This window comes from Pelodiscus sinensis, chromosome 12 (assembly GCF_049634645.1).
Source record: "Pelodiscus sinensis isolate JC-2024 chromosome 12, ASM4963464v1, whole genome shotgun sequence".
NCBI classification, from domain to species: Eukaryota; Metazoa; Chordata; order Testudines; family Trionychidae; genus Pelodiscus; species Pelodiscus sinensis.
This window is the reverse complement of record NC_134722.1, coordinates 32,157,855-32,229,943: the sequence shown is the minus strand read 5'-3', so window position 1 is coordinate 32,229,943 and position 72,089 is coordinate 32,157,855. Positions and strand designations below refer to the sequence as shown.

At 40.5% G+C, this 72,089-nt stretch overlaps 1 long non-coding RNA gene across 3 annotated transcripts; it reads left to right on the top strand.

Annotated features, from left to right (window-relative positions):
- Positions 1 to 23,960: 23,960 nt before the first annotated feature.
- LOC142831158 (uncharacterized) lies at positions 23,961 to 65,877 on the top strand. Of its 3 annotated transcripts, none has more exons than XR_012906829.1 (6): positions 23,961 to 24,085; positions 25,261 to 25,384; positions 26,878 to 27,019; positions 28,257 to 28,398; positions 51,492 to 51,610; positions 64,306 to 65,877. It is a non-coding gene; the product is annotated as an uncharacterized LOC142831158 (long non-coding RNA). The 3 variants fall into 3 exon arrangements; XR_012906828.1 differs by having other exon boundaries at positions 51,487 to 51,610; XR_012906827.1 differs by lacking the exon at positions 51,492 to 51,610.
- Positions 65,878 to 72,089: the final 6,212 nt, after the last annotated feature.

The following is a 72,089-nucleotide window of genomic DNA, read 5'->3' as shown; positions in this document are numbered from 1 at the left end:
GTAATTTAGAATGGTTAATTTGTCACAGATACACAGGAGGCTGACAGGAGCACATGCTCCTGTCAGTCTCTCTCACTTCTTGTGAGGAGCAAGAGTACCAGCACTGATGAGGGTGCCCTCTGAGTTCAATTTAGTGGGTCTTCACTAGACCCACTAAATTGATCCCCAGAAGATTGACCATGGCAGCATTAATCTTCCATGTAGTGTAGACGTGCCCAAGAAGAGTAACTGTATTGTAGTAGAAGCAAAATACAGCTACACCAGGCTAACACAGTTACATTTCTATCACTGTATTGTAGTAGAAATGTGTATCTGTGGCAAATTAACCATTCTAAATTACCTGTAACACTTTGTACTCTGACACAGACATTGTAGTAGGAAGAGAGTTTGAGCATTGCACAGTGGTTAGTGTGTTTCAGTGCTCAGCCAGATCAATAAGAGCAAAGATAAGGCAGTAGGGAGTGAAGGACTATTGAGTTTCAATAGTAGGGTCAGGTCAGCAGTTACAATAACGCCTTTTTGGTCACATAGCGCAGCCCTAAGGCTGGTATAAATGGCCAGGTAGGAATGTTATTGTAGGGAAATCTCTGGATGGCAGAGATTACAGCTTTACTCTTCTCCTTTCAGCCTTCAGCACGGTGGCTATGTTGGGACTATGTCATAGAGGATGAGGAGAGACACACAACATGGCTCTGTAGAGATTCTTGGATGCCATAACGGTGCTTTTGAGTCACCATCAGAATCTGTATGATACAGTTTCCTTGAAGCTTCTCTAACTCACATTGGGAGCTGAATATATAGTACCTTGACAGTTCTCTTTGGGTGAAAAATCACATCTATTGTAAACACATGAACTGCTGACCTCAGCTTGCACTAAGGCCAAATTTGCCTATTTAATTAATTAATACACTAGGGCAGACATTTTCACCTTAGATTATGAGAAAATTGACACCTAAATATGCAACAGATGCAAAAATCACATCATGATATAGGTACCATATGTTATACATACAGATTTACATCAGACTTCTTCAAATTCATTTTCCACTTCCTCGATGAGCTACATCTGTGACTTTTTGGCAGAAGAGTTGGTCATAGTACTAGCCACAGCTAACAAGCTAACTTTCCACTTTGTTCCCTAAAGTGTGTTTATTAATTTAATCTTCTAAAGTGCCATTTAAATAATGAGGGAAAACACTTGGAAGTGTTGATTCCTTTTGGGTGGATGGTTTATGCCGACTTTTAAGATTTGCAAAATACATATTCAGAAATAAATGTATATAGTACATAAGAGGCACAACTGCACTTGTAGGCATCACACAATTTAAACAAAACATCATTGTATCTTTGAATGAATGTATCTATGTATTTTAGTCCAGTCTGCCATGGGACAAGTATTTCCTTCCAGATACAAATTTCCTTCCAAATACAAATTTAGAACTAATTTTCACAATGGGAAAATGAAAGTTATTAAGCACAGGTGTTTCTGGAGTGGTGTTGTAGGGGGAGACTATATAATCCTAAAACTTGTACTTCTACCTATGTTCTGTGGGGCTGTAGGATACTATATATATAAAAGTCTGGCTCGAGGCATTCTAAAATTTTTCCCCCTTATGTTATCTGTGCTCCCTTGTTTAATGTAGGTATGTTTCTCTGTTGTATTTATGGAACAGGTGAACATCTTTTCTGCTCAAAGTCTGTGAAACAAAAGAAGGCTGCTGACATGCCCAGACCATGACCTATTAGCATGTATAGATATTTATTTCATTCGTATTAGCATGTACAGATATTTTCCAAAAGGTACTTGCATGCATATGTCATTTTTTTCAGGATTCTATTTTTACCTTTTAACAGCAGGTGCCTAAGTGTTCAGGAAGCTTTATTTTAGGTATTTGTGTTGAGGTTGTCAGTTGTCCTGAATTTCATGGAAATATCCCATATGCTGACTTGGTCATCTTTGAATGCCAGACTGTCCCTATTTCATTGCAAAGTCATTTTCTCCATTAAACTAGTGACAAAATAATGATCGGTTATCTCATGTCTTTGAACAGGGTAAGCTCTGCTCCATAGGTAGATATGACAATCCTGCAAGGAATTCCATATCATCGTCCATATCATAAACACAGAGCTCTAATGACTTTAGTAGGGTTCCACATAGACATCCACCATCAGAGATGTCCTTGCAGGATTGGGGTCTTAAAGCGCCAAGCTTCTCCCAGTGGTTTCCTCCTTTCAGCTGAGCAGCATTGCAAAGTCTTGTGATACCTGCTCAAAGCACCAGCTCTTGGACTTATGTGATTCCAAAAGAATATCAGCTTTTATTTTTTGTAAGTAAGTTTTTTATGTTTAAGTGTACGATTGCAGGGGAAATTTGGAAACATGATCTGAGTGCAGTGTGAAGGTTCAGAAGACAAAATATATAAAAAGAATGCATATTTTACACTCTCCTGATTTCAAATGATTGGGTTGCCAGTTTTTTTTATCCCTCCTGCTGGAGTTTTCTTTCCCTCTTGAGACAGTAATTGTGGAGGATCCCTCTCCCACATTCTCTTTCAACTTACTTCCCAATGAATTCCCCTCCCTTGGTCATCAGTGTGCAGGGATAAAAGTGAGCCAAGTTCCATTCCTGGTTCTACAGTGTGCTCATCAGCAAGCACTTGCCATTCTGAAGGGGAGATACTCCACGCATATGCAGAGCATCACGGGTTACCTTTCAAAGCCTACACAGGAAGCAAGCAAAGCAGGAGATGCTTGTCTGAGGCAGAAGCAAATTTTCTGGAATAAAGCTACTTCAAATCTCAGTAGTGCAAGACAGATAGCAGAAAAGCACCAGACAACTAACTCTCAATTCTTACAGGGTTTTAAATTAAAAGTGAAGACTCCTGCAAAAAAAAGGTGAGGGTGAAATAGGGAGAGAGAAACCCTGCATACCAACATGGGGAAGAAAGGAGGAATTGAAATTGGGTGATCAGTCACTAGTCTTAAGTATAATGATTCAAATATTTAGGATTTTTATGTATTTTATTTATCAGTTCATTTGATTATTTTCTGCCGCTGTTGAGTACATTATTTAAAAAAAATTATTGTAACTCTTTTAATGTGACTCAGCTCATCCCCATGTTTGACCAGCCTGATCCAACAACTCAGCTTGAGAACAGCAAAGAGGAAGTGCCAGAGTTAGACACTGATGCATCTCAAATCAAAGTTGATGAGGGTTACACAAGCTAAAAATAACAAGGCACCAGGGCTAGATGGCATTCATCCTGAAATGCTCAAATATGAGGGTAAAGAGTATGTTCATTATGCAATGAAATATGGAAAGAAGAAAAAGTTCCAGAAGAATGGACACTTGGTACTATTGTCATGCTTTTGAAAATGGGAGACTTAAGTAACTGCTTGTATTGGAGAGGAGTGACACTTCTTTCTGTCCCAGAAAAAGTCTTAGCTACGATTGTGTTAAACAGAATGAAAGGAAAAGTGAATACCATTCTTCGTGAGGAACAGTCTGGTTTTAGGCAAGGTTATTCTTGCACAGATGCCATTTTCTCCTTAAGAAAGGTTATTGACCATATGAATGAATTTCGAGGAACCCTCGATAGACTTTTAAAAAGCATCTGATAGTGTAAATAGGGATAAAATGTGGAAAATTATTAGTAGAATGTAATTCAGATGAAACTTATCAATATAATCAAGCATTTTACATTCACTCCAAATATTGTATTAAAATGGACAGAGAATTAAGTAAGTAATTTGAAATTAGGACAGGGGTAAGTGCAATGTGTATCCTATCTTAATTTTTGTTTTTGTTCATCTTTGGTTATGGCCCCAAGGAATATAAGAATAATCAATATGGCTTAAGGTAGAATCATGCGAGATCATTCAATCTAGATTTTGGTGATAATATTGCTCTTCTACATGAAAATACTGAAGGACTTCAAGCATGTGCACATGAAGATAAAGAAATGACGGAGAAGGTAGGACTGTGATTTGATGTAGATAAATGTAAAACAATGGTAATTGGAGATATGGATTTAAACATCAAAATCAACAGAGAGGGTGGATCGATTCAAATATCTTGGAAGCACAATAAGCCAAGATGATACATGCTCTTAGGAAATAAGAATAAGGATCAGCAAAGTGAATGCAGCCTTCAGTAAACTTAGGAACATTTGGAAACTTAATACCATATAGCCTTACATACAAAACGAAGTGTCTACTCCGCTGGCATTGTAGTCATAGCAACCTGCAACAGTGAAACCTGGCTGCTTAAGAAAATATATGCTCAGAAGTTAAATTCGTTTAATCATAAGTGCTTGTGGAGAATATTAGGAGTAAGCAATGAGAAAACAAAAACCAACAATGAGGTCAGAAAAACGGCAAAGTGAGGTCTCCGTCACAGATAATTTGTAAGGGAAGACATCAATGGCTAGGGCATGTGTTATGAACTGGCTACCAATTATGGCTCTCATTTGGAAGGTAGAAAATCCAACAAGAAAGAGGGGGTAGACCTAAGATGACTTGAAACTGTATGAATATCAATGACATAAAAAAATTATTTGAAATGGGAAGACTTTGGTCACATGGCAGCTGATAAGCAAGGAAGATGTGGGTAGTCCAATGTGCTGAAAAGCACAGGATGCACTAAGATCTAAGGTCAACTCAGTATATGTCTTTTCTAGTCTCATTGAAGCACAGTCCAACTGTACAAATGGTTTCTTATCTTCAACAAACTTTAAAACAAATTACATTTTGTTCTTTTTTCTTGAATTATTTCACTTCCTTCTCCTTTAGCCTGAGGATTGACAAAGCTAGTCCACAGCATGGGAGAAGCATGATCTTGAGCTCAGGTTTTGGCAGGCATTTTTGTTTCTGCTTTGAGATCTTAAATGATTTTAATAGATGTTGTTTTTGTGCAGAAAACATTAATGCTTATGTTGTTCTATCACAAAGCCGGAAACTTGCCTATACCAAGCTGGGGCTTCCAACACGGACCATGCTCTTTCCTAGATACCAGGAGATTCAAATTATTCCTAGATCTTGATGATACTTCAGCTGTCTCGGTTGATAGGATATGACAATCCTGGCCTGTCCTTAGCCTGCTCTTAGACAACAAACTAAAGGGAAACCATATTGCATTTTCTCCTCTTGATGTATACGTGTAACCTCTATTAATGCTAATGGGAATTACATATGTGAATCTAAAGGCAAATATATTTCCACATTTCCAGTTTCAAACAAGGTACCTGGCTTTTCACAGGACATCATATCAGAAAACAGCTGCTTATGACGAGCAACACTCTAGAGACGTCATTTCCTATGGCACACTTGGTTGTTCTTTTGGATTAGAAGTGGATTCTGGCCGCAGCTTAGCTCCAGTTTATTTCCGTTGCGAAAAGTGGATTTCCTGATCTCAGCTAGATTGTGTGGTTTGTGACGCAGCAGGATTACACATGGGCTGCTGTGAAATGTGAAATCAGAGCAGAGTTAGACCTCCCCTGAGAAACACAGGCTATAAATTGTGAAACCTTTAAATGAAGGGCTAGGGGAAAAAAGGGTTGCCTTAGGTTAGGGTTAATTGGTTTGGATAGAAAGAGTTTTATATCCATAACTTACTGTCTATCTGTCTATCCTCTTCCTGATTTTCCTAATGTTATTTTGCTTCAGGGCAAATTTGTATTTGTTTCTGCTGACAATGATAGGGTTGAAGTTGAACTGTTTGCAGCTGCTGTGAACTTGAACTTACTCATATCTACCAGATTTCTCTTATCCTTGAATGTTTCCATTTCAGCTACTTCTAAATACTATGCCTTTCTGTAGACTGTTCGTTTCCCCATTTCTCTGCCTTATTTGTTAATATTTTCCATTTCAAAGAGAATTGCTTTTGTTTTCATTATGATAAAGTGAGCTAGTTAGTGTTTTTGAAACAAAGAGCAAGCCATCCATTTTTTTTTTCTAGTGAAGGGATATTTGAATAGCAGAAAAGAGCCTGGAATCTTTAACAAATCACTATACCAAATTTGTGTTGATCACAAATAAGATTTAGAGCCAGATCCTCCTTCGCTCTGTCATTTTCCGTGGGTTGATGCTAATTACACCAGTGAAGGTTCTGGTCACATAGAAGATGATGTAATAGTTGTAGATGATTTTCATAGTGTTTTTTCAAACAATTGAACTGAATCTTTTTTTATTTTCGCAGAATTATATTCTTTTTCGGAAGAAAAACTATGGCCTCTGACTGGTCAGTTCAGGCTATTCAGGCTTTCTCAGAAACTTGAGCTCATCTGTGTAAATTAGCAGGATATCCCACAGCATTTAAGTCAAATGGTGCCCAAAGGGGTCAGATGATCCCATTCAGCATTTTAACTGCAGTGTAATAATTTGCTCAGATCAATGCACCAAAAAATTCTGACAGTTGGAAAATGTTACCTTAGGGACAGAAGCCACTTAAGACATCATCACCTTATACAGCGGTCGTATTCATCCCTGACATAACTGTATTTGAAGTCACAGTCCATTGGCATTACACCAAGGATGACATTGGCCCAACAGTCCTGTTAAAATGATAAAACATTGCTAAAGACAGAATCCCATAAAATTGAAGCATATTTTATATTCTTGATCGAATATTCCTATTTTATTACAATTTGGGCCTTCATCTGATCCCACTTATGCCCACATAATTCACAAGTATCACATGTGCTTCAAACTGATGGGAGTGTGATCAGGAACTAGGCATTAGACTGGTTGGGCTAAGGGCCAGGAATAGAGAACTAGAGGGAAGGAGGACTAACTTGGCAAAGATGCTGAGGAGGGAAACTAAGATGAGGGTTAACAGGCAATGTTAATTCTGGCATTTCCTCATTTCAATCTTATCTTAATTTTGTTGTACGTACAGGTTGAACTTCTCTAGTCTGGCACCCTCAGGACATGCTGGGTGCCGAACCAGAGAGTTAGCCAAACCACGTGAGATAAATATTGTAGAGAGTGGGTCGCTTTATTTTTATTTTACTGAGGCGAATAAATAAAACAATGCTTGCAATGTTGCTTAATAATGTATGACTGGAGTGTACCAACATAACCCCAGGCTTCACCAAAACTTATCAGCTCCCTTCGTAACAAAGTGTTAGTATTGTTATACAATTTTATTATATCAGCACAAGGAAATAAGTAGATAAATCATACAATTAGTGGCATTACCAACACTTCCACTGCTTGTTGGGCTGTTAGAAGATATTTAGGGGTAAATTGGAGCTAATTAACAGCACATCACTGAGAGCTAAGACTGGTGGCTGTAAATAAACTTTGAGACCACAGGAAACTGGCCACACCCAGGATAAGTAGACATCCAGTTAACTAAAATCATGCCAGACCATGGATGTTGCCACACTAAAGAGGTTCAACCTGTATATGTTTTTTTAATGATAACTTGGACTTTATGCTCTCTTTAAAGAGGTATAAATGAAATAAAAATGACACAGAGAAGCTGCACACTGTTTCAGAAAGACCAGACAATAAGAAGAGAAATACCACTTTGTGGATCCCTCTGAGTTGTGTGTTTATTAAATATTGCAATGTCTGTATTCTTTCATATTTTCTACAGAAGATAGGTTCATAAGTACTCCCACTTACTTTGACTGCATTTAGATAGTTGTGTTTGATTAGATGAAATTGGCAGACATACAGCAACAAGAATACAGAAAACTAATAAAAAGGACAGAACAGGGGCTGTTGAGTTTTCCAATATTTAATGTCCAACATTTTATATGCTCACAACCAATAAATTCAATGTATAAAACATATGTGTACAAAATGCTGGTAGTCCTTGAATTGCACTTTATAGTAACTAGCATCTGAAAAAATGCTGTCTCCTTTAGTTCACATACAGTAATTAACAGTATTAATAATTGAACTTCTGTAGACCCTCAATGGCTTATAAGCATTCCTAAATTCAGCTACACATCTTTCAAGTACAGGCTGGATCTCCGTTGTCCAGCACCCTTCGGACCTGACCTGTACCAAATGAGGGAACTTGCTGGACCATGGGACGTCTCCTGCCTCCTACCTACATCCGATCCCACTGCCACTGGGCTCCAGCCCTGCTGCTACCATCTGGGTTTCCCTGGGGATGGGGCTCACTGGCTTGTGGCTACCCTGATGATGCTGCACTCAGCCAGAGCTTCCCAAGAACTAGGCCCACTGGTTTTGCTGGAGCTCCCAGGGGACAGGGCTCGCCGATCCCGATGGTGGGCTTCCACCTTTGAAATGTAGCAAGAACCCAGTTCTTGCTACATTTCAAAAACAGAACCACCACGGGAGCAGGGGGTGCACGGGAGACTCAAGCAGTCCACTGCTGGCCCTGTGTTCCCTGCGGTGCTTCCACCTTTGAAATGTAGCAAGAACTGGTAGGGGTCTTGCTACATTTCAAAGGTGGAGGAGCTCTTACTGACTAATCGAATAGTTGATGCAAATTGCATCGGCTATTGGATTAGTTGATTAATCTAAATTTAACATCCTTAACTCCAGTCACCTTGCACTTCCATCTCTGGGGCTCTCTGGTCCAGCAACATTCATGGTCCTGCTGGACCATAAATTCTGCCGGACCACAGATGTCGCTGGAGCAGAATTTCCTGGATTTAGGAGGTTCAACCAGTACTATTATTTCATAGTAGGCATACTGAGTCATAAAGAACTTAATTTGCCCAAATCTTCTGATAAAGGAGGGAACAGAATCTAAGAGATCCATTTTCTATTGGCAGAGTATTAGCCAGTATCTCAGGGATTGAAATGGAGACCTCCAGAAGTAAAAGCATAGGTCTCTGCAGCTTGAGCGGAAGAGATCCAGCTTGTGTACAGGACAGTGTAATAAACTCATATCCTCCATAACTGGGCACAAAAAGTAACACACAACACTAACCATTAAACTTTTCAGGAGAAAACAAAACAACAACTTCACTACAGTTGCCAAACAGGCTCTAATACAAGCTGTCTCCGCAACAGACACAAACGCTGGGAATTCTGAAGACTGAGGATCAACGAGGTGCCATTCATGCTTTTTTACATCAGTATGAATTTGTCTCATACTTTAACAGCAACAAGACCAGGCCCTAGATTTTTTAGATGCTTCAGTGGGAGCTAAGTACGTAAATAAATCTGAGGATCTGGTACAAGTCTCGTGCATCTAAATGTCTGACTTAATGCTGTAGATCTCTCACCTGTTAGAAGCAGTAAACTCACTTAAAAATTAACAAGAAAGTAACTTCTTGTACAGAGACATTTGCAAGTAAAGCCTTAGAAATGTTTGATTGGCTTGTAGGTATTAAATAATTAACAGTGACTGTGTGAACACAGTGATTGAATGAAATATTTGCAACTTTATAAGCCTGACCCAAAGCACAGTAAAGTCAATAGAAGCACTTCCATTGATTTGACTGGACTTTGGATCAGAGCCTAAATAATCATCCGAGAACCAATTTACTCCATGGTTTTGCCTCTGAATATTGAAACAATAGCTATGAATATTTCAATGTAACAAGATCAGTCAGTTATTGTCATGTTCTGGGGTGCAAGTGAGACCAGACAGAAGTTGTCACTTCTTGTCCCATAACTCTTAGCTACATAGTTGCTCTTTAGCTGTAGCTCACAGCCCAGATACCAACAGCTTCTAGTGCAGTTCCCTGAGTGTCTCTGTGCAGCCCTGGTTCAGTACTGTGACCTCAGCAGCCTGCCTACAACACAGATGCCTCATTCTGGCCTCTACCAGCCGTGATTACTGTTTGCAGAGTCACACTCTGATTCAAAAATATTCTGCAAAACCATCTGCCTTGAACTGTCCAGCCTTTTCTGGAACATGCAGGGAAGTAACAAGGTTTGTTTCGCCTTTAAAGAGTCAAAGGTACAACATATTACTTTAAGTGAAGTTAATAATCTTCATTGAAAACAAATAGAAAGCTGCATTCCATCCTGTCTGGAAGGGAACTTGTTTCTCCCTTTGATCACAGACTTTAGCAGCATAATATTGGTGAGTACTCATAATTCCTCAAATAGTGTTAAGACATACATTCCACATTTCATTCACTTGCAGAAAACACCTTACTTGATACACTTTTGTAATACAATGTTATATATAATCAATTGATTCAATTACTTATAATTTGAGATTCAAATCCCATCTTTAAAATCCAATATGCCATTGTAATGTATTATCAGATAAAGTTCTTTTTCTCCTTCTGGGAAGAGTCACCGTGTTGTCTGGTGAAGATTTTGTGATGGTTCCTTTCCTGCTGATGATAGTTGAGTCATTACTTCCTCCCATTGTTAATGTGTTTCCTTTTATGTAAATATATCTATATTGCGTCTGCCTGACAACCAGGTGAGTTAGATAAATAAATATACATTCCTTTGTCTAGGGCAGAGTGGGCTTATGCACTTCTTGTCAGATAAATTTTAAGAACACAATTCTAGCATCTATGACTCTTTGTACACACCCCATATATACATCACGTAGGAATATTAATGTTTAATATATCATGACAGCAGTTAACACATGGTAGTAAGTACATATCAAGAAAAGAGGAGCCTGTACAGGAAGTAAGCAAATGGAACCAGATTCCTAGTATCTACGATTTAAAAGTTCACTGAATTTTTTTAAACTAAGGATGGGGGTGGGGGTGGAACAAACAGGTGAGGAGCACATGATTCTAACAGACACACCCCTTAGGGAAAGATTTATTAAAATAGATTCACTATACCTTCATAAAGAGGAGAGAATAGAAATGGACATAATAAAGGTAGGAACTGAAGAGAAACAGTCAAGTATAAAAGAGACCTATTTGGCTACATCACTGTAAGGCAAACAACTCAATTTTCAAAAAATTTTATAAGTGCTCATATACAAATGCAAAGATGGGTGATCTTGAATGCCTGATATTTAAATAATTATTTAGATAGGCTAGGCATCATATTAACTTGATGGAATGGTAACCAGTAGAATATGATAATACTAGGGTATGATATTTATAGGAGTGAAAGAAAAGGATGTATTACGTGGGGGAGTAGCACTGTATATGAAAGAAAGTAGAGGCCAATATTGTAAAAATCTTGACTGTGTATCAAACAGTCCCATTGAATATCTATGGATAGATAGCCATGTTTTAGTGACAAGTGTATGGCAGTAGATGCAAAATGATGAGGTCTAAATTAGCTATGACCACTCAAGAAATAGATCTTAGAGCCATCATAGCTAGTTCTATAAAAATATCTGATCAATGTGCAGTGACAGGATAAAATACTAACAAAGTGTTAGGAATCACTAGGAAAGGCATTGATAATAAGACAACAAAATCATATCCAGCTATATAAATTCATGGTATGCCCGTACCTTGAAAACTGCATGTCTTTTGTGGTCATCCCATCTCAAAAAAGACATATTAGTATTGGAAAAGGTACAAAGATGTGCAGCAAAAATTATTAGGGGTAAAGATCAGTTTTCAAATGAGGAAACTGGGAGTGTTCAGCTTAGAAAAGAAATGACTAAATAAGTGGGGAATAAAATTCAGCAGTGTTCTCTCTCTATGAGCTCATCTAGGCTACATCTAGACTGCAAGCCTCTTTCGAAAGAGGCTTTTTCAAATGATACTTTCGAAAAAGCCTCTTTCGAAAAAGAGCGTCTAGACTGCAACCAGTACTTTCGAAAAAGCAAGCCGCTTTTTTGAAAGAAAGCATCCAGGCAGTCTGGATGCTCTTTTTCAAAAAAGCACAGTTTGCAATACATAGTGCCTTTTTTCGAAAGAGCACTTTTGAAAAAAGGCGTTATTCCTTGTGAAATGAGGAGTACAGCCATCGAAAGAAAAGCCACGTTCTTTCGATTTAATTTCAAAAGAACGCGGTTGTAGTCTAGACAGAGGTGAAGTTTTTTTGAAAAAAGGCTACTTTTTTGAAAAACCCCTGCAGTCTAGACACAGCCCTAGACTACGCAAAAGATTCGAAAGAGGATATGCAAATTCCCAGGGAATTTGCATATCTTCTTCCGATCTCACTTTTGAAAGCAGAGCTGCAAGCAGAGCTTTCAAAAGTGAAAGTAGTTGGGATGTAGCTTTTTCAGCAACCCCCCTTTTTTTCAAAAAGTCACTTTTCCTCAAAAAATGAGGTTTACATGGCTTTTTGAAAAAAGGGGGGGGGGATGCCAAAAAAGCTGCATCCTGACTACTTTCACTTTTGGAAACTCCCTTTTTGAAAGTGAGATTGGAAGAATATCCCGTGGAATTTGCATATCTTCTTTTGAATCTTCCGCGTAGTCTAGACATAGCCTAAGCTGTGCAGCAGCACAGCTTCACATGTGATTAATCAGCCCCACCCTGTCAGTCAACTCCCTGCATGGAGCCCTGAACCTCTGACTGGGAGGGGCTGATTAAATACCTGTGAAGCTGTGCTGCCCTGCAGTTTAGAGGGGACACTGGGATACAGGTTTATAAAATCATGAATGGAACAGAAAAGTAAATAGAGCAGTATTATTCAGTCCTTCACATAACACAAGAACTGGGGCTCATGAAATGAAATCAAAAGGCAATAGGTTTAAAACAAACCTAACCAAAGTATTTCAACACACAACACAGAGTTAACTTATGAAACTCATTGCAAGGGGATGTTATCAAGGTCAAAAGTATAACTGAGTTTAAATAAGAACTAGACAAGTTAATGGAAGATAGGTCCATTAGTGGCAAGTAGCCAAGATGGGTGAGTTTATAGACCCAGACACTGGCTATCCCTAAATCTCTAATTACCAGAAGACGATAGGGGATGGATCACTCAGTATATTGCCTTGTTCTGTTCATTGTCTGAAGCATCTAGCACTGGTCACTTTCAAAAGTCAAGACAATGGGCAAGATGAACCTTTGGTCTGACCCAGTATAGTTGTCTTAAGTTCTGATGAGTATGTGATGCCTAACAAGAGTTGCTGATATGGAGTAATGAACCAGAAATGGGCCTCTGTGACCATACTTAGGAGATGCTCAAAGAGGACTCTTTTCCATCTCAAGAGCCTGCTGTTGTTACCCATGTTTTAATTATAAATAAATCATTTAAATAACTTTGTTACAAAGTAAGCCAATCATTTTAGTGGCTTTAAAATTTGCACCTACTAAGCTGTGAAGCTGCTATAACCAGAAACATGTTTTAATTATAGGTCACTGAGATGGTTCCTGATTATACACAAGTCAAAATATTCAACCTCACAATCCAGAACAAGAATTCAGTTTAACTAACAAGTTGTGAGAAAATCCACAATGAAGTGAATCCAGCTGGTAACTGGCAGTGCCCTTAAATACTGTGCTAAGTGTGGATTAGATTCTTCACCTTCACTCATGTAGAGTTGTACTTGATTCTAGAAATGGTCCCAGTGACTGGGCGCTGGCTAAGGAAATCTGAGCCAGATCTAATCAACAAAGGGGAACTGGAGCTGGCTGAGAAAGCCCTGTTCTGATTGGCAAACAGGGAATAGTGTCCACTTATTATCCAGGAGCTACATAAAAGCTAGCAGGAGAGAAACCTGCAGAGGAAAGGGAGGAGCCAGAAAAATAGAGAGAATGGGATTGCTTCTCTGCTGGCTGTAACACTAAGGCTGTTGACATCTAGAAAGTGGTAGGAAAGTGTGCTATAAACAAAGAGCATGGGTGATTGCACCAACCGAGAGGTTTCTGGCTGGTTTGTGGGCACTCCAGGGACAAAAACAAGGGGGACTCAGTGCCACTGAAATCATTGGGAATACAGCTGGAGAAGGGCACTGCTCAGCATGCATAAGAACCTGGTCTTTTAAAATGTTTTCTTTTTCTTTTTGGAGTTCTTCCTCAGCTGTTTAAGCTTTGAATTTCACTTGATGATTAGAGGACTCCACAAAAATACACACTTGGCACCAAATAGATAATTAGTCACAATAGTTAGGAGTTATTTGCCTATGTAGTCCCATTAAATCAATAGAGTTATTCAGGTGAGTAGCTACATGCCCACCTGACAATGGGTTTTAAAATCCGACACTTGGAATTCATCACATGGGTTGTCCCTTCCTCATTATCCCAACCAGAGCTGTGACTTAAAAATGATTCATGTTTGATTCTGGGCTGCCATGTTTTCTGTCATCATCTGCCACCCCTCCAAAAGACATATTCATGCCATTCAACATGTGACTGAGACCTAGAACATTCCTTTTCTGAGATTCTCATCATGTTCCTACCAAATGCTTATGAACACTTCCATGTAAAGTTATCTTCTATGTAATTCTGATTAGCATCACCAAGTCAACTGCTGGGCAAATCTCAAAACAAATCAAATATTTTTATATAAAACCTATGATAATTCAAAAAAGTAACCAGTACATCAGTATGATTTTGATCAAAATGACCTTCTAAATACTTTCTGTGAGAATACTTTTCCAAGGTAGAAAAAGAATCCCTCTGTGTATTAAACAGTTGTATGTCTGGCAGTTTCTTTGCTTCCTGATAATGTAGTTCAAATCTGATAAGTGTTATTAAAATCTGTATTTAGACTCAATCCTGCAGTCCATGCTTAGGCAAAACTCCCTGTATCAGGCCCAATGTTTCAATTAAAAACCTCTATTTTGAGAGGAGGTTATAAATAAAATATTTGTTGTCCAGCATGTTAATGAGATGTTAAAGAAGTTATCTCGTTTGTATCTGTGTAGTGTATTTGGTCTTTTTTTTTTTTAAATCGTTGTTTCTGACTGAAGCTTTTTTCACTGGCATCATGAGAACTGATAAACATACTTCAAAACAACATACCCTGGACAAAAATCCAAGAGCACTGTGCATATCCCAATCTGTTCTCCATGCTGCTGGAGGCCCATTTAAGTGTTATTCCCATTGTGATGTGAGGGAACTTCTGCTTCGTTTATTTTTTTAAATTGTTGGTCTCCAAAGACTGCTGTCTGCATCTGTTTATTAAATTGCAAACTCAGCTGTGAAAATGTTTATTACCGTCCCATTTAGAATCAGAGGGGAACACAAACATGATAAATATTTTTCTTTGTGGCCACAGCACATTGTCAGAGGGCCATTGAAACAACATGAAACTGGAATTGTTTGTTTACGAGATCAGATTCATTCACTACTTTGGTGAGGAACTGTGAAATGTAAATCTCACATTCCACTGGACAATAACAACACCAGCTTGAACTCATTTAGAGGTGTGATGTTCTATTCAAAAGAAGGCTGTTAATTTTATTGACCAAATTTTGGATATGGGAATCACCAATATTTAGAGATTGCCTCTGAAATAGATTGGTGTTTCGGGTACTCTTTTGGATAATTTTTGGAATGGAAAGTATTGTATGTTGAGAGAGATGTTTGCATTCAGTCAAAAAAAAATCTTTGTTTCACGTTATCTTCCCTTTCCTCCTTGAAAAGCTGGGGGAAGAGGAGCAAAATTCTATTTGTATTTATTCTTCCTTTTCTTTCTTACCTGTGCTAATTTTCCTACATAAGATTGCTTGGTTTTGCATGCATTCAGCTATTGATTTCTGATAATCTGTCCAAATATTTGAGCAAGTTGAAACAAACTATTTTATCTGTGGTATATAAACTTCACAATCTCAAATGAATCTGTTCCTTGTGGACTGATCCTGCTACTTTTTAACACAGTGACTAACATTACGTTTGTGAGCAGTCTCATTAAAATCAACGGCACTGCTTGTGTCAGTAACATTACTGACCAGAATACATATTTTCAGAATCAAGCCCTTGTAGCATGATCTAATTTACAACATGGATACCAAATATTTTCAAAAGTGACTAACAATTTGAAATGTCTCAATTTCTGGGTGCCCAACATGAGACCCTAGAAATGGCACTGAATATTCAGATGGGGGGTATTGAGTACTTTCTACAAATCCTGGCCTTTTCCTGGGTCTTTGGTTTGGCGCTCAAAAGTCAGTAATCATTTTTTGAAAATCCGAGCCATGATCTGTAGCACTATGTAAATTGTGGTATCTTACCACTTCAAAGCAGTTTCACTTGGTGATGCATAGCAAAACCATCCTTTTATCCCCAAACAGAGATGGCCTTTCTGCTTTAAATTGGAAAACCCACAAGATTAATTTTGTCTCTGCTGAATTTTTTGGCATGTGCATTACTACCATGTACGATGGTCTGTTGCAAGGCAGTTGTAAGTGAAGTAAAATCATGGAAAACCCATAAACACTGTACAAATAGCCAAGTAGCAGTCTGAGCTTATCGAGAGCTTTGACACAAAGCTAACCTTGAAGTGGTCCAGATAATATGTGGGTGAAAAAGAAAACATCACTAATCTAAATATTTTGGGTTATTTAGAATGAAAGATTGCAAATGGTTAGGAGTTCTGTGTGAACTGAGCTCTCAAAATGTACACTTCTTGTCTGTATGGGGGCTTTAGTAACATTTTTTAAGGTAGCCATTCTTCAGAGAAAAAGGATAAGTTTGAAATATTGAGCATCATATGAAAAAAAAGTAAACCGTGTTAACAAAAGCCATGTCGTGAAGACACTTTATTGTTGGTGAATTGTAAGAACCATCTGGGTCCTCTCCTAATGATTCAGAGGCCTCTATATGGATGGTACAGATGCTGCTTTTGTTATTGGTGTAATCTTGTAAATAGTTAAAATATTTACCAAGGCACCTCTGAGCTGAAGCTATACCATTTTATTATTTATACCTTTTCAGAGGACAAAAATGGAGGTGTCCACTAAATGTGATGGATTAGGCTTATAAACAGCCATTATTGCCATCAAACCTCACATGTCAGTTCCCCCTTTTGTGTCTGTGCATTTCTAAGCTAACCAGTGATCCATGTATAAGATAGAAGGTTAAGAATGTGCAGGGAGAAAGAAGGGTTGACTCCAAGCAAGATGTATCTTCTGCTGATTAGAAATACAGCTGTAGAAAGAGGGAGAGAGAAAAGCACTTTGCAATGTGACACTCCCCTTTTCATTTCACACAACTCACTGTTGAGAACCTGCAAATCACTACCTAGCAGAGTCACTTTGCTGTTTTATGTAACTTAGAGCAGCTGCCTTTTGTTTTCCCAAGATAAAAATCAGGAAATGCAAAAATTTAAACAGGACCCAAGAAGAAGAGGAATAGCAGTTAGAATGAGAGGAAAAAGGTTGAGCAAGTGACTTCACAACTTGTTGACAGAGTAAGGGACTGTTTTGTTATAGTTAAGTAAACTGTAAAAGCCAGAGGGAGGGGAGGAAAAATAAAGTAACTCCATTGCATGTAATTAGTTCCAGTACCAAGAAACTGCAAAGGGTGTTTCCTTCTCATACCTCCCATGCAGAAGGGAATCATCTTGCAAGACAATTAATAAATACATCTCTTACTCTTTATATTAAAATAATTATATCCTATTTTAAAAGTGTCACATTTATGCCTTATTATAGGGATTTTTTTTAAAGTATTTGTATTTCTATAGTCCTATCCTTGGGAAATTTTGAATTAAAAAATATTTCATCCAAAAGTATGAGAGTTCTAAAACTGAATTCCAGCATTGCACTTTCTCTTTCTCTTTGGGAGATTAGAGTTTTGTTAATTGGAGGGTAGCAACCTAAACAGCTCCATAGTATATCCTCACTGTTGGATTTTGAGATTTTTTAAAAAAAATAAATACTTCTGCCCCTTTTTGGAAAGCTTATGCCCCTCGGAAAGTGCCTAAGATAAAAAGTGTCAATAAAATAACCACATATTTGATGGAGCATCATATGTTTTCAACTCGTGAAATACTTTAAATGTCTGGATAACATTTTAAGCTAGTTTTCCTGAAACAAAGCAGTTAATTTTCTTTTTCTTTTTTCATACTAATCAGAGAGATTTTAATTTAGAGGGGAAAAATAGCATTTGATACCCATGGAGAAGTATCCCTATGTGCGAAACAGCAAGAATGGAAATAAAGCAGCATAATAGACACATTTGCCTTTATTTTAGTAGATTGCTTGAGAAAACTAAAAACAAAACTAGGGCTAAATCAGCTAAAATCTTTAAAAATGGGTTACAAACTATATTTTAAGTAGACATTAAACTCAGAGGAGATGCTATAGGCAGCATGTTGCCCTTAACTATTGCCAATATGTATTTTTTCTTTAATTATAAAATGCTAACATTGGCCTGTCTGGTGGATGAATGCATTAGTATGCTGGTGCACTGACCATCTTGCTTCTATAAATACTGGGATCTGAATTGCACAACTGATGTGGCAAAAGTCCAGATTTCAATTGCCATTCCTACCAGAGTCAGGGGGAAGTAAAGCTTTTACACAATTTATGTCTGCAGTTGGTTAGAGTTAACTGAGTGTGCTGGAAAAATCTTGTCAGCAGCATAAGTGAATCTTAGTTTTGGTCAAATGTGGGGTTTAGCCTTTAAGAACAAGGATTTTGGTAAAATAGATTCTCACTATAAAGTAAGCATTTAAAATAGCCTTCTGCATATAGAGAAGCCAACCCTCTTTGTGCTATTGTTTTCTTCCATCTCCCGCAATTAAAAAATAACAGTAAAATGACCAATATGTATTAAAATTGCATCAAAACCAAAGGAATATTCCTGTGTGTAGCCTCATAGTTTATACAAACTTCTTCAGAATTGTATTTAGCTGCCTGGAATCAATGCTTGGGAGAATCAAATGAAGCTATTCAAAACATTTAGTGTGGCATGAATTTTAATTCACAGTTAGTAACTGTGAGGCTACATCTGAAAAAAGGTAGTGAAAAGCAGGCAAATGAAAAATCCCTTCATATAAATTTTAAGTGAAGAACACCTAGATGCGTCTGGGCTGTCAGCTGGCCGGGTGCTCCGCGGCTTGGCTCTGCTTTGACCCCTTTTCCCCTAGTCTGCAGACCAGGGGGAGGAGGGGGGGGCAAAGCAGAGCCAAGCCGCGGAGCGCGTGGTCAGCTGACAGCTGTCAGCTGGCCGCGTCCTCTGCGGCTTGGCTCTGCTTTGCCCCCCCCCCTCATCCCCCTGGTCTGCAGACCAGGGGGACGGGGGGGCAAAGCAGAGCAAAGCCGCGGAGCACGCGGGCAGCAGGACAGCCACGGCGCGTCTGGGCTGTCCCGCTGCCCCCGGGCTCCGTGGCTTTGCTCCGGACATCTGTGGTACAGCATCTGGGGCGCTGCCAGTTGGTCCCGTAGCGCCGCTCTGGGCGCTACTGGACCAACCGGGCAGCACCCCAGCTGTTCTGCCCCAGGCGTCCTGATTCAGCCACTGCTGGTCAGATTCAGCAGCGGCTGAATTAGGATGCCTGGGGCAGAGCAGCTTGGGTTCTGCTGGGTTGGTCCAGTATCACCAAGGAGCGGCGGCGCTACTGGACCAACCCAGCAGCACCCCAGCTGCTCTGCCCCAGGCGTCCCCAAGTCAGCCGCTGCTGAAACTGACCAGTGGCTGACTACAGGAAGCCCCTGCCCCGGGCTTCCTGGAATCAGCCGCTGATCAGTTTCAGCAGCAGCTAACTTGGGGATGCCGGGGGTTCTTAAGTTGAATCTGTATGTAAGTCAGAACTGGCGTCCAGATTCAGCCGCTGTTGAAACTGATCAGTTTCAGCAGCGGCTCAATCTGGACGCCAGTTCCTACTTACATTCAGATTCAACTTAAGAACAAACCTACAGTCCCTATCTTGTACGTAACCCGGGGACTGCCTGTATTGTATGGGATGTGCAGTTATGCTGCAGGAGACATGCAGAGCTTTGTACTCAGTAGCTGATAAGTCTTCATTAAGGCCTGAATTCAGCAAAGCACACGAGTAATTTCATCCCTATTCTGAAAAGCATTTAAGTGTGTGCTTAAGTGCTTTGCTGAATCAGAGCCAAGCGCCCTGACCCTGTAATAAAATTAGGCAGAGTGAAGCTCCTGCATGGACCCCCACTGAAGTCCATGAGACCCTGCATGGGCAGTGGGTTCTCACCTACATGTATCTCCTTGCAGGAGAGAGGCACTAGGAATTGCAGCCTTGGATGATTAAACAGATAAGTCCCTGTTCAGTGTGATTTCTTATTTAGTGCTATTTCCTAGTATTGAAACTTTTCAGTTCTAAATAAAGAGTTTCTAATTGAAGAAAAAACTATCCAACTACTTTGAAGTAGGCCTTTTTATATTCATTTTTCTTTGTAGGCAGGAGTTTCATTTTGCAGAAAACACCAGATGAGGCTGGCATCACTGCAGTGACTTGTAGCTCCGCTCTCTTTGAATGCTTGAAAAACGTCAAAACGAATCCTTTGCCATTGTCTCTTTATGGCCCACAGACCAAGCCTTTAGTTATTCAGTGTTTTAGACCTCCTGTTAGCCAAGCAGAAGCTGGAATTCTTCTTGGTTATGATTCAATGATCATACAGGCAAAGCGTATGTTTAACTGAAAAGAGAATTTTATAAGTCTCTCAGCTTTGACGCTGTTACTGATGCATCCTGAATGCATGAAAAGGGGGAGGAGAGAAAGGGAGAGGGGGAAAAAAAATCCCAAATCCTGACTTTCTTGTAATCGTGTAGGTACCAATGACTAATATCTCATGCAGACAAAAGCTAGTTAAAAACTGACTTGAGATAAACATTCTTCTCCAGTGACTCATCTTCCCCAACAATAATAGAAATGGAGCCCCTGTTTATGAGAGAGCTGATGTGCAAATAGTAGTGTCCATGAAGCTGGGGTTAATTACAGGAAGGACTTTCATGGTAATTGCCAATAAACAACACTTGTCCTCCTTTGAGTCTGTATCATTCTCTGATGAGGAAGATAGCTCTTGCAATTTGAATAGGATCTTGAACACTTGCACAGGAGGTAGGCAGTAAGAGAGACTGGTGAATAATAAACTCAGCTGTAAAAAACTAGGAAACTGACCACAGCTTACATTTGCTCTCCTAATTTAAAAAATGTTGAATTTTAAATAGGCTAGTAATTTCCTACAAATCAACATTATCTCAGCATGTAACACAGGGCAGCCAAAGAAACACAAATGTAGCCACTCAAAGATTAAAACTTTAAGCCAGACAGTCAGGTCTCCACAAAGAGCAGAGAGGCAGTAAAATATTCCTTTAATGCTTGTATTTCAGTAGGATGTATAGAAAGCAGATTTCAGCTTTTGAAAGGTGTCCTCTATAAGAGATTAAAAATGGATTAAAAGTGGGAATGGAAGGGAAACCTTGGCAGTTAAGTTTGAAAACATTTTATTAAAACCTCAACCAGTGTGTCATTTTTCAACTGTGAAAGGAAGAGCCTTTTGATATTGTAATGAAAAAGTAATAATTCTGGGCCTATGATATGTATTTAATATAGTGTATTACAAGGGGCGGGGGAGGACAGGGAAGGACCCTGTCTATCCTCTATGCCTTTTAACTCCTCTCACAGGAAGTACCAACAGAAAGCAGTGCAGGAAACATGCAGAAGGTGGTCAGGTCTTAGTGTGTGCTTTTTTCAATACCACGTAAGCATCTTTATCTTACCTATGTTTGTTAAATTAATTAAATGGCCATAAGGAAGTTAATCCACAACTGACTTACTTTTGCAGTGTGGCAATATGAACACACGGAGTCTTTGTCAGCATAGAAATTCTAAATAGCACTTTGGTAAACATGAGTTTGGAATTGGAGTTGTGAGGATAACAAATCTTCCTTTTCTGCATTAACAAAATTATTCAGTATTATTTAAATATTATTTATATTTAATATTTATAGTTAATATACTTTCCACCATGGAAACACACAAAAACCCCACACATTTAAAATATTATCCTCCTTTAAAGAGAGATGCAGAGTTTACTCTGGTGAGTAGTTTAAATTTCATGCTACAGTGCTGATAAGTAGAACTAGTTACCTTTATGGTTAAATACTAGTCACCTTTATGGTTAATTGGGGAAGTATTCGGAGACAGACACCTCTTGTTCACTCCTAGAGTAGTTTAGCTGCGCATACTCTGGTGCAAGGGCCGTGGTTTGTTGCCACAGTCTGCAGAGAATAGACTGGGGGGAAGTATTCACAGCAAACAATGTGTTCTGTCAGTTTATCTATTTATTCTGTTTAGGTGCATCTACACAGCAGGGCTTAACTTGAAATAAGCTATGCAAATTGAGCTATGTCAATTGCGTAGCTTATTTCAAAATAGTTTATTCTGAAATTGGGAGCATCTACACAGCACTTATTTTGAAATAGAGCACTCCTCCTCCAACTTCCTTTACTCCTCATACAATGAGGATTACAGGAGTCAGAGTAAGAAGTCCTCCAGCTTGACAGTATTTCAACATTATTTCAAAATAACTGCCAGCTTTGTAGATGCGGACTAAGTTATTTCGAAATAACACTAGTTATTTTGAAATAATGTTGCTGTGTAGATGTACTCTTTATGAATTACATGACTACAGACAAAGGTTTAAAGGTTTGTTCATTTTCCAGAATTATGGTTCATGCTAATATTTCTTGCCTAATGAATTGTCTGGGAACTGTTTGCCGTGGCTATTGTTGAGTATTCAATGTCCCTAATTCAGTGTCCACCCTGCACCATTATCTATCTGTCTGTCTATCTATGGAACACTCTTAGCAGATACTAGTACCAGGTTTTGATAGAAGTTCTGAGGATGAATTGTACCTTGTTCCAGGAGTAGTGTTTCGAAATCATTAAAACTGTTCTTGGAATAAGGCACCCATTCATGGTATCAAAATGGACCCATGGTACTGTGTTTGCTCTCTGACTGGATGCTTCCTAAGCCACGAAGAGCTTTCCAGATAACTGCACAAACACTTGCTGGAATACATATTCATATACATGATCTTTGCATGATTTGTTTACAGCTCTTTTCCACTCTGCAGCCGTGCTTGCATAAATGAAAGTGAAAAGTAAGTGCATGGTATCCCAGATATCATAGTGAATCTGAGGTTCTTTTTCTACTAGGTGTTACCAAATATTTTCTGCAGTCACGGTTGCACAAAAGTTTTGCATCAGAACATTTTTGATGGAAAATGACTTTTCAACTAAACAAATTTTCATGGTTTTTCTTTTATGAAAATGAAAAAAAATTATTTTGTTGAAAAAAAGGTGAAGTGCAAAAATACTTTCCTAACCAGCAGTAGTAACAAGGCATGTCAGAAATTAGAATAAATCTACAGAGAACTGTTGGACTCAGTGTCAAGCATGAGACTAGTGCCCTTGTGTAATTTATAAGTGCAAACATAGTGCCTTTGTGTAATTTGCTTGCTAGAATCTCTCTTTTCACAGCAAGACATGAAACTTTAAGTGAACCTCAGAGAAATTTGAAAGTTCAGTACAGAAAGCTCCAATGGATCTTAAGAAAATGAAACATTAGGTTCAGCAAATGGATGGGTAATCATCTTCTTGTTAACATGATTTTATTTGGGAAAAATTGAGAGTGAGGGCAGAGATGAGGCTAATTAAAAGTGACCTTCAGGAGTGAGGGAGAGAAATAGGCAGGAAAAAGAGATGAAGGTCAATGAAGCCTTGGCTTATGGTGGTTATAGAAGTGCTGCTCTGGGCATTTGTATTTTGCACAGCTAATATTTATTATAGTTTTGCTTGGTTTAAAATAGTCAAAGGGAACATTTGGAGACAAAAGTACTACTCAAAATGTGTCCTAAAAAGCCTTAAATAGAGTATTTCAATGGAAATATGGATATAATATAGTTAGTCAAAAAACTAGTTAATTTTTTTTTTCAGAAAATGTGTTTTAAATTCTGCAAGATTCAGAATAGACCAGTGTTCCCTGGAAGCTTTGCACTTGTATGGCCACTCAGGAGAGATTCAAATGCCGTCCAGATGAATAGCAGATAATCACAGCTAGGTTTTTTGTTTCCACTGGTGGTCCACATTTACACATTGCTTGGCACATATAAAAAATTATTCTGCATATGGATGGAAAAGATTACAGAGAACATTGAAATGGACCCTTAATTTTTCACAATATTTATTACAATAATTTTTCCTTTTGTTTTAACAAAACGGTGCCTTTTGTTTTTGGAAAACCATTTTAAGAATGTAAAAATGGTCATGCTGTGTCAGACCAGTCGTCGGTATCCTGTCTGTCCCCAGTGCCAGATGCTTCACAGGAAATGAACATAATCAGGTAATTATTGAATGATCCATCACCTCACAGCCATTCTAAGCTTCTGGCAAGATTTTGGGAAAAGTGGTTAGGGGTTTTTTTAAATGATGACAAAATTACAAAAAACTTATACCATCACTGATTCTTGGCAAAAAAATTTTGCTTTGAAAAGTGGATTTTTTTTGGTTAAAAAAACACAGTTTGAAAAATGTTGCCTCCAGCTCTATAAAATAAGTACATGAGGTTCTTTATGAAGACCTCTTGGGCCTGAATTTCATTTTTCCTTACCTCCAAAATCTGCCAGAACATCTTCTCTCTAAAGAAATTTAGCAGGTAGGGACACAGTTGGAGGAGTTAAGAGATCCCCTACAACAGATGTTCTTTAAGGTCATACTCTCTCCTTTCTGAGTTAGGATTTGTCAACCAGGTAAATAATATTAATGCAGCTTGAAACCCAACCCAAATCATTTCCTCAGACATGGCTCTTCATAGGAGCCACAAATTGCACCTCCTGTAAGGATTTGATATCTGCCTACTGGGTGAGTAAACAGAAAAGTTCTGATACTTTATTACAGATCCTCTTCGATCAGGGAAGTTTTTATGAGAATGGAGTATTGTGTGGCTATATATTTGTTATGATGATTGTCAGTCATGTGAGAATGCTGACATAGTTGCTCACTGTGTAAATTCCCAGCATACACTTCTATATGCTCACATGTGCTGTTCTGCACGTGGAAACCTGGCATACAATTGCATTGGTGCACTTGCAATGTGCAAAACTGGCTCCTATATAATTTATCCTATTTTTCCAGCATTCACTGACCTTAATCCTTTCTTCTTATTCTTATAACAAGAACACATTTCATATTATACTTTGCCTGCTGTCTAAACCTGTTCTAATTGACTTATCACTGATGCTGCTTTAACCTCTTAATGGCCTTCACCTCCCACACCTTTTTGTTTTCCTAATCCTTCCTTCATTACTTGCTTCCTCTCACTTTCTTCTAGAAATCCTCCATCTATGTTCCTTCTTCTTTAACTCTCTGATTTCCTTCTCTTTCTGCTAACTAGACTTACGGTTGCATTAAGCTAAGCAAATAGTGTGTGCAGGGAGAGGGGGAGGAAATGGTTGAATCAATATTTGCTCTCAAATTTAAATTACTATGTTTGTGCCTTTTTTTCTGCTAATGTTTTAGGGTATGGCTGTATTGGAGAGCTTACAGAGGCACAACTGCACTGATGTATGCTCTCTAGTAGAGCTGCTCTCCACCAATGGAAGAGAAGTAACATTGATTTAACTAATCCAGCCCCCAGTGAGAGGTGAGAGGTCTGTCGGTGGAAGAAGCTCTCCTGCCCACATAGTGCTGTCCATGCCAGTGCTTGGGTAGTTGCTTGGCGGATGGCTTATTCATACCCCTGAGAGACAAAAATGATGCCAACATATGTGGTAGTGTAGATATAGTCTAAGTTTACTAATGCAAACACTATTGAAATGTGGATTTAAAGCTGGAGTACTCAAACATATGCCAAAGGTAATTTTTTAAATGTACACCATTTTGCCATAACTGAAACATGAAAATTGTACTATGTTGGTTACTTACCTAAATCGAGGAACACCTATGTGTGACTCATGTAACTAATTAGTACAAATCTCATTGAGCATATAACCAAAGGGTTGAGAACAAAATTTGTCACAGAACCAAAGAACATGAAGAGAACCAATTCTTTAATTGCCTGTTTAACCATGCTGGGGGCCTTAATAACAAAGAAGAGGAACATGGAGCTGCTCATTCAGGAACAAATTTGATCTAGTTTGTATTACTGAAACTTGGTAGGATACGTCACATGACTGGAATATTAAAATTAATGGTTATAGTCTATTTAGGAAAGATTACATGGATAAAAGGAGAGGCACTACATCTCAAAAATGGCTTTACCTGTTCCCAAGACACTGACAACTCAGTATAAACATGAATGTTTTTGGATCAATGTTTTAATAGATAATGCACAAGATGAAGAACTAGTTGATGTCTGCTATGGACCACCAAATCACACTAGGAAACAGGATGAGACACTCCTTAAGCATGAACCTATAATATAGCTAACAATTTCCTGACTCAAAGCCATTGTAGTCACCAAGGGGGAAATCTATATTAGACTTAGTCTTGATAGATAAAGAGGAACTGATGAACTAAAAAATAATGGTTGTTTAGGTACTGTTGATCTTTATTTATTTGTTTAGGTACTGTTGATCTTTAATGTGAAAATAGAATAAAGTCCCAGCCAATAATACATATATAATGTGTGTTTTAAAAAGTCCAATTTTTTTACAAAGCTGAAAACAGTTATGAATGATATAAAAACAAAGGAAGAATTCATTCAGAAAAATGTGAATGTCTCTGGTTTAGAGAGGAAACGGAGGGAGCTATAAAATTATAAAATAATATATACAAATTGAAGGAAAGGTGATGTTACTGATTAATATAAATAAGAAGCTAGGGATTTCAGAACATTTTTAAGGGAAGCAAGGGGACGCAAGAGGATGGCCCGCAGAATTAAGGACAATAAGTTTCATTACTTTAGGATCAAAAAGAATATTGGTGAAGGTATCGGTCCATTACTAGATGGATATGGTAGAATTGTCATTAATAATGCAGAAAAGACAGATCTATTCAACAGATATTTCTGTTGTACATTTGGAAAAAAAATGAATTATTAATCATATAATGATAATAATAATGCTCTTTCTATTTCATACGGATTTAGGAAGGATGTTAAATAACATTTAAAATTAAACATTTTTACATCAATAGGTCTGGATAATTTGAATCCAAGAGTCTTAAAAGAGCTGGCCAAGGAGCATTCTAGACGGTTAATGTTGATTTTCAGTGAATCTTGGAAAACTAGAGAAGTTCCAGATAGTTAGAAGAGACCTGATATTGAATTTTGAAAAGGGTAAGCATTATGAACCAATTGTAGAACTGTCAGTCTAGTAGCAATCTCAGGAAAGATAAGGGAACAGTTTTATGAGATTTGATAAATAAAGAATTAAAGGAAGGTTATATAATTAATAGTAATGAACAAGCATTTATGGAAAATAGATCCTGTTAAACCAACTTGATTTTTAGGAGATTACAAGTTTGATTGATAAGGCTAATAGTATTGATATAAGATCCCTAGAATTCTCTACGGCATTGAACTTGGTGCCACATGACATTTTGCTTAAAGAACTAGAAAAGCATAAAATTAAGATGCTACACATTCAATTGATTAAAAGCTGGCTAACAGGTCTCAAAACATTATTATAAAGAAGAAATCGCCATCAAGCAGTCCTTTCTATTGGGGTCCCACAGGATTGGTTCTTGTTCCTATGCTGTTTAATGTTTTATTAATGTCCTGGAAGAAAATATAAAATCATCACTGACAAAGTTTGCAGATGACACAAAAACTGTGGAAATAGTAAATAATGAAGAGAACTGGTTAGTGATACGGCGCAATACAGAACACTTGGTAAGCTAGGTGCAAGCAAACAGTATACTTTTCAATCTGATTCAGTATAACTATATAAATCTAGGACATATATGGCAGTGACTGAAAAATATTTGATGATTGTGGTAGATAATCAGCTGTTTATGAGGTTCCTGTGGATGCTATAAACTTATGGAGCACAATATGGTTTAACAAATAAAAGGTTAAAAAGTGCTTTGATTGGTCTGTGGGTCTCTCTACACAGCTTTTCTAGAGCAATCCTTCTAGAGCAGGTAACAGAGTCAGGCTAGCAGGGTTCACACTAGCTCTCTGAAAATAGTTATGTAGCTGCATGGAGCTCAGATTTGGGCTCTGAAGCCTAGGAAGCAGGGCAGGCTTGAGTGTTTGAGCTCCATCCCGAGCTGAAGCTTCAAGGTGCTTTCTGTAAAGCATTTTTAGTCAACGAGCATGAGCCCTGCAAGCCCAAGTCTGTTGATTAAGGCTCAGGGGTTGATTCAGGCTCAGAGGCTCACTCAAAATGCTATGTAGACACATCCTACACGTACCTACGTGAGAAACAAATATTTGGTAATGAGCTTTTCAATCTAGCAGAGAAAGATATCCGTAGAGCCTCAATAATCTCCACAGTCAATGACAATAACACAGTGGTTCCCAACCTTTTTGAGCTTACAGACCCCCTTTTCAATATATTAAAATTTCACAGACCCTGTGACAGGAAAAAAAAGAAAAGAAAAGTAAGGATTGGGCCCATGGACCCCCTGCAATACCGACGTGAACCACCAGGGGTCTGCTGACCACAGGTTGAAGAACCACTGCAATAACACCTTCCCACTACAGGATCAACTGTAAGTTGTGGGGGTTTGCTTGTTTGTTTGTTTTTTAATTTAAGAGTGACCATCTACTCCTGAATATTTACCTAGAAGCATTAAAAAAATTTTTTTTTGCTACATGGTTTTCATCAGAGATTCAGAAGAGGATCATGCATTACAAAAAGGAGGAGTCACAAAACGAAATCAATAGGTAGCAGGTTTAAAAAACTGAAAAAGGAAGTATTTTTTCAAACAATGCACAGTCCACCTATGGAGCTCCTTGCCAGGTTGTAGTGAAGGTCAAGACGACAACAGGGTTAAAAAATGAGTTAGATAAATTCATGGAGGATCAGTCCATCAATGGCTATTAGCTAGTATGGGCAGGGATGGTGTCCCTCGCCTCTGTCAGAAGCTGGGAATGGACGACAGGAGATGGATTACTTGATGATTATCTCTTCTGTCCATTCCCTCTGGCCACTGTCACTGCTAGATGGTCATTTGGTCTGACCCAATGTGGCCGTTCTTATGTTTTTTATTCAAGGTTGTACGCTTACACGACAATTTGATCTGTGCCTCAGTTTCCTGCTCAATCTTAGCCAGCCTCATTGTTTTAGACTATAAGTTCTTTGTGGCAGAGACCATCCTTTACTTTGTGTTTGTACGGCATCCAGCACAATAGGGCTCTGATTTAGGCATTATTATAATACAAATGATTAAAAAAAACACTGAAGCCATTCACAGGCCAACTGAAAAATATCAAAATGTCATTGTGGGGTTCCATATGTGAGTCAACATAATGTGATTTATTGGACTGATCATGCAGCTGGGTGCTAGGAATTCCTGAGTAGTATCTCCTAAGCCTATCCTTTCTTTTTTCTTTTCACTCTTAGTATTCACAGATGTAAACTGTATTAGAATATTAAAAAAGCATTAAGATTGCAAAGTCAAGTGCTCAAATGTGGAAATGTCTAATTCAAAGGTGCCCCTGCAGTACCATTTCCACCTACTTGTGCATATGCATTCTGATAAAGACTTGAATTATGTGTTTACATTCTAATTTTTCCATAGAACCCCTGCATCAGCTAGCACACAGGAATGAGAACCAGGCTTCATGAGTCAGTAAGCAGTTCCATCCATGCTGTGTTGTTGCAGTAATGATTATTTTCCTTCCTTTGAGGACCAAAGATAAGTGATTTATATTTAGAACTCACAGTGATGAGGTTCATATTAGTTGATGACTAATATCTAAAAAAGTCGATTTAAATATTTACAAACTAATAGAAATTCTTAAGCTCTCTGAGGGATGCATCTAAACTCTCTCAGTGGCTGTAGACATTTTTTTTATAAAGAACATTTCCTGCTATTCTCAGCAACATTATTTGCTTAGCTTTAGGCAGAGGCTTGCATTTCAGGTGGAGCATGTTTGTACTTCTTGAAAAGAAATTGTTTTGTCTGTGTTCGGTTTTGCTAGCCTGTTTTCAGCTGTTTAATGGACAACCAGTTTATTTTATTTATCTGACAGGGATTCTTCATATTGTTTCAGGTTATCAGCACTCTCTTGCAGATCATATTACAGCTTGTGCTAGGATTTGACCCTCACCAGGGTTCACTTTAAATCAGATCCTTATCATTACTGCAGTGATAAATAGAGATGCTTTGGAAGCAGTATACAGATTATTTATTTAGTGCCTCTCTGTATCATGTTTTATACAACCAGGGATCAATGTCAGACCTTTATGGATGTAGCTTAGGTTGCATTCAGTAACTACAACCTAAAGCCCTTTAAATAATGTTAACTTAATAGCTGACATTTTTATGAAATCAGTCTGCACGGGGTGGTGGTGGTGAGTGGGGAGGACATAACAGTGCTCTGCAGTGTGGAAGGTTTTGATTTTTTTACTTTCATTCTAAACCTATAGGGATGTTTTGGTTTAACAACTGCTTGCCCCTCTGGCCTACAATTTGAGGGGGCTAGGGGAAGGAGGAGGACAAATGCTTTTAAGAAAAAAACTGAGTTTTATGCCACAAGGGTGACCCTAGAACATAGTTTTTAATGGTATATAGGGAGAGCCTGTAAAGAACTTTAATTTTGTTAACACTGTGTCTTCTGATGTTTGGGAGATTGCTAATCATCTAATACCAAACTAATAAATTTAATTAATTAATTAAGTTTAGGCCCAATTAGACCACCTTTGCTAACTTGAAATGTTTCCTTACTCTAGAAGTAGTTCCTTTGATTTCTGTAGAACTTCTTCCAGAATAAGCTACTACTCAGCATGAATGGGGGAGGAAGCGCAGACACAGAATTGTACTGTCTATATGTTCTCTACTTTTGCATTCTCTCATGCTGATGTTAGAGTTCAGATCACATCTTAAGCAGGTATCATGCAAACTTTAAGAATGCAGGATCCAAAGGACTGTGAAAAGTAGAACTAGATGTAGCAAATGAATTAAACTACTGCTAGATAAATGACAATGTTTTTCAATGGCTTTGGATTATATGTTTGGGAATTTTGCTAAAAAAAAAGATTTTTCATGGGAGATTTCATAATCTCAGAAACTAGTTACCAAAAGGACCTTTTATTGCCCTGATACATGGGCTAAGTACCTCTGTTCAATACCATAATCTTCCTTGGTACCTTGTTACCATAGCAACTATTAAATGTTTTAGATTCAAACTCATGAGGGAGCTTGCCCTAGAATATGAATATCCTGGGTGGGGCAGGAGAGAGAATTTCCAATGGACTATGGTAGAAGTGTTATGAATATTCAACTAGAATCTATGAGGGACATTACGCTAAGTGTCTCAAATATTTTGGTTATGGGATGGATTTGATATATAGATCAGAAGAAAATTTGGTTTTGTTCTATATTTTTGAGAGAAGTTCCGGTTGATATTTAAGCTATCTGAATTAATTCTCCATTATTTTGCAATGCTGGACTAACATTAAGTCAAGTGTTAATAAACTAAGTCATAGTTTAGTTTTACATTGTTTCGTTGTTATTTATGTGTTTCTTGCAATTGGTTACACTGACATATCTAAAGTCTTCTGTAATAGTCATTAGATATATAGAAATATTACATTGGAGCTGCCTTGATTCTGAGCCCAGAAATTTTGACTTCTTAATAATATGATCCATTTACATCTAGGCCAATTACTTGTGCCTAAACTAAAACATTTCTTTTTTGAAATGGTGCCACTTGCTAAATTGATTTGTATGGAGAAGGATGGGCACAACAAGTTATATTGCTTGCCTTGCAAAGATTGAAGCTGTGCCTTTCAAATGGATCCAGTTAAAAGTATGTGTATGTTACAAAATAAAATGAGCAAGTAAAAGAAGACAGTTCCTTTTGGCCACTTAGCATGAACAGATAACTGAATTTTTCAGACATGCTGCTTGAGAACAAATAACTAGAGTCATGCTGTCCTATCCAAATTTTAGTCTGTCAGCAAACCTCTGAATCACCAGCTCTGGTACCTACACTCCCTACATACAAGAAATCTGGAAGGTTAAATTGCTGATCCAAGTGAGAGAGACATTTTTAGAGAAAATGAATGCCCATTAAGCAAAGTATGTGCTAATTTTGTCTTGGTTATAGGTCACTGCTATTTATTAACTGATCATTTACATGGGCGTCATCTCAGTGAAGCCGTCATTATATCAGTTAAGTGTATTCTGTTACTGTGTACTGTACTACTACTACTTTTCTATGTACTAGTTTAGGATGTGCCAACCAGCATTATGCCAAATATATCACTATATATAAAAACGACTAAACCTTTTCCATTTTCTGGTAATTAATTATGTCAAGTTGCTTGTTATTATATCTTGTGTTCATTTAATAGCACAGAGCTTGCACACTGGATTAGTTTTGATAATCTGAGTTCATATCATGTCTTTGTAAAAGTCACTTCCAGGTTCGCATTAATAAAGCACATACATGTACTATAAAAGCCATGTGCCTTTCAGTGCTCCTAGCTCCCTCAAATGACACACCTCACACCCAAGGCCAGGTTTGAGGGAGTTGTGGGTGACAACTCAAACAGCACTACATTTCAGCTGTTGTTGTTAATGTTATTTTGTCTTCATGGACTTGATAAACACTAAACTGATGACTTAAAAATAAATACAAACAGCCAATGGATAAAAGGTGTACAGATGTCCAAATACAAATTTTCATCACCAAGAATGAAAAGTTGCTGCTCAGTAAGTGACAACATCCTGATATTATAACTTTATACATTGTTAGGTTAGAAACAGTGTTCCTTCTAATTTTTTCCATCCATGTGCGGAATAAATGTTGTGATGTGCATGGAGGTATGTGTGGATGTGCACCATCAGTATAACACTTGTTGGCAGCAATGAGTGCTTTGCCAGTCAGCTGGGTGGCACCTGAATCTTTCCCGCGTGGCCACCCATATGCACAGCTTACAGGGAACACGGATAGAAAATATACTATCTGACACAACTACATGGTGCTCCCTTTCTGATTTTATTTATTCTATTTAAAGAAGCTGAAGGTGGATGAAGGGCTCCAGAAAGCATTAGGCAAGATGAATTTAAAATAAAGGGGACATTTTCATAAACTCAGACAAGCATCTCCTAACGCTTTTCACTTTGCAAGAGAGCTGGCTCTGTGCCAAGAAATAATCTACTTGCCATCCCTGGAGATGACAAAATGAGAATCTAGATCTGCTCTTCTAACTCAAGTCCCATGCATTAAGATGAAAGAATGTCCTTACGCTCCATTATTACAGGTCAACAAAAATGATCACAAACAACATTCAGGGTAAGCAGATAGCCCACTGTGTAGTATATCTCTGCCATCGTTGCAGGATGAAAAATAAGTCTTTTAAAAAGGCTTTACATCCCACTCTGAAGGGGAAAATGTATTTAAAATTGGAATGGCGAGGGAAGGGGTAAAGGAACAGCCCTTGAATGGCAGTTACTGATATTGTCTCAGTCTAGTGAGAGATTGCTTTAACTCACACACCCCTGTGAGGACATTAATATAGCTCTGTCAGCGTGGAGCTGAAACATCCTATAAATCTCCATTTAAAAGCAAATTTGTAAACAATAAAATGTAGAAGCAGTAACATTTTAATTCCTATTGAACACGCTGCATAGAATGTTATTTACAATGCAGTGTTAAATGTTAAAACACTTCACAAAATCATCTTATGAGCTCTTATGATTTGGGCGTTGGGGTGGAATTAAGTGCTAGAAAACCAGGTTTAAATAACATTAAGTGTTTTACACAGGCTGACAACAGCCAGGCAGTTCCTCGCTATTCCACAAGCTTCTCCAAATCCCACAGTGTTTATGCAGTCAAATATCCATTCAGATCCATAGGGGGCTTGCTGATTAAAGGCAAGAGTGTTCAGCCCTCTATGACTGGGATTTTTTCAAAGCGCCTAGAAGAGATAGATGCCCAGATGCCACTGAAAGTGTTTTAAAATAAGCCATGATCATTGACATCATTTGGGAATCTTTCAATTTTTGAACTAAGTCTCAGGAAGAAGTGGGCTATGCAGGACCAAAGCTAGCACTGATTCAGGAAATGTTCACATTTTCCTAGTTATATTAATATGGCGAGGAGCATCTAAAGTCACAGACTGCTATCAGGATTTCTGAAACAAAGAAGCAGTGACCAATGTGCCTTCTAATTTTTTTCCACCCACATGCAGAATAAACTTTGTTCTGTGAACTGCCACGTGTGGATGTGCACCACCAGTAGAAACACGTGCTACTGGCTGTCGGTGTTGTGGCCGCTCTGCTAACCAGCTGGGTGGCATCTGAATCTCTCCTGGGTGGCTGCCCAAGTGCTGAGCTTACAGGGAACACTGGCAATGATCCGAGTCTTTCTGGTCTAAATGGCTAGAAAATCCTATTTGGAGTGGGGGTTCAATGAACCTACTAGCTGCTCCTATAAAGAGTCACTTAGGAATGAGTGGCCTAGCTCCAGGCCTCTACCTCTGAAAGTATCAAAACAGGTAGGGGGGGGAATTCTACCAAAGACATCGCCTTTTACTTAGGTGACAGAATAAAAGTTCTGGGCTGTCTCCAGCCTGACCAAAATCTTATCAACTGTTCATGTTTTTATTGAGACCACAAATTGATTTTAAGGCGGTTATTCAACTTGACTGATAAGAGCAGGATATAGCATTAATGGAGGCTGTCTGGTGATGTGTCGCCAGATGACAGGGAACATACATCCTGCTATGCTAGAGGAGACCATTGGTATAATCTGGTCCAGCATCCTCCCTCTGACCAGGTTACTTTTGATTCTTCAGAGGAAGGTGAACACACCATATGCTCTCCCCTGCATCTATCCATTGTGCAATTCTGCATGTGCAAGATGGGAAAATCTTTCCTTACGCTGATGGGCTATGAGATTATCATGAAGTATGAACATTTGAATACACTCTTAACACTACAGTCATTGTCGCATCGCAAAAAGATTTTGAGTTTGGATTTAATTTTTCAAAACAACCTAAATTTGTTATTCAGAAATGCTGAAGATTGTGATGTAAATCCTGAACATGTTTCACTTTTGCTGCTCCCCATGCTACTAGATTCTTATTAGATCCCAAATACCAGTATATTTGCAGGAAATTCTACTCTTCCCGTATTCTTGCTTTGACCAGAAACAGGAAACCTTTAATTTTTGTCAGAACCAAATAATATTTTACAAAGAATCAGTTTTCCTTGATTATGTGATCAGCTCACACTTGAAATGGGTTATAGAATCATAGAACACAAGAACTGGAAAGGACTTCAAGAGGTCATCGAGTCCAGTCCCTTGCCCTCATGGCAGGACGCAGTACTGTCTAGACCCATAGTTTCAAGAACCAATCTTCCCTAGCCTCACCCTCTTTCATTCATCACTCCCCTTAACAAGCTATGTACAAAATGTTCGTTTTTGCTTTCTTCTCTCTTGCTCTGAACCTTCAAGTACTGACAACTTTTGAAAAGATGGACCAATTAGCCAATCTGCTATGGCTGATATTACAACACTGCTTCTTTTCTGGAAGATTTGTTACAACTTCATCTGGCATACTTACACTACTCTCATTAGATAAGCATTATTTTTCATATTACTGAATATATCAATGTAACAGAACTTTTTTCTTCTGGATAAAACGTACATTATATATACTTCTTAGCTTGCTATATAATATTTGTTCACATCTCAATTTTCTCATGTTAGATATCTAGATGAGAGACATCAAGGCAAGAATCAGACTAAGCAGGTGCTTAATCAGAGGATAAGAGATGTCTTGAAAATCAATCTCCCACTGAGCTGGAAGAGAAGGATTTACAAACATAGTGATAGATGGCATAAAGACACATCTTCTCCCCCTTCCCCAAACATAGACCTCAAAAATAAAATAGACACTTTTCACCATCCAGGCATCTATGAAGAAGGTAGCAGCGGGAATGATCTTAAAATATAAAACTGACGTAGCGTCCAGAGAGCAAATTCATGAAACTGGAATATAGAAGAAGCCAGGAATTATGATCTTGTGACTAATGCACTAGACTTAACACAGATTTCATCTGTGACCTTGGGCTAGTCATGTAGCATATGACCAAAAGCCACTGACGATTTTAGTTGTCTTCAGTAAACACAGGATCAGTATCTTGATGTCTCAATTATACAGACTAAGAAGCATTTGCAAAGGAAACTGGGATCTGTAAGAGTCTTAACTGTTGCTAGGTCTATCAGATGCATATTTTATTTGCACTAGTTCCGCTCCCACTGATCACAATGTTGAACATGAATAACAATTTCTGTCCTTCAATAAATAACATGGTACCTAAAATGCTGTCATTTACTAAAAAGGTCCTAATTTGTAACAGCTCCTTCTATATAACTTTGTTTTAACCACATTGTAACATTGTCACAGCGGTGTCTTTTGCCATGCAAAAATATAATATGGTTATCATGGAATGCCTACAGTATATAAGGCTTGTTTTAAGTGCCGTGGGGTTAGTTTTGGCTATAACCCAAGAAAACTACAAACTGACTTCCACTATCAACCATTTAAAATCAATTTGAAGGCATTTGGAAAGCATTTTAAAGAGCAACTCGGCATCAATAAAATTTAATTAATTGGGTCTATGGATGCACATGTAAAGTGAGTGTTAATTGTGCTAGCAATGCTTTTCCATTAAAAATTAAACTCATGATTAGTAACTGAGAAAAACAAGCCAATGTTCTATAAATTAATATTTTTTTAATTTGTGTCCATAGATCAGTAACATAATCATAATTCTCCATGTGCTTTGTTAAATGAGAGCATCAATATAGTGCAGATAGATCAAGTGCCAATCGTCTTAAAGTTTCATAGCAATCATCCTGACAACTGTTGATGCAAGTCATCTATTTGAACTGCCTTTCCTTTGACTAGGGAAATCCCTCCATTCAAAATTAAGAATACTCACCATATTAGAGAGAATAGGAAGTGAGAATCCACATTTGTAGGTTGATGGCTTTTTTGCCCAAGGAAGAAATTACGGTTTGGGTAATTTACCTGTGATGATTACCTAGAAGTGATACTACAGAAAGATTAAGAAAAAGCTTTGCCCAGCTCTACTCCCTGGTACCAATGTCACAAATGAAACTGGTTTCTAGGCCTGGCAGAACAGAGTGAAGCAATACCTAAATACCTTTAAAAATCTCGGTATTAGTCTTTCTCTGTGCCTCAATTCTCTGACTGTATAGTGGCTCCATCTCGTCACACCTACAAACACAAGTGGACTCTGGAGCATCCATTCTTAAGCTGTAAAGTCAAGTCAACTTGTTGCAGAAGCTATTCATTGAGCATAAATTTATAGGTATTGTTTTAATAAATTATTTTTATGAATGTACTCCTCATCTTGAGTTTGGATCTTGGAGGAGTCATCCAGAAAATAATACTTTTCTAAGGGACTCAACCCATTTAAATAGATCAAGCAACGTGCTGCTAATATAGCAAATAGCATGTGTCTGATTTTTGTTAAGGGGCCAGTGAGTAGCCAGATGGTTCTGAGTAGTGGTCTGCACTCAGGAAAGGGAGATGGATTAGAAGGGGGAGATGTCTGTAGTACTCAACAGTGTCCATGTCAGGCTTTGGATCACTTAAATTTTCTTTTTACAATAGGCTTTCACCTGTATTTAGAGAGGCACTTGTTTTCTCTACTTCCTTTATGATTTTTGACACTCTGTGTAAAGAAGAGCAAAAGAATAGGAGCAAATAAAGTGGCTGAGATATCACAGCCTTTCTTCAGTGGGCATTACTTCTTCCCCACACTCTTACTAACCTATAATTCACAGTCCAAATACTGTGCTTGTCCTGTGGACACAACCTAAGCCAAGAAAAGTCACTTCAAAATGCATTACAGCCACGCATTTCCCAAAACCATATGCTGAAATTTCACTCACAACACTGTGCTTTGTACTCACTTGTGCTTAGAAATATGTATACATGTACCAGTAGTTAAACTGGGAACCTGGATCAGCAAAGCACATTAGCTTGTGCTTAAAGTCTGTTGACATCAAGATAAGCATGTTAAAGATAATGTCACCTTAGTCACCCTAACTGCAGAATAAATATGATACTTGCTAGGTCAGTGGGTGCAACTAGTATTCCCGCTTTCCAAAATCCACCCTCCCAAACACTTGTCTACATTTTCACTCAGGAAAAATTCATCCAAATTAACTCATGCTGTGAATTTAAAGTGGATTAGTTAAACTCCATTGTCATTGTGTGTGGACATCTTGAAAGTGAATTAAGAAAAAATATGAAGATCACTTTTATTCACAATAAGAGGGTCCACATGAGGGTTTAATGCACTTTAACTAACCTACTTTAATTTTGAATAGTTTCCCTAATTTTTTACATAGAAAGCCTGAAGATAGATTTATTTCCCTTTTCTTTATTCATACCATAAGATATCCTTTTCAGTCTCACCCATCAACCTCTGATCACCTTCATACATTGACGTACTGATGTCTAATAATTTTGTGTAATTAGTTTGTCATCTTTAGTTAGGGTGGTGACTGACATGTTGGTAATGGAGCTTGTTATATACAGTAACTGAAATAATAATATGGAGCATTGTAAGAAAGCAGTATCTTTGGTTTCTAAGCATAACATTTGTTTTATGCTTTACCATTATTTGGTAATTTGGCATGGATTTAAGGAGGTTTTCTCCTCCTAATAGACAGGTTTGAACATATACCTCAGCAAAATCTGTACTCCAAAGCAAAGGAAATATGAGCATAGAAATTAAACAGAGGAAGTGGTTAAATTGTTAATGTTTTGAACAGGTACTTATCTGTATATTTAGTTTATTATGGCCGTAATAATGTCATTCTCTGAAACATATGTACAACTATAAATTCTTTGGTCTAATTGATTTTATACCTTGAAACATGACCAATGCTTAAATAAATCATCATTATTCTATATTTCATGCAGTCAGTCTCCACATTAGGAATTTTTTATAAAAGTATAAAAATGCTTTATCTCTTTCAGAGTCTTTTTTCTAAAGATAAAACTTCATAATAGCAAGTGAAGCTTTAGAAAGCAGCACAAAAGGAAGTAGAAGAGTAATTAGTAATCCTTGTTTGTTTGTTTTAAGTAATCCATGTATTTTTCTTGTTTCACTGTTTTCAGGTTTTCACTGAGTATCTGATCCTATGCGTTGTAATGACCATAGCCAATTATGTAGAGCTAGATTTAGCCCTTGATTTTTCTATCTGTCCTGATGGGGAAGTGAGGGACCTTTAGACCTTGTCTCAGCCTGCTTGGATTTTGAGTTTGTTTCTAGTGCTGAGTTTTACCTTTGCATCCTTGGATTGTCCATCCTGCAAGCAGGCAGACAGAAAAGTTTGGTTTCTCCCTACTATTCTTTACTGCTTCCCTACTGGCCAGGCACTAGTGGAGAAGTAAATTGCAACTTTTCAAATGTAGTATATTAACGTTACTTTCTTTTGGGAGCAAGAGGGAAGCAGGGAAAAAATATAACAAAGGCACAAATGGTTCAGTGACAGGGATAAATCCTAAGGATTGCTCTGATCCTGAGGCTTTATTAGTGTCATGGGATCATTTGTCTACTTCATGAATCCACAATGGCATCTTCCTCTTCATAGCCAGCATGTGCCAGATCATAAACCTATTTGTAAATTACAATTAAATATTTAAGGCCAAGTTTTCAAATGTGTATTAAAGCAGACTCTGTGTCTCCAGCTTTCCACACACAGTCAACTGAAATGAGAATGAACTGAGAAGGAAAAATGTCTTCATTTTGAGCTTCTGTGTGGCCCATAGCTGTAAATGCAGTTTGCCCACACAAATTCTTGATTGTGCTTGTAAAATTATGGGCACGAGAATAAAGCTCCTTTCTGATCATGTGATGGCCCTTATCTTTAAGTAAGCATTCAGCTGTAAAGATTGAAGATGTAGGGACTGTCTACCCTTTCTCTTTCCTGCCCAGCTTCACCATCATTTATTCTTCGCAAACTGGAGGATGTGTAACCCTCATACCTTCTGGGTGTGCTGTACTGTCCCATCTAGTGGTGCTGAGACCACTTACAGAGATAATGATGAGTCTGTTCTACAGCCTTAGCTAACAGTCCTCTGGCTTGAGGCTCATGTTCTAAGCTCAAGAAGCCCCGGGTTCCGTTCTGCATGCAGATGAGTGGGGTCTACTGCCATTACAGGTACAGCAGTAGTCACCTGAATTTACTTGGATGAACATTAGTTTGCTATGTAGACATCTCTTACTCAATGATGTATTATACAGGCAATTTGATTGATATAAGTCAAAAGGGAAAATATTTAAAACTGTCTTCTCAAGACCAGACAGGTATATTATCTTCAAGAACAACTATCAGAGCTTTATGAAATTCTAGTCAGAGTGAGATGAGGGGGAGGAAGATTATGCTGATGTGTTTGTTTTTCTCATGCTGCTTTGCCTGTGTCAGGTTACAGGCCATGAATGCTTTTTGGTTTGTTCATGTACGTTTTGTTTGTTAAACTTCAAATGCTTATCTAACTTCCTAATCTCCTGCAGGGATTTGATAACCTCAGTGTTTTCTTCATACTGCTTCTGGTGCCCTTGTTGTGATTAATGGAATAGACCACTAGATTGGCCACCTCCAAAATTATGGAATGTGTTAATCAGATGGGCAGATGACCTCAGGGGATGCTATGACCTTAAGGCCAGGGGTCATCCTTAAACAATATGATGAATTCAAGGATTGTTGTCACTACAGACTCCAAAAGGGTAAATAGAAAAAGCTTAACGTGAACCCTGAGAGACTGACATACACATTGCATTTTTATTAGATATTTATAGTTCACAAACAAGATCAAAAGGCAATTTTAAGTAAGTGTGTGTGTGCTTGCATGCGTGTGCAAAGATGTATCTTCTGTGTCTAGTAAAAACTACAAGGGGGAAGGCAGGAACTCAGAAGTTCTGGGTTCTAATTCTGACTGTAAGGTTATGCCTGCATACCAAAGAAAAAGACCCATCTGACTCATGCCAGTCAACCCAGGTTCAGGGGGATCAGGCTTTGGGGCTATTTCATTGCTGTGTGTCTTCCATAGCTGGAGCCTGATCTCTGGACCTTCTGACCCCGCCAGCCTGAATCATTGGCATGAGGGTTGTTCTTTGCTATTTCAATATACTTTAACAGGCTATGGTTTGGCCTGGACTTAACTTGTCTCTTTGCCTCCATTTCCCAATCCATAAAAAGGGGGAAATGACACTCATCTATCTCAGAGGAGTGTTGTAAGGAAAGGTTAGTTAATGCTGGTAAAGCACTTTGAAATTTGCTATGGACATACACATTAGTGTTTTTGCTATTCTCAGTAACTCTCTCACATATTATATCTGTAATTACAGTCGGGATACCTTACAGTATATCTCAGTCCGTCTTAATGGTGAATTTTATTGTGTCTCTTGCCTTTATTGTTGAACTAAGGATAACTTTGTGAAACTGGGAATTGGTATAAGCAAAAGGCTCAGTCTTCAGTTTGGTGTAGCTGAGAACATGGAATAAAGATAGCTGGAAGCCAAATTTTTACTTCTCTGTTCTGGATTGGCCAGAGGCCTACAAAGCCTCTGGCATGATTTAAGGCATCCTTCTGGAAGCCTTATACCATCCAGGCAGTACAAAGTGGTTGGATTTTGGGGCTGTGTGTGATCCCTTTATTGTGTCCACAAACTCTAAACTGAGCAGACAGTGCTAGATTTTCTGTCCAATTTCCACTCAGCAGTATAAATAGTGGAAAATACATTCTACAATGTAACCACATATTAATCTATTTCTTTGTTGTTTACTGTTTATTTCTTTTGACTTCCATTAGTGCTATATCCAGTCTTGAGCTCTTTACAAACAGTATAAAATGCAATATAAAAAATAATTTCTAAGAACTGCTTGCCAAAAATGTCTAAGGAAAATACAAAGCCATGGATTCACAGAATGTTCCACAAGGTGTAATGCACAATGATAATACCTGGGGTAAATAGTGAGGAATAGGTCCCTGGCATTCATGTAACATCTGGACATAATGGAACTGATTATGGAACCCTAAATAAATTAACTGAGAGGAGAATGTGACCCCGAAAGAAGCTAAATACACCATGGTGTGAATATACTGTAATAAAATGGGTTAGAAATAACTTGGTATTTACTTCAGGTAGAATTTAATGTTTTCCACCTAAAAAGACAATTTGAGGTAACTTCTAAGCATTCCCTTACACCATTTGCTTTAAATAGTTAACAATGGCAATATCTAGTGCCTGTAAATTATCTGCTGCAACCTAATGACTGGGCAAAGGGGGTGGAATGAAAGTACTGCATGCTCAGGATGCATATGTATTATAAAAAAATCTAGTTTCAATAATAATATTCTTAATAATAATAATAATAATAAAAGAAAAGCCATTTTGCATGAAAACATGTTTAACTGTATTTGTAAATTTCAATCAAAAAATTACAGGTTTGCTCTCATTTAGAAAGAACTGCGAGTGATTTATTCAGTTATTAACTTCACACGCTTGGAAGAAAGAATTAAATACCAGTCCCCATTGAAGGCTTTTGGATTATTCTTCCAGAATATACCACATAAAAGTTTTGGCAGCTCTGTGTGAGTTGCTTGGTAAACAGGAGAGAGTTTGGTGGAAGCTAAAGCAGATGTGTCTGTACTCTGACAGTTTACAGCATCTTATAAATTCCATAAAATGAAAATGAATTATGTATTATTGGGTTTACATAAGGTCACAGGATGAACTTTGACCCTTCTCTTTTCTCATTTGGCTCAATTATTAGATGAAATGACAGATTTGATCTCTTTTCAAATTGTATTAGAAAGGGCCTCTTTATTTTGCCCTCTAGCAGCAATCCTCTGACAGAACTAGGCAAGTGCATTAATTATGATTGATTTAGTGGGTCTATAAGGTGATTATTTCTAGAATTCCACTTCTATGCCAAAACCTTTTGACCTCTCTCAGGCCACACAGCAAATGAAATCCATAAGAAGATTTAAGAGAGGACTGACCGGTGCTGCAGTTTCCTTCCAGTGTTTGCACTCAAAACACTTTAGGACATCCAAGCAAATCCAAGGGATTGAATTACCAGGACACTCTATAGCTAAGACATTTAACAATCTGACATTTTTGTTTAAAGAAATTTTGTGTCCTATATCCAAAAATGGAATTAAATTAATGACCCACAGAAAAGATCCTGTCTTTAGTTGATAGTTGTACTGAGGATTTATTTATTTTTTACTTTGTAAAATAGACACATTGAAAATTTCAGGATAAGACACAACATCCCTTTTTTCAATGTATTAAAAATGACAGTACTAATTAAAGAAATAAAGGACAGGGACCATTGTCAGTCTCAGTGTATAGGCTTGCATTATAATGAGTTTGAGATGAACCAAAGGAGCTTAACTGAACTTTTAAAGTATGGTCTCCCATTATTTGCATGGAGAAATATCTACTGGAAGGGAGTACAGGTCATGAACCTCTTGCCCTTGTGGATAAGAAGTAGCTGCCACCTAGCAGCATAAGAATGTTTTGAATGAGCCTAAGACAATATAATATTTAATGCTTGGTTTGGGAAAATTGATGGGAAGGGCTCTGATGATAGAGGTCATAATTGTCTTTTTGGTCATAAAAATGTGCTTTGTAGTGGGAATAGAATTTCAATAATCCTCTGGATCTTTTAGCAAAATTGTATTTTTCAGATGATCATTTCTTACCAAGGGGACTGTTTTCCCTTGATATGCATCTTTTAAATATTACTGTTGATATAAATATGTTAAAATAACAGTAAATGCCATAGTCTGAAATCAAAGCTGAGAACTGTGTTCATAAAGATGAAATGCATATTGTACATTTATTTTTATTCACAATTCAATGCTTACTAGTATTTGGTTTATGGAGCAGTGGAAGTTGGGTTCAGGATGCTCAGATTTATTTCCAGCTTGACCTGTGTGATCTTGGGAAAGACAGCTTTTTCTTTTGTGTATATGGTGAGATTGCTGTGTAAATGAAGTATTTCAGGTTTTGCATGTATGGGTAATACAGTACTGCCATTTTGCTATTTCCCATTGCTATGAAGTGGTAGGAGACTAGATACTTATCTGGGGTAAAAGTTTGCATGAGTTCAAGTAACACTGTTTCTTGGGTCAATTCATCCTGTAGGCAGCAAAGCCAGTGACCCTTTGGTGATTGTTCATTAAGGGCAGTGAGTAAGTAGCATCCCCAGTCCATGACATGGCACATGTTAAGAAATGCATGAATTTGTAATTCCTGAGCTGTTACTGACTTGCTTTTTCTGTGACCCAGTCACAAAAAGTGAGGAGAGAATTGCTGAATTTAGCAGACCTTCAGCAGAAAATAAGCAAATAATGGTTACAAATGAGTTTGTGTGTGTGTGTGTATCTTTAAAAAGAATAACATTTAGGAAAGTCAATGGGAATAGAGCTCAACTGAGGGCATCTAATTTTATTCAGGCTGGAGATTCAAAATATGAGTATATGTGCTGTAAATATAGCATTTTATTCCATTTTTCTTTACAATTTCTAGAGATGAAGTTTTTTTCTGTAGTTATGATAGGTGAGAATATGTCATGCTCTGAATGTAAACCTGAGGCTTTCCCATCATCAACACCAAGGTATGGGCCAACTGGGCTACCGCCCGGGGAGCCCCATTGTAGGGCGCGCTGCACGGGGCTGCTGGACTGGGGGGGGTGGCGGCACCGTGCATGCTTCACGCACCCAGGGTGGCGCCATACATGCGCCGGGTGCCTGAAGGCGGGGCCACGCATGCGCCCGGAGGCAGAGCCACACATGCGCTGGGTGCCCAGGGGGGCTGAGGGCGCTGCACACCCGGGGGCGGAGCCGCCACGCTCCCAGGGCCCAGGGCGCACAAATGGCTCAGGCTGGCCGTGCCCATCATCAAAGCAGAGCAATATCATCCAATGCGCAGTTCCCTCCCTCTTTCAGTCAGCAAACATATCAAGAAGTCCTATGGCACCTTAAAGACCAACACATTTATTTGACCGTAAGTTTTGGCCATTTTCATGCATCTGAGAAAGTGGGCTCCATCCCATGAAAGCTTATGTGAAGTAGGATTTACACCCCCCCCCTCCAAAACTCCCGATCCTCTGTATTTTGGTTAGTCTCTAAGGTGCCACAGGACTGCTCATTGTTTTTAAAGTTACAGACTAACACAGCTACCCTCCCGCCCCCCGGAGTGTTTCTGTTGATATTTTCCCTATGGGTTAAATAGGAGGAGAAAACAAATAAGTCTGAGTTTATGGTTAGAGGAAACTGATGACTGAATAGCAGACACTACTGAATAGCACTCACTCAATAGTGGTAGAGAGTGGTAGTGATAAATGCAATAGATTATTTAGGTATTTATATAGTTGTTTTCTGGTTGAGATATTTTTTATTTTCTTTTAGCTTATTTTTATTACTAACACCACTATTTTCTTTACAAAAACCCAACTCAGAGGGAAGATACCCAAGTAGATTGTCATAGCTAATTAATAGGTGAATAGAACTAACAAAAGGTATACTCATTGTGAGCTAAAAATGTTAGTTTTTTAATACCTGAACTTCTCTATGTTTAACACAAGGTAACTTCACAATTTAAGGCTAGTAACACCAATTTAAGGAAACAACAATGGCCAGGGTCCTCATTTGGTATAAATTGTGGCAGAAAATGAAGCTGTTTTAGTTTACCCCAGCAATGTGTATGGCCCAATTTCTAACTGATCTCCATGTTCGTGAGGTTTCACTCAGACCTCATAGTTATCTTTCTCATATTGTGGAGTGATCTTTGAAGAAATACCATTTTACAAGCAAAAAAGAGAACACTACCAAAGACTTTATGCACTGAGTGGTTACCACCAGTAGTTCTGTAGCATGTTAGGGTATGTCTACACTACCACCCTATTTCGAACTAGAGTGGTTAATGTAGGCAACCGAAGTTGCAAATGAAGCCTGGGATTTAAATATCCCGGGCTTCATTTGCATTTTGCCGGGTGCCGCCATTTTTAAAGCCCCGGTAGTTCAGACTCCGTGCCCACGGCTACACGCGGCATGAAGTAGGTAGTTCGAATTAGGATTTCTAATTTGAACTACCGGTACTCATCATGGAAAGCCTAATTCGAACTACCTACTCCGTGCCGCGTGTAGCCGCAGGCACGGAGTCCGAACTACCGGGGCTTTAAAAATGGCGGTGCCCAGCAAAATGCAAATGAAGCCCGGGATATTTAATTCCCGGGCTTCATTTGCAACTTCGGTTGCTTACATTAACCACCCTAGTTCGAACTAGGGTGGTAATGTAGACATACCCTTAGAGACTAACAAATGAGCAACGAGGAAGTTGGTTTTTCCCACAAAAGCTCATGATACTAGATATATATTTTTGTTAGTTTCTAACATGCTACAGGACTCATCATTGTTTTTAAAATTACAGACTAACACGGCTACCCCTCAGAGTGGTTACAGTTTGTCTTTCAAAATGATTAGGAAACTAGCTCATTTTTTAATACTATACTATATATATTTTAGACAGAAACATGCTTATGGAACAATAATTGCTGAATCTCCCATGGAATTCCTTGCTGTCTAAATTAATCTTCCCAGCCGGACAGATTTTAGTGGCGGAGCATGTACAGACCCAGGAAACATTTATCAGATGTCTTTGTATACCACAGTAGCTGGTCTCTCAGCTCACTGTTTAGCTCTGAAACTAAAATGTAGCCTTATGTAATGTAATGTGCCTCAGTGTGCCCTGCCAGTCACCCTTTCTGACTAGCAGGAACGAACGGCCTAGTGCCATTGGTAAAGATATATTAAGCAGGCTGATTGTGTGTGTTATTAAGGCAGGGTCAGACTAGAAGGGTCCTTGTGAGTCACTGTTGTCACCCTTTTACCCTTAGGACTGTTTTCTTCTTTAAGAGCATAAAAATGATTGGTTGGTTTGTTTTTGTATTATGGAAGAATTTGTAATAATAGTAGTTACGTTAATCTTAGAATATTTTGTACTAGATCTGTTTTTACAAAAGCAACTATGTATTCCTTACATATATGAAACAACTATATAATTTTTGTTGGTGTGATTGAAGAATGCGAGGGTTTTAAAGGAGATTTATTTGAAGGCCAGCACAGAATTCATATGGTCAAAGGAAGGGCCAGAGACTTGGGGGAGTAAAGGAATTATCCAGTCTGTCCATAGTATTTGGTAATGAGTAGGGGACAGATTGAGAACCCTGAAGTTAGAACCAAGCATTTCCAACATGTGAAGCTAATAAGTCCCATCGAAACCAGGGTGGAGCAACACCCAGAAAAAGCCATTAGCAGACTGAAGTTAAACAACAATGAAAATAACTAACATATGTTGCAAAGTGACCAATTACAACAGGATGCGGCAAAATCCATAGACTTGCATGAGAAGGGATTCCTATAAAAGATGGGGTGTATTGCTTGGTTCTTTGGGCTGTGTCCTACTAAGATCCAGAGCATTGGTCCAAATCAACAAAGCCCAGCTCCTCTCTCGCACTCAGCCTAAGTGGCCACCAGGTTGATGTGAGCAACAGATTGGTAACTATAACAGTGTTCAAAAGCTTCAGAGGGGTAGCCAAGTTAGTCTGTAACTGGAAAAACTTTAAAAACAACAAATAGTCTAGTAGCATCTTAAAGACTAACAAAACATGTAGATGGTATCATGAGCTTTCGTGGTTTTGTTAATCTTTAAGGTGCTGCTAGACTATAACAATGTTGGCAGGACTGGTGTGTGAGAATGTGTGTGAATGTATATATTTTTTACTTTGTATTCTCAATAATCGTAGTGTATTGCGTGTTCCCTTAAAAAGATCCTGTGTGCTTCTTATAAGCTAGAGATACCTATAATTCAGACCCTGTAACACCAAAAGTTTGGCTTGATCACCACCAAATTTTTCAAGTACACTTTGGTGACAGCATGATAACCAAGATAGCCTTGTCTCTTTCTCCACTGATCTTACCTCGCTGCAATACACCTGACAAGAACTATCATTTTGTAAGTTGTTCAGAAGGTCTTTTTCAGAGTTGTTGGCATGAACTATGAGAGAGAGTCTCTGAATTCCAGATTTTTCCTCTGTATGAAAAAGTGTTTTTTAAGTCATAATGCTGAGGCAAAGTGCAGCACAGTTGGTGAACACGAAAGGTTAGTGAAGCTTTGTTGTTACATAAGACAGCCGTTTGTTCAATGATATTGCCCAGCTGGTAGTCACATGGTATGTACACATGTTCTTTGGCATTTGCAGAGAGCTACATGGTTGATTATGCAGCTTGCCAATTTAGTGCATGGTAAGTGAACCTGAATAGAATGAAATTCTGATGTGAATTCTGTGCCTTGCTATTGGATTCCTTTAAAAATCAGAACTTACACACAAGTGATACAATCTTATTATCTCATTTATATAATCATTACAAATGCTTAACCTTCTAGACACATACAGGTAGGCACATATATTTTAATCACCAATGTAGGATGAAAGAATTCAACATGTACAGCCATGTTTACAAAAAGTGGATGCAGAAGCTAATGTTCAGGCCTGTATAAAGAATCCATGACCCCATATGAAAGATACCCTTTAAACTGTACATATGCAGTACTGAGAAAAGGAACCTCGGGAGCTCAAAATCATGCATCTTCAACTACTTGATATAAATGCTGAAGCAGGTGTCACTTTCTAGTGTTACACATACCCATTTATCCAGTATGTTACTCAATCCCACACAACTCCTTCCACTAGACTACAGTCATCTTGAATATCTGAAATTGAGAGACCTACAAATACGGTAGTCTGTAACAAATTCACATCTGCAAACAATGAGCACTTGATAATGGCTGCAAACAACAGCCTCTGCCTATGTCACTAGATAAAACTTATGCTATATTGGAGGGTAGAGCTATTGTTCATGAGCCAATGAAGAATTTCTGCTAAAGTAGTGGGGATTGTATGTTCGTTGAGTCAACTGCTAGAGCATGTCATGGTGACGAGCATGTTTGACATCCTATTCAGTACAGAGGTCTGGAATGCACTCTCATACACATATACTTAGACATATATAATGACAAATTGTAGAGGAAGGCAGAGACACGTACATAAGTCAGGGTAGAATTCCAAATGTGTGTGGCAGCACTCAGCAGATAGTCTACTCTTCTCATATTTTTCATGTGGTTCCCATGCTGAGGTGAGAGGAGAACTTTTTCCCTTACTAATTATTCTAATAAATTGGGTCATATGTTTAGTACCTCAATTTGGAACCGACCAGATTGACAGAAAAGACTAAGCAAAGCTTGCCAGCTTTCATCTATCTCAGAATTCATTGATTCCATCTACAGTGATCTTCTTTGTGAGTAGTAAGCTAACACTTACTCTTTTCTCCTTTAATATGTGCCTGGGTGTAGGTACTCAGAATTTCTGAGGAGCGCTGGGAATGGGTATGGGGAGATGGATCACTCGATGATTTCCTGTTCTTTTCATTTCCTCTGAAGCACCTGGCACTGACCACAGTTGGAAGACAGAATACTGGGCTAGTATATTGGTCTGACCCAGTATGGTCATTATTATGATTGCAGTCCTTTTTCATTTCTGTGGTCAGTTTCTTACTGCTCTTCAACCACCTGTATTTTTTAGTTTGTGTTTTACTCCTACTTACGAAGGCTGAAAGGGGTGTAAAATATCAGGGAAATCTGTTCCTAGTTCATTGGATATGGTTTGTTTGTATATAGTCCATGGTCTGTGGGAATGAAAATCTGGCTAGTGTGGGTCCTTTTTCTAGAGATCAGAAACATTACAGACCGTTGCTCAATTTCTGGGTGCTTGCAGAAGAAAGGACATGGCCGGAGTGAAGTGTTTCCAAACCAATTCACCAAGTTTGAGTTTTGCTCTAGAAAATAATTCTCCTTTCCTTTTCCCCATTATTGGCCACACTTTCAAAAGACCTCAGCACATTTGAAAATCTGAACCTAATCTAAGTGCCTAAATGGGAGTTGAGCTCTTTTGACTATCTGGCCCCAAATTACTGCCAGACATTGTTACATTGCTTCATGGGTGATGTATCTTAGGGAGAACATAGTATATCTTAAAAGCAAGAATATACAGGCAGTCCCCGGGTTACGTACAAGATAGGGACTGTAGGTTTGTTCTTAAGTTGAATTTGTATGTAAGTCAGAACTGGTACATATTGTAGGGGAAACTGTAGCCAAACATTTCTCCAGAGCTCAGTTTTATTCTCCCACACCTCACTTCCCTCAATCCTTTATTCTCCCTAGTCTGCTGGGGGGGAGTGCTAGCTTCGCGTCTCCCTGGTCTGCTGGGGATGGGGGCACTAGCTTCGCGTCTCCCTGGTCTGCTGGGGAGGGGGGCACTAGCTTCGCGTCTCCCTGGTCTGCTGGAGGGAAGCAGCTAGTGCGGGGTTGCCTCACCCCGTTTGTAAGTAGGGATCCGATGTAAGTCGGATCCATGTAACCAGGGGACTGCCTGTAACAGGAAACTTAACCCAAAATGGATAATTTAAATATCTATGCAAATACTGTAGTGTAACTCCACTTTTTTTCCCCCAAATTAAATGATCCCAACCAACCCAATACATGTTTTATTAAAGATTTTGATCAGCTCAGGTAAAGACATTCTTCACTATAAGCAAAAGGTAGGTGGAAGCATATTTATATATGCAAATGTTCATGCCAATATCTTATTGAACAAATAACAATTGTTATTAGCTTCATTCATTTAAAGCAATACTAATATTCTGCACTCTTTTGATTTGTACTCTGCTTTTCAACGACACGGACTCACAAATAGGGAAAATATGGAAAGAAGATGTTTTCTCAGTTTTTAGACACTGGGGATTTTCCACTGAATATTTATGAGCATCATATTTCTCAAGCCATAAAAGACTTGACAAAAAGGCAGACAGAAAAATGTGGAAAGCTTCTCCCATGTTCAGGGATAGAGATGTACAACCATTGCAATATTAAATAACACTTCTATACATGACAAATAAATCAGCTTCTGTGGGATTGTTAGAGAATGGACTATTTTCCAACAGGATTGTGAATTAGAAAAGAAATTCTTCAGGAATACCATAGATATCATCATTACACTGAAATTATCAGTGACCTTATCAATGTCACTGATGCCATTATGTCCAGATACTGGGGTAAGAATATCAGATTCATGGGCCATATCTTTGATTGCTTTTCTGGTTCCGTTGTGCTGCTTTGGTAGCCAAAAATTCCCTATATGCAGATGTATCATCCACTCTTCCCTCCCTTTGTGTAGAGAGGGAATGCGGGATGAAAAGAGGGAGCAGAGATCTGTATTAGATCACTGTTTCTGGCAGAACTAAGCCATTTGTGAGCTTTGCTCAGCTGAGAATTTGGTCCTGTCTTACCACATTGACAGAAGTCTGCTTAGATTGTTTGCAGGAATAGTTGGGAATTATAATATCTGATTATGTCAGACTGGACCTGCAAGGGCCCCTATAGTGTTTGATATCTCCTGGGATAAGAATGCAAATCGTGATAACCTAATATTGTTTGTTTAAGTGCAGCATGGTCATCTGAACTGGACTGAGCCCTGGTCTGGCCTTGGACTGTCACGCCCATGCCATTTGTGAGCAAATGAAAATTGGACACAACATTTCTAAAGGATTACTATTTTACGGCTGAGGTGACATGGAGGTTGGACTGGTGGGAGAGGGAGGTGTTCATTTATTGGTTTTAACAAATGACTGGGAGCTCCTACAGCTCCTTTTACTTAACTTGAATCAGACCAAAGAGAAAATGTATCTCATTTTAATACTGATGCAAACTAATGAGTTGGTTTTCACTTCTGTCATCCTCAAAGCCCTATATTTATAATACTACAAGTATATTAATGGATAGATTTAATGATATATATATATTTCTGTCAGGATCCTCTAAATTACTTTTGCAACCACAACGCACAAAATGATGATGTATTTCAGTAAACAGAACAAGGTAGGTTACACTTGTAATGCACATAAATTCTTTGTTCTAAAAACATCACGGCCTTTGATACAGTACAGTGCTTTCCAAAGACACTTGATAATAAAACTTAACTCAGTGGGGAGGGAAAAGAGCTTCCTGACACTGCCTACACTTATCACATTCCCTCTGCCCACTTGCTGCTCTCCCAGAGGTAGCATGGCCTGACCCTCAATGAAGTCATTTTGAATCCAAACACCACATGAAATTCTGAGTACGAAGTCTCACAAACAGAATGCATTTGAAAGGTTTCATATTTCAAACTAAGAATTCTAGAGGATTTTTAAGTGTTTTTGTTTTGTTTTGTTTTTTGTTTTGTTTTTAAAAAAGCTACCCTATGGGTACTTTCTACTTGATTCTGATTTCTTCTTTGGATGATTTGCTGGCTTCCTGGTGCTGTTTCCATTCCTCCACCCCCATAGCTAATCAGTTGATCACCCTATCATTCTCCTGCTGGGTTTGCAGTGCTGTGTCCATACAAAAATTGCTATTCCCATTAGCAGATTTCAGAGCAACAAACTCTCAGGTCCTAAATGAACTACAGATTATGAAAATATTTTAAATAAATAAAATAAACAAACAAATAAATAACTAGATAAATAAATAAATGGCAAATGTTTTATCAATTTGTAATAATTACAGCCAAGTAACCTGAAGGAAAAAAGAATGTTACAGTTACAACATCAGTAGTCAAAGTTGGGAAACACCACAAGTTCAGTTCTCTAAGCAACCTTAATTCAGCCACCTCATAGGAAAAAAGAACAGTATCAAATTTGTCACACATATCCCCCATAGAGTTCTCTTTGCTAGATATTCATCAGGCTGCTGTATTGAGCACAAATCCACTGGATCTGTGTGCTCTAAGATTCCCTGGTCTAAGCAACACTTACCTTTTCCTGTCTGTTACCCTTTTTAGGGAGATGGGACTTTTATGGTTTAACTGCCATTGGCTACCAGAACCACTGGATGGAGTGTTCCCTGTAAGCCGGGAGGTTGTGTAAATTCTAGGGAGAGATTCATATGCTGTCCAGTAGAACACCCACAGTTAGGTGGGATTATTTTTTTTGTTTCTACTGGTGGTGCACATTCACACATGCCTCAGTGCACATACAAATTATTCCACACATGGATGGAAAAAAATCCACACATGGATGAAAAAGATTAGAGGGAACATTGCTCTCAGACTTTCCAGTCATTCTCCTAGAACTTCAACCATATGTGCTCTCTTTCTGATAAATGTGACAACGAAAGCAGATAGACTTTGTATAGGATTCTAAAATAAAATACTCTTCATTCACATAGCATATGAGACATTCAGCACTAAATAAAATGATCAAATAATAAGCACACCTATTGAAGTTTCTTGGCTTACTCTCCTCACAGTTCAGTTTAGCACTTGGAGATGGTGAGGGGACAAAGCATACTCCATTCAGATGGAAATTTGGGGGAACTTAACTGAAAATTCTACATTGAGCATGTATTAACTCAGATTCCTCAGAGGCTTATAACTTCATCAAATTTGTGTGGATATTTACAGGGCTGGCAAAAGAATCATCCCTATCACCTAGGAAGCTCTCTCCTCCACTTTTCATGCCCAAAATAGAAGTCCCAGCTCCAAAGCATAGAGGGATGTGCTAGAGCTTCTCAAGCAAATGGATGTGAGCAATTTTTAACATGGGGAAACAACATATTTTCCTTAATTTACCTGGAAACAGATAAACTGCTTTAGTTGATGAAAGTTAGAAAATAAACTGAAGTAGAAACTACATAGAAAATTCCTGCCCAAATGGTTAAAGTATAGAGCAAGGAACATAAGCAACGAAAAACAGGGTCTTCTAAAGGAAAGTATCAAGTAACTTTAACTTAAGGCAGTACTGACAGCTGCACTTATACATATTTCACAGTTGTTTATAGGTGTTTTTATCTGAGGACATCAAACCACTTACCTGACATTATTTAAGCTTCACAACACCTCTTTAACAGAGGACCATTCAAAATGTTATTTAATAAAGTTTACCTGCTTTCCTGTCTTGATAGAAACACTGCCATATTCAGGTAAAGTTAATAAATCTGAGACTATCATTTTGGAGTTTATGCTTTTCACTAAGTTTCGCTTTGTGGGTGGTGGTTTTTTCCCCCTTGGAACTGAAATTCCACAAGTGTAACCTATAGGATCTACCAAGAAAAGAAGTTTACTTGTTAATAGCTATTTACTTTGCAGTTGGCATGCTGCTACTGTTTTGTATGGCAAAATTCTATAATGAACTTTTCAAATTGAATCACGTTTTAATTTCATGAACTTGTGAGTCTTGGAGTCTGAAAAAATAAACAGCCCTCTCAAATTCCCTAAGCTTGAGGGAGTAGATAGTTCTGACTGCATATGAAACCAAGTGATTGTGATATAGTATTATGGGAGTTATTGCATCCAAGCTTAGCGCTCGTTTATAAAGTTAATAAGTACATGGTGATATTTCCTGGTGACTAACCTCTGTACCCCTAATACAGTTCTTTCGTGAGTACATAATGGGAAGGCATTTTTGTTAAATGAAAGCTAATACTAATAAATAATAATGGAAGAGGAGCTGTGTATGAACTTACAGCATGCCAAAAAAACATAAAAGAATAATGCATCCTCTACATTCCATCTTAGGGGAATGTGTACGTCTTTGTAATATCTAATAAATTCATAAGTGTCTGACCACTGCTAAAGGAGTTTTAAATATACCCACTAATCATCTGAACCAAATTATGGATTCCATCACAACCGAGGCAACATAGTTCGCTGACAGAAACATGATGTAATTCATATCAGAATCAAAACTGGTAGAATTAGCTTTCCATTGGTGGTCAGTTATGCTGAATTGTGTGAATGTCACCAGTTGAGCTGTTTGGGGGCTGTTTACATTATAAAGTGGTAGAGAGATTTTCAATTTGAAAAAGTAAAACAAACAAAAAACAACTCAGTACCTTATATACATTTTGTGGTGAGTATGATTTCAGGTCCTTTAGAAAACTAATTTTCCTAGGCTGGATGGAACCAAAGTACTGGAAATGCGGATTGTCAATTTTATTACAGCATGAATTATTTATTTCATGGTCTAGGCATCAAAAATAATAATAATAAAAAACTATCACAGACACCATGGCTGGAAATTTCAAATTAGGTATTAGCCCAGCTCTAGGTGTACTTGCCTTCAATTAAAAATAGAGGGCTAGATCCTTCTGTGTGGTAGAACACCTAAAGCTCGGCTAGCAGTAGGGGCTACCTGGCCTGTTATCAATGCCACATACTAAAATTTTCCCAGTTTATTAGAGATATTAAAAACTGGGGACAGGGCAATACATTGCAAATTGGAGAGGCCTTCATGGAATGCACTACTGGCAGCTTCTTTTCTTATATGCTGACTAATCTTCAGCTTGAGCAGTTACCCATTTAATCAAGTTTCTTCTTTTAATATTTTAACAATAATGTTACTCACCCACATGAGTGAGGATTGTATAATCCACCCCAAGAAACGGGAGAAGTGTGAAATAGATTGGTATTTGTTGATGAGAGAGAGTATTGTTTTGGGTTTGATTCTATCTTTGTTTTTGGTTTTTGGTTTTTTTTTGGTTGTGACGTGTGAGAATCAACTGGTTTTATTTTCCATGTGTCAAAACAAAGTAGGAGAGCTGATAATTCCTGTGTTTGAAGCATAAAGTTAAATAAATGAAATCATACAATAAATAGCAAATAATCAAATACTTTTATTATGAACAACTGGATTAAGTTTGCATAAAATTTTCCAAACATCGCAAATAACAAGCCCATTTGTAATAACAGCCTACTTGCAGACAGCTTCACAAACAGGAAAAAGAACAATATTGGTTCAATTATTTGACACCACTTGTCTGCTCATATTCAATCATAGTTCAGTCTAATGTTTCAGACCAAGTGGTGGTGTTCAGAGAGAGGAATTCTCAGCTCTTGAAGATCACTTGGGTGCGATTCATAATTACAATTGCTCAAAAGATTAAAAAACCCTTGTAACCACAAGTGGATCTGATGGATAAGGTCATGCAGTACTTACACCAACTCACTCCTATGCAGTAGTGACTGGCTCTTGAGACTCATTCATTTCGCACTTTTAATAATCCATAGTAGCAATGAGGCTGGGGCTACAAAAAGGCACAGCACCAACTTTGTATCCCCTCCTGCCTTCCATGGCTGGCCAAAGGAGTACAAGTGAGAAAGCAGAGTGTTTAAGCAGCCTGAAACACCCCACATGGCCCTCCTCTACTCTGCCCTGCCACATGTTCGCTGAAAACATGGGAACGTTCATAAAAGAGAACGATAGACCAACATAATCCAAACGAGTTATAAAAAAAATTAATCAAGCTGAGGAGTTTTGCAGTCAGTAAAGAAATATCCAAAGCATGAGTTTTAACAAAGGAAAGGGGAGAAGGGAAAAAAAACCCCCACATGTCCAAGGATTCATTACCCAAATCTTTGTGGGAAGTGATTGAATAGAATTACCTACAAAGAAAATGTGGCATTTTAACATTATAGAATCATGTTACTCCTGGCAGGTGACATCTATCTCCTTGACGGAGAAAATCTCAAAGATACATTCACTGGGCTGTCTATAAATTCAAATAAACCCTGCAATTTAATTTTCAACATATCCATACGTTTGAGAATCGAGCCTTCAGCAGTTGAGAACAGTTTGTGTTGATATTACTGTATCCAGTGAGTAAGGCAGAAACAATGCAGTGCCACTGGAGCTGTAGCCAGGTTTGGCAGGGGGCTATAGGAAAGAATGGATTTGTCCCTGTATTCTGGGTCTAATTCAAGAACCAGTGAATAGAATTTCCCAGAAGTTCATCCTTTCTTGTTTGGTCAAATGCAACATTTTTCATGGTTTAGAGGAACTATGTCATTACTTAGTTAGAAACACAAAGGACCAAATGTGTCATTGTGTACCATGGAAATGAAGCCAAGAATCCTCCTTTAAAATAAAATAAAATAAAACCTTTCATTCTTACAGGGAGGAAAAGCCCAGCAGAATGTGCATTCCTGGGTATATATTTGAGTGTATCTGATCTGTTATATTATTGTGCAAGAGAGAGTAACACCTGAGCCAGCTGCTGCAACAAAAGGGAAAATACATTATTTTTTAAAATACATCTCCAAAATAAGTCTTATTTCTTTGTGCATGGCTGATTGTGTTGTTGCTAATGAAAAATGATATCTTTATATAAACTAGATGGAGCTGAGGGAGGGAAATCTTACAGAGCAGTGGCCTGAAATTCTGAGCAAACAAGTAAAGATTTTTACTAGAAGGATTGAATTGCTGTCCTAGAATGTGACTAACACTAAAGCTGGACAAACATATAGCCCCTCTCTGTGGCCCTAATTCCACAGTCTATCTGAATGGTCAGACCCTTGCACCGGTGTGGAGTTCCATTAATGTCACAGGGACTTCACAAGTGCAGAGGTGCCAGCCATTTAATTTGGGGTAATTTTATTATTAATATTTGGATGCAGAATTTAGAGCTGGGTGTCAAATACTTCAAAGTTTGGGGCTTTTTTGATCCTGGGTTTTAGTTACAGTCCATCTCTTTGGGAAATGATGATCAAATTCTGTTCTTGATCTCCATCTTCGCCCCTTTAGCATAATCTACATTCTCTCTAACTATCACAACTAGTTATTTTTGATTTAAGTAATTCTCAACAATTAAACATTAGGTGGGACACCAAATTTATATGAAACACTGGGAATTTGGGGCCTAAAATGAGGAGTAGCTAATACTTGGAATCTGAAAACAGCTCTTCAAAGCAGGAGGAAACTAAATGAGTATCCCTTGTAGTAATAACCTCCCATTACCATTGACTGTTGAACACAGAGAATGGGTCTGTTTGTGAAGTTCAGCATGGTTAGCCCTTTTCATCAGAGGGAGTCCAGAGGCAGCTGTGTGGACTCTTTAAACTAAGGAGAAATGTACCATCTACTATCATTTCATCGGTAGTTCCGTGGTACATAAGAGGCAATGCTATTTTCTAGTGCTTAGTACCATACTATGCTGTTTCCATGCAGCAAATTTTTCTGAACTGTCCGAAAATAAAAGTCTTTATGTATAATAGATAGTATACATAAAATATGGGTCTAATAAGGAGGGATGGGTACCACATATTATTATTTTCTTTGTGTCCCTCCCTCCAGTGGAGAAGCATTAGTACTGTAGAATATTTTCCAGGCATAGTTCTTAACATTTAAGCTGGGATTTCACTCTGTAGATCCAATTAATGTGTTATTTTTAACTCAAATCAGGACCCTAAATACAGACAGTGGGGCAGAAGCTGAAGAGTAAATGTTAAGATAAATTTTAGCATGTTGTTCTACTTTTATCAGCAACAGTAGTTATTGATAGGTGTTGGGATCAGATCCTGTGCTGGTGTAATTTTGCGTAGCTCCTTTTAAACTATACTGATTGACACCAATTTGCAGACCTGGCCCTTAAATTAATTGGCCCACTTCTTGTCTGGGGTCAGAAGGTTTTTGTTGTCATAATTCATTTTCTCCTTGCACACATCTGCCATAATAACTTACTAAGAGATTTTAAAAACCAAAAAACTCAATTCTTGGATTATCTCTGACTAATACAGTAAATTTTAGCCACTGGAAGCATTCCTTTGATCTCAAGTTATATTTTAGTCAAATGCAACTTCTGACTTTCTCCTATTTTGACCAGTGAGAGTCACAGTGATGCATGGGAATTCTCTGCATTTTTTTATTTTGTTTTCAAAAACAGCTTGTAATTGAAAAACGAAGGAGCAAATGTTAAAAAAAATATGCAGTTGTGTTACTTTGAAAATTTATTGCACAGCTGGGGGCATTTAAAGAACTTAATTAACAAGCTCCAGACTTAACATGCTCTCTCTTTAAGGGGAAAAAAAAATCACAGTTAAGGTCTGTCCAATTAAATTTTAGGAGAGTTTGTTGATAAAAAAGACGCTGTGATTGTGAGCTTACAGTTTAGAAAGAGACGCTCCAGAATAATGAAAACTTGCAAGCTGATTAATTCAATGGAAAGCTGTTTTGTGCATAGTTTCCACAAACTCATAAGCACTTGAGCATTTTTAGCCCAAATTTAATTATAGCCTTTGATAATCAGGCTTCGCTCAAAAGAAATCCCCTTCTTCCCATAATACTTGATGATGTAATGCTCTATTATAACTCAGAGCTCCTCCCGCACCCTCCCCAAAAACAAGCCGTCTACATGTCAATGGAAAAAAAGGTGACCTCTTCTCCTAGAGTTTTACATTTTGCGATCCACAAACTGATATAGATCATCTAGGGGGTATTATTTGCTACTGGCTGAAAACAGCTAATAAAGCCCCAGTTCAAAGCTGTCTATTTCATAGTGGGTACTGGGGGTGGGGGGGATGTTATTCTGACATCATTGCTCTGAATGAGCAGCCTGTGGTTCATACAGTATACACTCCCCTGGAAGGACAAATTTCTGCCTTTTTCTGGGGGGGATGTTCAGGCAAAGGGGGAAATGCATAAGGGAAGCAAAGAAAATTCATTTGTATAAGCTTGCCCCCCTACTGTGGAATTTTCAATTATATATATCTAATTATGGCTGTCAGTTGATGAATTGAGAAAAGACATTTTTGTCCCCCCTCCTTTTTTTTGTCTCTTCGTCATCTCTTCTGTTAGAATGATTATAGCACACTTACACAACTAATTGCCTTACTGCTTATTAGTGATACAATTATGCAGGCCAGGCTCCTTGTGTGAACAACCATCTGCAGAGGGAAAAAAAAGTGACACTATTCAAAACTATCCATAATTTAACCAATGTTATTCCAATGCACTGAGCTTAAACAATTGTTGGGCCTTCATATTTCATACCCACCCTGGCAAAAAGAGGGTTGTGGTTTTTTTCTTTCTTTTCTTTATTTTTCCCCCCTCTTTCTCTCTCTCTTTCTCTGTGCACTGATTCACCTCTTTAGACCAACTGTGAATTGGAAAGAAAGGAAGAGAAAAAAAGTGCTTCAAATGTCAACAGAAAGGGGGGAAGTGAAGCATGGCTAATGCCCATTCCTCCTGCGGGTAATTTTTCTTCAATTTTTATACTAATAGGCATTTTTTATGCCTTACAAATAGTTGAGAAAGTGCAGATGTTCCAACCACAGAAATCTGTTTGTGTGTATTTGTCATCTTATAAATGGTTTTAAAGCAACTGATGGACAATACAGAGCTGAGTGGACTGTTTCCCGTTAATGTCACTGGTTCTTAAGATAATATGAAGTGAGTATGTTTCTAAATCTTGACTTCTGTAGTAGTACATAGCAGAAACTAAACAGGTGAAAACTAAGAAGATGGAAGGAGGTATTGCTTTGACTTGCACAAGCCCAGTTGGCTAAGCAAATACAAAATGTAAAAGACGTTGCTTTTAAGGAACAACTTCAAGAAAAAATAAGAAATAGTCTTATGTCATTTATCTAGGTTTCCCAACTGCATTTTCTTCCGTATGGCTCTAGTATGTCATTGCACTGTCACTGCATATTGGGAACAGCTAAGCTCACATGGAGAAGGAGAGTGACTATGTGACCCAGTGAGCAATAATTCTTTGCAATCTGCTTGACATTTTAAAGAAACTTCCAAAAGTAGAGAGAGGCTGACACTGCAAAATTTGAATCTGGTAACACAGTTCTCTCTGTGCCCACAATCACAGTCTCTTCATGGGGTGATATTCATATCTTGTTAGCCCCCTTCAGCTTGGTTGGGTGTGAGCCTGCTTGTGGCTTTAGTTCTTTCAACAGGGTGGCACCTGCCTTTTGCAAGCAACCTCTGATGGTAGTCTCAGTGGGTCTTCATCAATTCAGCTTTCCAGCTGAGCCACATAGACTGTCCCTAGTTCTGATCTCATATGGGGATAGCAATTTATTGACTTCAATGCTTACTCCACCGTGCAAAAGAGAGTGACTTGAGACCAGGTTTTGGGTTCAGCCTGTTGCGAGACAGGTACCAGTTGTAATTTTCAAATTTGGTCCCAATTCCAAACCTTTCAAAATGTTGGGGTTCTTCTAGTTGCAACCACTGGAAGGCTTGAGGGGGACATATGTTACCTTATCATTCGCTATACTGGGAATGTCCCCCTCAAAGCATACACCGTACTAGTGTTTACCTGTTCTCATGCTCTCTTGCACTGTTACTTTATGTAGCTATGTAACTGAGTTTTCAGATCCAGAGCTTTGGTTGTGATGCTATACTGATAAATGTATTTACACACATGTCATTTGTCTTTTACATTTTTGATGCAGGCCTTAGACTGTGTGTGTGCATGGCTCTTACAACAAGAGCAGTTAATACAAAAGAACCTCTTTTTTTCATCTTGAAATAGCATTCCTGCAGTTTTGCTCAGACAATCTCTGAAGGGACTAATCTAAATCTCTGAGATTTATAATACACCCTCACATGAATTCCTGGAGAGAAAATTCTGATTCAGAAGTCGGACGTGCAAGACCCTTAAAATGACATGCTTCTAACGTTCACTTGTCTGATTTTTATTAGGACAGAGTTATGGGATCTGACTCAAAATACTCGCATCTTAAAATGCTGATTTGCTGGCTAGGAGAAGGAGGAACTTTTCTCTCTGTTCAATGCATAGAAAAGTTATATTTTTCTAACATAAAATATGAGAATTTTAGCCTCATAACTGCGTATGACATGTCGATTTCCCCCTTTGGATAAGCTATGCCACTTTTTCAGAGCCAAGTATATAAGCAATATGCTGGAAGCCTGTAATTTTCTGTTCTCTGTGGCGGAGTTTATCCACTGCTGCTATTATCTGCCATATGACATCCTCCGCATACAGTGCATGTGGCTAGAACATCTTGTCACAGACTTTTCAACACTTCGGGTATGTCTAGACTGCATCCCTCCGTTGGCAGAGGGATGCAGATTAGGCAGGTTGACATTGCAAATGAGGCAGGGATTTAAATATCCCATGCCTAATTTGCATAAAAATGGCCACCATGTTTTGCCGACTCAGCACTTTGTCGGCAAAAAGTGGCAGTCTAGAGAGGGATGTGTTGAGAAAGAAAGACTTTTTCGACAGATCCTGTAAACCTCCTTGCAGGAGGCATAAATATTTAAATCCCTGCCTCATTTGCAATGTCGACCTGCCTAATCTGCATCCCTCTGCCGACAGAGGGATGCAGTCTAGACATACCCTTCAAGTCCACTCATGTAATCCATCTGCACAACCACCTCCCACTGAAGTCTGTGTGAATTCAGCTTGAGCGTAAGGGCTGGTGCAATTTTAACTGTTTTCCTGCGTCTCTCTCCCATAGAAAATGTGTGTCCTGAATGCCCTTCTCTGTCTTTCCCCACTATTCAGGTAACCACTAAACTGATTTGCATCATTCTTGATTTAAGCCCTTCTCTCAGAGAAGTAATGGTGGAATGGTGGTCATGATAAATGGTCCACTACCCACAAAATACTTTTGAGTGTTCAAGTGCCTCTTGTTTCTGATGTTAAAACCCAGTGTTGCCATCTTAACCAATTTGGTAGACCTTTTTAAGAAGTTTTATATGTTTATCTCATTGTATGGGTGTCAGTTTTAACTGTCATTGCTCTTTATCTCTCCCCAGATGTATTACAGTTGCAGTATTGTTAATTTTTGCAATGTTATTGAAATTTTTTGGTGATATTTGGTGGGGGAGGAGAGAGTTTCATTAAAGCCCCAGCTCATGAAGTCATATTTGGTGAAAATCTCAGCTTTCATTTTAAGCAAAAGTAACCTTCCCATATGGTTATGAGAACGAGTTTAAATACATGATCCAATTGTACTCTACAGGATCACAAATCAAAAGGCAAATTAAACTGCGTTTTTCAGATTTCATTATTTTAAGTCCATATTGTAGGACCTGACATATGATTTTTGAATGGTTGTGTTGGCAGTGCCGTATTTGACAATTCATTGCATTATGTGTGGGAGCACATAAAAGTATGTCCTGTAAGTTTGTTGTATTTATTGGCATGGATCTCTGGGCTGCAATTCAAAAATGTTATCATCATTATAGATATTTGCATGATGAGTTTGTCCATCAGTACTGCTGCTCTAGGGAAACATCCAGTGGGTCAAATCATACATGAGCTTTCCTGTAGATGTCAAAAGTTGCAGTGATCTATTATTGTAGGTGGAACTGATAGCACTTTGTATTACTAAGGCTGCCTGATACTTCTCACTATATGAGCCTGTTTTCAGTAGTTTAAACCTTTATATCAAATTTTAATCATTTGGGTTTAAATTTTCCATGTAAGATGTCAACCTGAAGCGGAAATTTCCTGTTGATATGACACCAGGGGTATGTCTAGACTACATAGCTCCGTCGACGAAGCCATGTAAACTAGTTTACCTGGCATAGGCAAAGAAGCGGGGATTTAAATAATCCCCGCTTCATTAAAATAAACATGGCCACCGCGCTGTGCCGACAATCAGCTGATCCGGCGCAGCGCAGCAGTCTAGATGCAGATTTGTTGGCTGGGTAAGACTTTGCCGACTGATCCTGTAAGCCGGCATAAGGGATCGGTCGACAAAGGCCTACCTAGCCGACAGATCCGCGTATAGACTGCCGCGCTGTGCCGGATCAGCTGATCGTTGGCACAGAGCGGCGGCCATGTTTATTTTAATGAAGCGAGGATTGTTTAAATCCCCGCTTCTTTGCCTTTGCTGGGTAAACTAGTTTACATGGCTCCATCGACAGAACCATGTAGTCTAGACATAACCCAGATGATGATACTTCTGATTTTTCAGTTTACTTTTCTAAAAACCTAGGAAATTACACACAACTGCATTAAAAGAACATTATTAATGTTGAACAGTCAAAAACTCTTAGGTTAGGAGATGCTGGAATCAGAATCACTTGTGAAAAAGTAATTTGATCCCTTTTTCTTTTATGTGCAGCATGAGGCAGTCTTTAATTATACTAGGGGTGTAGAGCCTTTTTTTTGGGTCAGGGGCCACTGACCTATAGAAAAATCAATCGGGGGCCACACACAAGTGAGAAGTTAAAAAAAAGTCCTCACTGACATGGTCCCCAACTGAGAAGGAGAAAGATACTCCACACATTCCCCTCACACACCAGCGCCTAGGGGGGCCTAGGCTAGTAGATTTTGTGTGCTCCAGACCAGCAGGGAAGTGGCAGGGGGAAGGAGTGCCAGCACGGACTCCCTAATGCAGGGTGGGGAGCCCTGAACCTCAGGGGGGCAAGATCCAGGCAAGTTGGGGGGCTACATCTGGCCCCCAGACCTTAGGTTCCCCACCCTTGAATGACACAATCTCATATAATTTTTCCACAGGACCCCTCCCTGCTTCACTGCACAAGAGGGCCTGCTCTGGTGATGAATCAGTGCTATGAAGAAAACTGTTCTCTGCTTCATTTGTTGAAGAAGTCCAGGGTGTGTAGTGAAGGAGGCAGAGAACTGCAGGAAGAGAAAGATGATCCATCTCTATCTACTGCTGCTTCTTCCACAGAGTTCCTATGGGATGCTGGGGTTGTCATTTAAGCCAAACTTTTCATAGGTGACCACTAACTATGTATTCCCTATTTTCGGTATGACCCTCTTGAGATCCTGAGGTCTGATTGCAGAAGAGCTGAGCATTCTCAGTAGTGACGGAAGGCAATGGAAGCTGTGATTTGAACATACAAAGTTCTATATGCAACCCTTCTGCCCCATGGAGCCAGCTGCAACCAGGGCCCAGCTGGTCACTCATCATGTCTCTCTGCTGCCGCCCTACTGGCCACTTGTTGTGCTGCTGTGATCTGCTGGCCACTTGTCTCATCTCTTTCCACCAAAACCCTGCTGGCTCTCAGTCACCATTCACTTTTTGGCTGTGACTTCTGCCCATCAGTCTCAAGTGATTTCCACCCTTAACAGGCAGGATAGAAGAAACATAACTCCAAGACAATTAACAGAAGAAGGAAGCACCTAATGATGCCAATTTGGTTCTGTTCGTCGAACAGTGGGGGCAATAGGTCAAACCAGTCCAGGCAGAGGAGACCATATAGCCCGAAAACCATTCCCTCACCCCCTTTCTCATTCAGCTCTAAAAGTTGAGCCCGTGCTTAGCATGGTTCTCTTGCTAACTGTGAGTCCTTCCATTTGGATCTGATTTAGCACAGTACTGCTTTTCTGTATTCGCACACAATTACAAACATTGGTGGCCATATTTCAGCTATTCCTACAGTTAATACGAACATAGCTGGTGTTGTCACAAATTAAGTTGATTACAATGAGCAAAATGCCACTCCATCTGCTGAATATCTAATACATCTAAGCAAAACAGAAGCAAATTGTGTTTACATAGACGCATCTAGAGTCTCTTCTCCACTTCCAGCTAATGTCTAAGGGTACGTCTACACTACAACGTTAATTCGAACTAACTTAGTTCGAATTAGTTAATTCGAACTAAGCTAATTCGAACTAACGGATCCAGACTAAAAAACTAGTTCGAATTAGCGTTTTGCTAATTCGAACTAGCATGTCCACATTAAGTGGACCCTAAACTGAGGTTAAAGATGGCCGGAAGCAGTGCCAGCAGGGCATCAGAGGAGGACTTAGAGCATGGAGATGCTGTCTCAGGCTAGCCGAGGGCTGCGCTTAAAGGGTCCCGACCCCCACCCCGGACAGACAGTTCTCAGGGGTGCCCCGCTTGCAAAGCAGTCCTGGGTTGGATTGCCCGGAGTACCCACACTGGGCACATCACAGCACTCGGCCATCAGACCGGCTGCACTTGCCGCAGGCTGCCATCTGGGGAGCTGCAGGAGAGCTTCCACCCCCAGAAGCCTGCAGAGCCAGCCCAGTCCTCCCCATCGGGGGCTCATACCCCATTCCTCCCTCACCTCCTTCCACTTACCCTTCCCTAGCCCCGCTTCTTGATGTACAAAATAAAGGACAATTGTGTTCAAAAATGGAATCTGTCTTCATTGAACAAAACCGGGGGAGACTGGGAAAAGAAGGTGGGAGAGGGGAAGAGAGAGGGTGGGAGAGGGGAGGGCAACTAAAATGATCAGGGGTTTGGAACAGTTCCATATGAAGAGAGGCTAAAGAGACTGAGACTTTTCAGCTTAGAAAAGAGGAGACGGAGGGGGGACAGGATAGAGGTCTCTAAAAGCAGGAGTTGGGTGGAGAGGGTGCATACAGAAAAGTTCTTCATTAGTTCCCATAAAGAAGGACTAGAAGACACCAAAGGAAAGGAATGGGTAGCAGGCTTCAAACTAGTAACAGAAAGTTGTTCTTCACAAACCAAAGAGTCAACCTGTGGAACTCCTTGCTACAGGAGGCTGTGAAGGCTAGAACTAGAACAGAGTTTAAAGGGAAGTGAGATCAAGTCATGAAGGTTGGGTCCATGGAGTGGTATTAGCCAGGGGGTAGGAGTGGTGTCCCTACCCAAGGTTTGTGGAAGGCTGGAGAGGGATGGCATGAGACAATTGGCTTGGTCACTGTCTTCAGTCCATCCCCTCCATGGTGCCTAGGGTTGGCTGCTGTCGGCAGACAGGCTACTGGGCTAGATGGGCCTTTGGTCTGACCCAGTATGGCCATTGTAAGCTCAGGGCTCAGGATCGGGGGTCTCAGTGGACCACCTTGATTTTCATGCACACCTGCTCCTGGGTGACCAGGCTGGCAGCTCTCCTGCCCTAGCTGGCCACTTTCCTGTGCCTAGTGCGGAGGTCGTGGACGAGGTCCACGATGTCCGCACTAGCCCAGGCGGGTGCCCGCCTCTTGCGGTCCCGGGCAAGCTCCTGGGAGCCGCCAGCCTGGTCCCGGGAAGAGGGAGAGGGCTGGGGGGCATCGGGTGGGTGGCTCGATCCGTGCCAGGTGCAGGGTCTGCTGGCTGGGTGCTGGCAGGCTTGCACCTGGCACAGGCACCGTAGCCAGCCCGTGCCCCTTTAAGGGGTCCGGGGCCGGGAGGGGGGCAGACGAGTTTCCCTGGTGTTGGCCGGAGTGGCCACCAGGGAAACCTGGGGAGGGCTAGCCTCCCACTAGTTCGAATTAAGGGGCTACACACCCCTTAATTCGAACTAGCTAGTTTGAACTAGGCTTAATCCTCGTAAAATGAGGTTTTCTTAGTTCGAACTAAGCGCTCCGTTAGTTCGAATTAAATTCGAACTAGCGGAGCGCTAGTTTAGCGCCTATTAAAGTTAGTTCGAACTAACTTTGTTGTGTAGACATACCCTAAGGGATCCATCATTTCAGTTCCTGTTTACATATAGATTCCTAAATACGCTGAAAAATCAGACCCGTGGGCTGTGTCTACACTGGGCCATTTATTCCGGAAAATCATCCGCTTTTCTGGAATAAGCTGCGAGATGTCTACACTGGCCCCTTGAATTTCCGGAAAAGCAACGACGCTGTACTGTACAAAATCAGCCGCTATTCCGGAAACCCTACGCTGTTCCCGCTCGGGCAAAAATCCTTATTCCGGAAAAGCTTTTCCGGAAAAGGGCCAGTGTAGACAGCTTTTCCGGAAAAGCAGAAGACACGGAAAAAAGCGGTTTGGACGGCGCGAGACCCCGTAGGAGCCATGGACTTCCTGGTAACCCGAGCTCCTACAGAGCTCGGAGGCTGCTGGGCGCCCATGGCAGGAGCTTACCGGAGAGCGTGCAGCTTGAGCTCTGCCACCTCTGAGCCCAGCATGGCAGCTCCGGGTGGTGAGCCACCTGCACCCGCAGGGGAGGAAGCCCCCAGGGGCCGGAAACGCCGGGGCCCATCCTGGACCCCAAGGGAGCTGGAGACCCTCCTGGACCTCTGGCAGGAGGAGGAGGGTCTCCACGACCTGCAGTCCCGCCGCCGCAATGCAGACCTGTACACGCAGCTGGCGCAGAACCTGGCGCAGCAGGGACACCCCAGCCGCAACTGCGAGCAGGTGCCGTCCAAAGTCAAAGAGCTGCGGCTGGGGTATGTGCGGGCCACCGATGGAAGGGGGGCAGGACCAGATGCCTGCCCCTATTACGACCGACTCCATGCATTTCTGAGCCAGCCAGCCCCGGAAGCCCCAGCTGTCCCTGTGGACACCTGCCAGCGCCCCTCCATCAACCGTCCCACAGAGCCAGGGGAGGGAGAAGACAGCGCCAGCGCGTCTGGCGGTGAGGAGGCCAGCGTTGCCACCGCCCAGCAGGCCCCCTCCAGCAGCTCCTCCAAGGCCGGGGAGGAACCCACTGGTGAGTTTGTGCAGTTTGCACTCCCAACAGGCGGGGGGTGGAGGGTGGGGGGGGGCAGGTGCCCGGAGGGAGGAGGGGGAGAGCATGTCACTCAGGCCACGTGAGCTGCACGCTGCGTAGCATGAGGCAGCAAGCAGCGCATGCAACCACGTGCAGCCTGGTGACCGAGCGGCACGTGGCTGCAGCAGGCAGCTGCAAAGCACGCCTGGGACCGTGCTGCTCACACACATTCGGCGGGACCAGGGGGAAGGGTGGATACCGGCTGGAACTGGCCAGGGCCCCAGGGACTCAGCCCAGAGCCCGCAGCTCCGCCAAGGGTGCAGAACGGAGAACGGCACACTGTCCCATGCCTCGCTGTGAGGCACAGCCAGCTGCTGTTGGGTACACCGCAGCGTCACGGTCCTGTGACCGTGGACCCGAACCGAGCCTCTCGCCTGCTCCCGGTGCCTTGGCTGCCTCCCCGAGGGAAGTCCCCACTGTGGTCACACATGTCCCTGGGCTACCGGGCTTGTGGGAGGGATAGTGAGAGGGGGAAGGGCCCCTGAGTGTTGCTGCAAGGATGGAACATCCCTCCCACCCAGTCACTCTTTTGGTTCCGTCCAGGAGATATCCCACGCGAGGGGATCTGAGAGCCCAGACCGCCTCTTCCAGATGTGCTCCCAGGCACTGCGTGGGGATGCATCTCGCTCCCTGTCTAACACCAGTGATTAACCCAAACCTTTTCACAGTCTCCACCGGCAGGGAGTTCCACAAGTGAACGCAGCACAAGCACCCTCCCGCCCTCCACGGGGCCAGGATACAGACCGGTGCTTACAGTACTGGAGGGGGGACTCCTTGTAAACATACAACACGGGGGCAGGAGGGGAACTGAGTGGGCCCAAGCTACACAACTGTGGGGTCACCTGATCTCAGGGGTGGAGGGCATGAGGTGTGGGGACAGTGGATGGCCTGCCTGACTGACCCATTCTTTCTTCTGTTCCCTGCAGCGGGACCCAGCACCAGACCCTCCACTGCGGCAGCAGCGGCACCCCCAGCAGGCCAACCCCGGAGGCACAGGCTCCGCCAGAGGGACCAGCTGCTTCGCCGGCACGTCAACGCCAGGCCTCCATCGCGGAGCGGGTGCAGGGGGACCTGCCGTGGTGGCAGGATGGCTAGGCTGCCTTCCTGGCCGAATGCCGAGGGATGCGCACCACAATGGACACGCTGACAGCACATATTTTGCATGCGATTCACTATGGCATGGGTGGAGCCCAGGCCCCCACCACCCCTCCCGTGGCACAGCTCATGCCCCCTCCCATCCCTGCCCCTGCTCCTGTCCCTGCCCCTGGCCACCTCCGCGTGCAGCCTGCCCCGACGCGGTCTGCCCAGCGTGGGCTGGCTGGCCCCCGGAGGAGCGTTCACAGGGGTTGCCCGTCCCAGGTGAAGGTCTCCCCCCCCTTCCTGTCCCAGGTGAAGGTCTCCCCCCCCTTCCTGTCCCAGTTGAAGGTCTCCCCCCCCCCCCCCTTGTAAATAAACAGTTCTCTATTTTGCTGTTCATTCCTGTGTTGGGTATTGTGTAACTCTAGGTAGTGTACAAAATGATGTGAGATGCCAAGTAGCCACTTAAATTTAACATGGTGGCAAAGTGTGGAGAACGAAATCTGTACTCTATCACTGGGGGGGCCCTTCATAAGTGGTCAGTGGTTTGTGGTGTAGAAATAAATGCTGACACTTTTCAGTAACATGTAAACCACAAACTATATTTACATAGATAACAAACTAGCAAGAACGGTTACAAGATGCACACAACAGATAATTAAACATAGTCTAGGCGCAGGGAGGACGATTGGTGGTGTTGCTGGCCACCTCAATCCGTTGGTCTTTCCGGGCCTCAGGAGAGGGACAGCCAGGAGATCCCTCGATGGAAGATGACGGTGAAGCTGGCCACCTCAATCCTTTGGTCCTTCTGGACCTCAGGAGAGGGACAGCCAGGAGATCCCTCGACGGAAGGTGACTGGAATCAGGTACGCTGACTTCAGCCTTCCGCACAAACCCCGCATCCTCATGGCTGTTCTTCGGGACAGGCGATGGTGGCCTAAACCCTAGCCTAAGCTAAAAAGAAAAACCCTAACTAAGCCCGACGCACGCGACGAACAGACTCAATGACGGTCGACGTGCTTTGACCCGACGCTTTACAATTGGGGGGGAGGTAAGGGGAGGGGGTGGGGAAGGGTAGAGGATGGGCGGGAGTAGTCTGGGGAGACCCAGGCGACCCTACTACGGGGCTTGGGCAAACATGTCAACCAGGACCTCTCGGATGCACACCGCATCCTGGCGCGCCTGGCGGACGGCAGCTGTGTCGGGCTGTTCCAAGGTCTGTGCCTCGGCTGCCATCCATGCAGGGAGGAAGGCCTCCCCACTGCACTCCACAATGTTGTGGAGCACACAGCACGCGGCCAGGACCTCCGTTGCATTCTGCTCACCCATCTCGAGATGGGTGAGCAAGCAACGGAAGCGGGCCTTTAAACGTCCGAAGGCCAGCTCCACTGGGTTTCAGGCCCGGTTGAGGCGGTCGTTGAACCGGGCCCGGTTCTGGTCCGGCTGCCCCGTGTAGGGCCGCATTAGCCAGGGCATCAGGGGGTAGGCCGCGTCCCCGACGACGCAGATGGGCATAGGCACATCCCCGACAGTCAAGTCCCGCAGGGGGAAGTAGGTGCCCGCCTCCAACCTGCGATACAATCCAGAGTTCCAGAGGATGCGGGCATCGTGTGCCCGGCCGGACCAGCCCCCGTATATGTCCACGAAGTGGCTCCGGTGGTCCACGAGGGCCTGCAGAACAATGGAGCAGTACCCCTTGCGGTTCCTGAAATGGCCCGCTCGATGCTCCGGGGCCCGGATGGGGATGTGGGTGGTGTCCAGGGCTCCCGCACCGTTGGGGAACCCGAGGGCAGTGAAGCCGGCCATGGTATCATCCACGTCGCGCAGGCAGATGATTCGCGGGAGCAGGATGTCGTTGATGGTGTGGACGACCTGCAGAAGGGTGCAGAGAAACACAAGGGAACACATCACATATGGCAGGGGTGAGTGTGCGCTCCCTTGGGCCCCCCCCCCTTGATTCCCTTTGTCCTCTCTCTCTCTCTCTCTCTCTCTCTCTCTCTCACACACACACACACACACACACACACACACACACACACACACACCAGGGCCCCCCTCGCGGCACGCCCCCCCCTCCGGGCCTGTGCAAGGGAGGGGCAGCCCAAACCCCTGGGTGACCCAGCCAGGAGTCTTGGCTGTCCCGGGGCCTGGAGTGCAGTACACTCCCCCTGGGACTTACCTCCACAACGATCACTCCGACGGTTGATCTTCCCACCCCGAACTGCTGGGCCACCGAGCGGTAGCTGTCTGGTGTGGCCAGCTTCCACAGTGCGATGGCAACCCTCTTCTTCACGGGGATGGGTGCCCGCAGCCGGGTGGTGGCTCTCTGCAGCGTGGGGGTGAGCCAGGTGCACAGCTGCAGGAAGGTCTGCTTTCTCATTCGTAAATTCCGGATCCCATCGTCCGAGGACCACCTGGTCCCACCAGTCGGTGCTGCTCTCCAAACTCCAGACGGGCCGGTCTACGGTCGGGTGCTGATGCCACACGGTTGCCACGGCCTCCCTGGTGAGGAAGTCCAAGGCGATCTCTGCCTCCTGGTCCATGAACAGCATGGCACCGGCCTGCAGCACGAGCTGCAGTCACCTGAACAGCCCCAACAGGGGCCCGACCAGGCACATGGCCACCCATGGCTCCATAACAGACAGAGCAGGGCAGAAAAAAAACCCGCAGGCAAAAGCAGTTGGGGGCCAAAGGGTGGTGTCCCCAAAAGTCAGAGGGCAACCACAGACCCTGCGAAGGGTGTCAGTCCCTGGCAGAGGCCCCAAGGCACAGGAGCAGGAGACC